Source organism: Lissotriton vulgaris, chromosome 4_1, assembly GCF_964263255.1.
Source record: "Lissotriton vulgaris chromosome 4_1, aLisVul1.2, whole genome shotgun sequence".
NCBI lineage: Eukaryota > Metazoa > Chordata > Amphibia > Caudata > Salamandridae > Lissotriton > Lissotriton vulgaris.
The window spans coordinates 1,216,349,023-1,216,421,111 of NC_141691.1; positions in this window are offsets into that span (position 1 = coordinate 1,216,349,023).

Genomic DNA, 72,089 nt, shown 5'->3' on the forward strand with positions numbered 1-72,089 from the left:
TCCCTCAGCAGAGGCGTTTGTGAAAGTTTTCGGTTGCAGAATTAGCTTCAAGGAGACAAAGATTAGGTGCACAATATTTTGGAACACTGTATCCTTCAACGTTGACTAAACCAAAACTCTACATAGGAATCTATTCCTACTAAGTTCCGGCGGATTTTAACCTTTTACCCACTCCAGACGTCTTTTGGAGTATTTACGGGAAAAAGGGTCTGTGTGAAAAAGCACGACTGAGTTACTCTAACGTCTTGCGTTAGTTTTATCGCCTTACCAAACGTTGGGTGCCATGTAGTGTAGTTCCTATATTCCCAATAGGCTCTGCGCATTGGAATAATATATTCAGCAGTGTAGACGTAGGACTGAGGTCGACTAGGTCTCTACTGACTATATTAGACTTAAGGTTTGCCAGCTAGCTCAGAGGTCACTAGAAACTTTCTCGAATAAACGAGGAGGAGTTTAACCTCCCTGGATAGACAAGAAGGGATTAGCTTCCGACAACCATATAACATGACAACTTTGCTCCCTCAGAATAAGAGTGTATCTCTAGAGTCGTGTGAAAACAATAGACAGCTATTTCACTTAGTCAATTGTGCGTTCTTAGTTTCACCAGAGTGCAGAGAAGAGAGAGACGGGCGATTTCAATAAAAGGTATAATTTATTGAGCAGTCTTCCGTCTCATGCAAGAGAAATGAATTGCCACAATTGCAATACTTAATGTAAAGTAAAGTGCATACAGTAAAAGGAGTATTATGAAATAATACTGTAAAAGCATTGATATGGTTTCTTAGCCATAAGATACTTTAAAATGGATAAAATATATACATATATATATACATTGACTAACGTACTCAACTGGTGCTTCTAAAATACGCCTACCCCGGTGTACCTGACCTAAGCCTAATACGTAGGAAGGAGTAAGTAAGTAGCAGTTTAAGTTAAGTTGGTTTTGCCAAGAATCTGATTCAAGAATTCTCTTTAAGGGTTTAGTCAGCACTGTACCTTGGGAATAGAATGTAGGAGGTCTGGTATCTCTTTCCTCAGGACTCGATATCCCAGCAACCCGCAAGGGTAGGCTGGAAACGCCGGAGCTGGATTTTCTCGGCAGGAGAAAAGACAGCGTCTTTCTCAGCGCTTCAAAGAGGAGGGGCAGCATCCGTGGGCTCTCGCATCAGCTGGGCTCTCGGGCAAGTAGATAGCTGCTCTGCTCCAAAACCACCACTGTCTGTTTGCTTAAGGCAACATTGGTATATTTATACCTGAAAGGTGCCAAGTTGGATGTAACGTTTGGACATAAGACGTCAATAAAGATGTCACTAAGAACTGGCCGTTCTTACAGTGCTCGCAGGAGTTCTATTACAAATCAAAACAAAAGCAAGTGGGGATTTCCCAGGTTGCTGGAGGTTTGGTGTGTCGAAAGAACTCGTTGTGCTTTCTAGCAATCCAAGGAAGTAGCTTCTGCCGTGCCTAGGACTGCAAGGGCTATTTACTTAAATATGGATCTGATTCCTATGCCATTATAGGTATATTATTGATTATAGCCGTACAAGGGCATAACATAGCAATATTGATTCAGGTTCCTAGATAAAAACACAATACTGGCACTGGTTTTGTAAGCTCCTAAAGGAAAGGAATTTGTACTATCAGCTGCTGCCGCTACTGAAGGTGGCTCATAGCTTCAAAGAGTTTTTTTGGCTGCTGCTGCTGAAATACAGTTGTTATCCCCTGCCGCCACAGTAGGCTTCAGGCACTTTTTTCCTCCCTTTACGGCCCACTGGGGTTGGGGGGGGGCTTTCGCTGCTCCCTCCTGCTGCTGCTGGGTCCCTCTTGCACTCCTGCATGGTGTCCTTTTGCGGGTCCTCTGAGGGACATCTTCCCGGCTACCGGACCAATACCAGGACCCCTAGCCTCTGGCAGCCCCTCTCCCCGCAGAGGGGAATGAGAGCCACTAACAGCTGCCAGCAGGAAAAAAATGCACCAGCCGCCTCTCACAGCCTCTTATGCCAGCAGGGGATAGCAGGGACAACTTGCATGGACTTCAAGGACTTTACACCTCCGCCCACGGGGCACACTGCTGGCGGACATAAAAGGAGGGTACCGCTAGTAGTAGTAGTGCTGCTGTTTGACTCACTGACCTCACTGACCCAGGAGGCTCAGCAGAACAACCCCCAATTGGGGACAGCGGGCTGTAGGGGCTGTAGGCTGCAGAACAGCTTCGGCCGCTTCCTATTGCCGTGCAGGGCGGTGAAGCGTTCACCCCCTCTCCACGCTCGCTCACTGACACTGAGACTGTCGGTTAGCAGCAATAGCGAAAACAAGGACTGGACCCTGGATTCACAAGAAAATGCAACTGGACCTTCAATCCCCATTGTGTACAGCTAAGCACAATAAATAACAATTCATACATCACCAACTTCAGGAGGGCCATTCAAACAACTCTAATAGTCATTCGCCATCTGAGCAGTAACAGATGGAAACAATGTCAAACTGGTATCCGATTCAGAACGAACTGTGGCTGCATTCATAGATTGTGCAGACACTGCTCGGGTCTGGGCATCGTGTTCCCCCAGGGCCGCCGCCGTCAGAAGGGCATCTCTTTGGCTATTCGAGATCTGTTCCAAGGATGGGCTCACACTAGTATCATCTGCATTGCACCGCTTCTCATCCAGGCTGACTGCATCTTCACGTTGCGACAAGGGTTGTATCTGCTGCCACGATGGGAGCGAGTTCTGGGACACTAGAAGAGTAATGGTAATTTCCAACCAGTCTGCCACCACCTCGGGATTGTCAAAAAATATAGGTTTTTGGCCAAAAATAACTTTCAACTGGGCAGGAAACAGCAACTCATATTTCTGGTTGTGTGCTCTCAGTTTCTTCTAAACATCTTGTAAAGTAGCCCTCACCTTCTGCACCCCAGTGTCAAATATAGATAGATTGTTTTGTTTTCGAAGTGGATAGGAGCATTCTCTCTTGCAGCATGCAGGATCGTGTCTCGGTCCTTATAATTCAGGATGCGCGCTATCAATGGTCTGGGTGGCACCCCTGGATGGGGAGGTCTGAGCGGCATCCTCTGTGCCCGTTCCACGCTATAGAGATCTGTAAGGCCCTCTCTTGCTACATGCTCTCGCTGCCATCTTGCCACAAACTGAGTGGGGTTAGACCCCTCGCTCCTCTCTGGTATTGCAAGTATGCAAACATTATTTCGGCGGGATTGCCCTTCCGCATCATCCACTCTATCATGCAAGCCTTGCAGCTGACGGTGTAGTTGTTCCATTTGGGAGGTGTGTATAGTTTGTTGTGGGATCAGGTCATCTAAGGCAAGTTTATTCGACTTCACTTTGTCCGCCAATTTTTTGTGATCTGCCTGTACGAGGTTAAGGCTAGTGGATAGCGTCCCTATTTGTGCTTCAATCGCCACTCGTGAGTCTCTGATTTCTTTCAGTATTAAGTCCAATGTGGCAGCATATTGTTCACTACATCAGTGTCAGGACATTGCAACAGATCACCTTCCCATGTTGGGTGTGTGTCATCAAAGGCAGTTGGATCAGGTTGCTTAGCCTTGGTACAACCCATGGTGTATAGGAGCGGTGATCGCACACGTTAGCCTGCTCCGATTTCACAAGTGGAGAAGCCCATCTAGGCGCCCCTCACTTTAGGGCTGGAATATATTTCCAATGGCTCAGTCTCTTCCTCACATGTGTCGGTGCAGGCAGAGATGACTCCGGTGTGTTCTAGGCCAGGACTCCAGGGAGACATCACATGTCCGACTTCTATGTGCACAGGGATTGTACCATGTCCCAGTATGTATACTTTACTATGTAAATAACAGTGGTGTGGTAACTTGCACCCACTGTACGGTATTGTATCCAGTTTGCCTCTGCCACAATGCGATACCTCAGACCACTATATCCCCAGCTAGCTGGCTCCTCATTGTGTCTTGGAATGAAAAGAAATATTGGCTTATGTCACGGCGAAGGCGCAGTATTACACTCTCCTGAAATTGTCACCAGAAGGGGTCCACGGTGTATTCCCTCAGTCAACGGGACCCACTATCACCAGTCGTGTCTCCTTAGATCCACCTCCGCTATAATGCGTGCAGATAGTATCTACTCCCTATGCCAGTGAGACAGTGCCTCCACCTCCTTACCACAGTCACAATCTGTGGAATTGTCAGGCGCTCCCTGTTGAGAATAGCGATCTGATTTCCAGGCAAGAGATAAGCCGGACATATTCATGTATTTTTTTACTCTAGTCTCCACGCTAGGATCTCCAGAGTATGACGCAGCAGAAATGAGCCCCGTTGTTCGCGCTCTTGGTCCGTCGATCTTGAACAATATCCCAACAGCAGTCCGCCCCATGTGTCTTTTGTGATTACTGCCAGCGAGTGAGGGGTTCCATGCACCACAATGACTGCTTCCTAAATTCCGTTAATGAACCGGCACGATCAAGCGCTGCCCTCGCCATCTTGTTGCTTCCTCGCTGGGCATACATGCACATCGCCGAGCCGGAAATCCACTGCAGTCAGGCCGTGGCTCACACACTCGGCGCGGGTATTTTTAATAGTATGTGAACAAAGTGACACTCACATCTCTCCACCACTACCACTTCCAACATCCTTCTCACCCCACCTCCCTATCATGCCCATGAAATATCATAATGCAGTTATATTGTCCAGGGCGTAGGTTTTATTACATCAAACAGGTTAATTCCACATAACCACTACATGAATATAGGCATACTACTTGGCAGACGGAAGATACATGCTTCACATTTGGGTGATATTCATTTGTCAAACACTAATAAGGAAAAATATATATTACATTTCAGCATACCATTAAGCTGTCCATCCTCTGGAACACTCAACTGCCGGCAGGCCACAATGTGCTAACAGTAACAATTGCATTACCTGATCCAGGGCACCGCCTAACGCCTCAGAGGTACCTGAGCAATGGCTAAACCTTCGGGTATACACATATGAAATGCACAATGAAATTAGAAATTGCAGTCTCAGGTGACACAGCATCAAGTTGTTCATAGACTAGAATCCTCTGCTGTGCACATTGTGCCGGCAGGCCACAATGTGGTACAATGAACATTTATCTTACTTGAAATCCAGGGCACCGCATAATGCACCAGCCCTCCGAGGTACCACCTGAACCCAGATTGCCTCCCAAGAATCAACTCAGTGCTTCAATGACGTGTTACGGCCTTAGAGTTGAGGACCGCCGGCAGGCTGATCCCTCTCTAGGCTTCAATCCTACCCTGTCCTGGGGGTCTATCCAATCGTTCAAGCTCCCTTGTTGAGCATGCCTCTTTGTTAACTGTCAGTGATCCGCCACAGGTTGAGAAGCTCCCCGGTGCACTTGCCCTCCCCCCCTGGCACTGACTGTGCTCTAGAATAGCCCCCAACACTGTCTGAATGAAAATCTCTACTCCTTTTGCAGACATATGCTTTCCATTGTGCTGGAACAACTCCTGTCTCTCCAGGTGTAATAACTTGTGCTGGATTGTACCCATTGAAGAGCCACGTAAGATTTTATGTATTGAAGAGTTCAATTTCCACACGGAGTTATTAATAGCCTTTGCTGACGACCCACCAAGCCACTCCATCCTCGGTATCACCTCTGACCACAATAACAAAGTAGTTGGTAAAAATTGCCTAATCCTAGCTAGGACTGAAAACAAATCCTCCCGCACTCCCTGTCTGCCTAACGGCAGGATGTCATCCCCGCCCACGTGTATAACTAAAATGACTGGGCGAGGCACATCTTCAGAGACAATTCCTTGTTGCAATCTGTTGAAAAGGTCCTGCAATTGTAGCCCCCGCACCCCAAGCCAGTGATGTGCCAACCCAGCAGCCCCATGTGCTGCTTCCAAACTGGACCCGCAAAACTGCTGCTCCGCACTGCAAATCAATGAATTCCCACATCAACATATATGCACCAGTTTGAGGGAAACAACTGTAAGAGAAAGAATCGGTATTAAGAGCCTGACTAATAGTTACCTTGGGCAACATTCCTCCCCTCACACGAGACTCGGACGGACATACCGCTGAAAACATTCAGACTGCCACCGACCCACTGTTTTGATTACATGAGCTGGCAATCCCATTGCTGCTGCTGTGGTGGCTGCCCCAATGCGGAAGGAATGGGAGCTAAACTGGCTAGAATCCTCCCCTAGAAATGTTAATGCCTTCCTACATACCTGGGTAAACTGATACCTAGTCAATGGCACCCCCTCCTTGTGTACTAGAAGCCTTGTTCAGGCCACTGCTGGTCATACTGCAAGGTATTCCTTCATCAACTGTACGGGACAATATGCTACCTGATGGGCTGCATACAACCTCATCCATGTGCCTCTCCCACGCGGGTCCGTTTTTGACCGCCTTATTCTTACATGGACCACCCCCTCAACTAACAAGACATCTGCCAATCCTAATCCACCTTTACCCTGTTTAGAGGCTACTACCAACTCTAAAACACGCAGGGCCCCAAAAAAGGCAAGCAGTTAAGCCAGACTGAATAGCTTTACCTCATATTGACCACGGCACACTAACTGTAGGGCCCCCACCAGCGAACTCAACCTTTCTATATTTATAGGCACGCCTAGTGTCCTGTACTCCCGGTACCAAGCGCTCCCACTCTTTGATGGCTTTCCGCACTCTAAAATCTTTGGTGGGATCCCCCACACTATGCAACCCAGCGAAGAAAACGATGACAGACAATTGCCTCCGCACCAATGAAAGAGACTTTCCCTGATTCTTCTGGGCTACCATCAGTTTTAGAGCTAAAATTAGCATGTTTAAAGTGATTTTCACACTTCCAGGGGCCCGGGAAGTGAATTAAATACCATTTAGAGGCATTTAATGTTCAAGCAAAAACATGTGATTTTTGACAAAAGAGATAACACCCCCCCATTACGTCATGCTTCAGAAAGGTGAAAAATGGTCCGTTTTCAAATGTTTTATTTTTGAACGTCAGTTCACATTTGTAAGTGGATCATCAGTTTTAGAGCTAAAATTAGCATGTTTAAAGTGATTTTCATGCTTCCAGGGCCCTAAACACAAGATTTGTGGAATGGGTAAAAGTGCATGAAAATGGCCAATTTACTCACTCTGAGGTCTCAAAAAGTGATTCTTCACCCCGGGAAGTGAATTAAATACCATTGGGAGGCCTTTAATGTTCAAGCAAAAACTGCTGATTTTTGACAAAAGAGATAACACCCCCCCATTACGTCATGCTTCTGAAAGGTGAAAAATGGTCCGTTTTCAAGTGTTTTATTTTTTAACGTCAGTGCACATTTGTAGGTGGATCATCAGTTTTAGAGCTAAAATTAGCATGTTTAAAGTGATTTTCATGCTTCCAGGGGCCCGGGAAGTGAATTAAATACCATTTGGAGGCATTTAATGTTCAAGCAAAAACGGCTGATTTTTGACAAAAGAGATAACACCCCTCCATTACGTCATGCTTCAGAAAGGTGAAAAATGGTCCGTTTTCAAATGTTTTATTTTTGAACGTCAGTTCACATATGTAAGTAGATCATCAGTTTTAGAGCTAAAATTAGCATGTTTAAAGTGATTTTCATGCTTCCAGGGGCCCAGGAAGTGAACTAAATACCATTTGGAGGCATTTAATGTTCAAGCAAAAACAGGTGATTTTTGACAAAAGAGATAACACCCCCCCATTACGTCATGCTTCCGAAAGGTGAAAGATGGTCCGTTTTCAAATGTTTTATTTTTTAACGTCAGTGCACATTTGTAGGTGGATCATCAGTTTTAGAGCTAAAATTAGCATGTTTAAAGTGATTTTCATGCTTCCAGGGGCCTTAAACACAAGATTTGTGGAATGGTTAAAAGTGCATGAAAATGGCCAGTTTACTCACTCTGAGGTCTCAAAAAGTGTTTCTTCACTCCGGGAAGTGAATTAAATACCATTTGGAGGCATTTAATGTTCAAGCAAAATCGGCTGATTTTTGACAAAAGAGATAACATTACGTCATGCTTTAGAAAGGTGAAAAATGGTCCGTTTTCAAATGTTTTATTTTTGGACGTCAGTTCACATTTGTAGGTGGATCATCAGTTTTAGTTCGAAAATTAGCATGTTTGAAGTGATTTTCATGCTTCCAGGGGCCCTAAACACAAGATTTGTGGAATGGTTAAAAGTGCATGAAAATGGCCAATTTACTCAATCTGAAGTCTCAAAAAGTGTTTCTTCACCCCAGTAAGTGAATTAAATACCATTTGAAGGCAGTTAATGTTCAAGCAAAACCAGCTGATTTTTGACAAAAGAGATAACACCCCCCCATTACGTCATGCTTCAGAAAGGTGAAAAATGGTCTGATTTCAAATGTTTTATTTTTGAACGTCAGTGCACATTTGTAGGTGGATCATCAGTTTTAGAGCTAAAATTAGCATGTTTAAAGTGATTTTCCTGCTTCCAGGGGCCCGGGAAGTGAATTAAATATGATTTGGAGGCATTTAAAGTTCAAGCAAAATCGGCTGATTTTTGACAAAAGAGATAACACCCCTCCATTACGGCATGCTTTAGAAAGGTGAAAAATGGTCCATTTTCAAATGCTTTATTTATGAACGTCAGTTCACATTTGTAGGTGGATCCTCAGTTTTAGAGCTAACATTAGCATGTTTGAAGTGATTTTCATGCTTCCAGACGCCCTAAACACAAGATTTGTGGAATGGGTAAAAGTGCATGAAAATGGCCAATTTACTCAATCTGAGGTCTGAAAAAGTGTTTCTTCACCCCAGTAAGTGAATTAAATACCATTTGGAGGCAGTTAATGTTCAAGCAAAACCAGCTGATTTTTGACAAAAGAGATAACACCCCCCGCCATTACGTAATGCTTCAGAAAGGTGAAAAATTGTCCGTTTTCAAATGTTTTATTTTTGAACGTCAGTTCACATTTGTAGGTGGATCGTCAGTTTTAGAGCTAAAATTAGCATGTTTAAAGTGATTTTCATGCTTCCAGGGGCCCTAAACACAAGATTTGTGGAATGGTTAAAAGTGCATGAAAATGGCCAATTTACTCACTCTGAGCTCTCAAAAAGTGTTTCTTCACCCCGGGAAGTGAATTAAATACCATTTGGAGGCATTTAATGTTCAAGCAAAAGCGGATGATTTTTGACAAAGGAGATAACACCCCCCATTACATCATGCTTCAGAAAGGTGAAAAATGGTCCGTTTTCAAATGTTTTATTTTTGAACGCCAGTTCACATTTGTAAGTAGATCATCAGTTTTAGAGCTAAAATTTGCATGTTTAAAGTGATTTTCATGCTTCCAGGGGCCCAGGAAGTGAACTAAATACCATTTGGAGGCATTTAATGTTCAAGCAAAAACAGGTGATTTTTGACAAAAGAGATAACACCCCCCCATTACGTCATGCTTCAGAAAGGTGAAAAAAGGTCCGTTTTCAAATGTTTTATTTTTGAACATCAGTTCACATTTGTAGGTGGATCATCAGTTTTAGAGCTAAAATTAGCATGTTTAAAGTGATTTTTATGCTTCCAGGGGCCATAAACACAAGATTTGTGGAATGGTTAAAAGTGCATGAAAGTGGCCAATTTACTCAATCTGAGGTCTCAAAAAGGTTTTCTTCACCCCGGGAAGTGAATGAAATACCATTGGGAGGCATTTAATGTTCAAGGAAAAATGGCTGATTTTTGACAAAAGAGATAACACCCCTCCATTACGTCATGCTTCAGAAAGGTGAAAAATGGTCCGTTTTCAAATGTTTTATTTTTGAACGTCAGTTCACATATGTAAGTAGATCATCAGTTTTGAGCTAAAATTAGCATGTTTAAAGTGATTTTCATGCTTCCAGGGGCCCAGGAAGTGAACTAAATACCATTTGGAGGCATTTAATGTTCAAGCAAAAACAGGTGATTTTTGACAAAAGAGATAACACCCCCCTATTACGTCATGCTTCCGAAAGGTGAAAAATGGTCCGTTTTCAAATGTTTTATTTTTTAACGTCAGTGCACATTTGTAGGTGGATCATCAGTTTTAGAGCTAAAATTAGCATGTTTAAAGTGATTTTCATGCTTCCAGGGGCCTTAAACACAAGATTTGTGGAATGGTTAAAAGTGCATGAAAATGGCCAGTTTACTCACTCTGAGGTCTCAAAAAGTGTTTCTTCACTCCGGGAAGTTAATTAAATACCATTTGGAGGCATTTAATGTTCAAGCAAAAACGGCTGATTTTCAACAAAAGAGATAACACCACCCATTACGTCATGCTTCAGAAAGGTGAAAAATGGTCCGTTTTCAAATGTTTTATTTTTTAACGTCAGTGCACATTTGTAGGTGGATCATCAGTTTTAGAGCTAAAATTAGCATGTTTAAAGTGATTTTCATGCTTCCAGGGGCCTTAAACACAAGATTTGTGGAATGGTTAAAAGTGCATGAAAATGGCCAGTTTACTCACTCTGAGGTCTCAAAAAGTGTTTCTTCACTCCGGGAAGTGAATTAAATACCATTTGGAGGCATTTAATGTTCAAGCAAAATTGGCTGATTTTTGACAAAAGAGATAACATTACGTCATGCTTTAGAAAGGTGAAAAATGGTCCGTTTTCAAATGTTTTATTTTTGGACGTCAGTTCACATTTGTAGGTGGATCATCAGTTTTAGAGCAAAAATTAGCATGTTTGAAGTGATTTTCATGCTTCCAGCGGCCCTAAACACAAGATTTGTGGAATGGTTAAAAGTGCATGAAAATGGCCAATTTACTCAATCTGAAGTCTCAAAAAGTGTTTCTTCACCCCAGTAAGTGAATTAAATACCATTTGGAGGCAGTTAATGTTCAAGCAAAACCAGCTGATTTTTGACAAAAGAGATAACACCCCCCCCATTACGTCATGCTTCAGAAAGGTGAAAAATGGTCTGATTTCAAATGTTTTATTTTTGAACGTCAGTGCACATTTGTAGGTGGGTCATCAGTTTTAGAGCTAAAATTAGCATGTTTAAAGTGATTTTCCTATTTCCAGGGGCCCGGGAAGTGAATTAAATACGATTTGGAGGCATTTAATGTTCAAGCAAAATCGGCTGATTTTTGACAAAAGAGATAACACCCCTCCATTACGGCATGCTTTAGAAAGGTGAAAAATGGTCCATTTTCAAATGCTTTATTTATGAACGTCAGTTCACATTTGTAGGTGGATCCTCAGTTTTAGAGCTAACATTAGCATGTTTGAAGTGATTTTCATGCTTCCAGACGCCCTAAACTCAAGATTTGTGGAATGGGTAAAAGTGCATGAAAATGGCCAATTTACTCAATCTGAGGTCTGAAAAAGTGTTTCTTCACCCCAGTAAGTGAATTAAATACCATTTGGAGGCAGTTAATGTTCAAGCAAAACCAGCTGATTTTTGACAAAAGAGATAACACCCCCCGCCATTACGTAATGCTTCAGAAAGGTGAAAAATGGTCCGTTTTCAAATGTTTTATTTTTGAACGTCAGTTCACATTTGTAGGTGGATCATCAGTTTTAGAGCTAAAATTAGCATGTTTAAAGTGATTTTCATGCTTCCAGGGGCCCGGGAAGTGAATTAAATACAATTTGGAGGCATTTTATTTTCAAGCAAAAACAGGTGATTTTTGACAAAAGAGATAACACCGCCCCATTACGTCATGCTTCAGAATGGTGAAAAATGGTCCGTTGTCAAATGTTTTATTTTTGAACGTCAGTTCACATTTGTAAGTAGATCATCAGTTTTCGAGCTAAAATTAGCATATTTAAAGTGATTTTCATGCTTCCAGGGCCCCGGGAAGTGAGTTAAATACCATTTGGAGGCATTTAATGTTCAAGGAAAATCGTCTGATTTTTGACAAAAGAGATAACACCCCCCCGTTACGTTATGCTTTAGAAAGGTGAAAAATGGTCAGTTTTCAAATGTTTTATTTTTGAACGTCATTTCACATTTGTAGGTGGATCATCAGTTTTAGAGCTAAAATTAGCATGTTTGAAGTGATTTTCATGCTTCCAGGGGCCCTAAACACAAGATTTGTGGAATGGTTAAAAGTGCATGAAAATGGCCAATTTAGTCACTCTGAGTTCTCAAAAAGGGGTTCTTCACTCCGGGAAGTGAATTAAATACCATTTGGAGGCATTTAATGTTCAAGCAAAAATGGCTGATTTTTGACAAAAGAGATAACACCTCCCATTATGTCATGCTTCAGAAAGGTGTAAAATGGTCCGTTTTCAAATGTTTTATTTTTGAACGTCAGTTCACATTTGTAGGTGGAACGTCAGTTTGAGAGCTAAAATTAGCATGTTTAAAGTGATTTTCATGCTTCCAGGGGCCATAAGCACAAGATTTGTGGAATGGTAAAAAGTGCATTAAAATCGGCCAATTTGCTCACTCTGAGGTCTCAAAAAGTGTTTCTTCACCCCGGGAAGTGAATTAAATACCATTTGGAGGCATTTAATGTTCAAGCAAAAACGGCTGATTTTTGACAAAAGAGATAACACCCCCCCCTTTACGCCATGCTTCAGAGAGGTGAAAAATGGTCTGTTTTCAAATGTTTTTTTTTTTAAGGTCAGTTCACATTTGTAGGTGGATCGTCAGTTTTAGAGCTAAAATTAGCATGTTTAAAGTGATTTTCATGCTTCCAGGGGCCCTAAACACAAGATTTGTGGAATGGTTAAAAGTGCATGAAAATGGCCAATTTACTCACTCTGAGTTCTCAAAAAGTGTTTCTTTACCCCGGGAAGTGAATTAAATACCATTTGGAGGCATTTAATGTTCAAGCAAAAGCGGCTGATTTTTGACAAAGGAGATAACACCCCCCATTACGTCATGCTTCAGAAAGGTGAAAAATGGTCCGTTTTCAAATGTTTTATTTTTGAACGCCAGTTCACATTTGTAAGTAGATCATCAGTTTTAGAGCTAAAATTTGCATGTTTAAAGTGATTTTCATGCTTCCAGGGGCCCGGGAAGTGAATTAAATACCATTTTGAGGCACTTAATGTTCAAGCAAAAACAGGTGATTTTTGACAAAAGAGATAAAACCCCCCCATTACGTCATGCTTCAGAAAGGTGAAAAATGGTCCGTTTTCAAATGTTTTATTTTTGAACATCAGTTCACATTTGTAGGTGGATCATCAGTTTTAGAGCTAAAATTTGCATGTTTAAAGTGATTTTCATGCTTCCAGGGGCCTTAAACACAAGATTTGTGGAATGGTTAAAAGTGCATGAAAATGGCCAGTTTACTCACTCTGAGGTCTCAAAAAGTGTTTCTTCACTCCGGGAAGTTAATTAAATACCATTTGGAGGCATTTAATGTTCAAGCAAAAAAGCGGGTGATTTTCGACAAAAGAGATAACACCACCCATTACGTCATGCTTCAGAAAGGTGAAAAATGGTCCGTTTTCAAATGTTTTATTTTTTAACGTCAGTGCACATTTGTAGGTGGATCATCAGTTTTAGAGCTAAAATTAGCATGTTTAAAGTGATTTTCATGCTTCCAGGGGCCTTAAACACAAGATTTGTGGAATGGTTAAAAGTGCATGAAAATGGCCAGTTTACTCACTCTGAGGTCTCAAAAAGTGTTTCTTCACTCCGGGAAGTGAATTAAATACCATTTGGAAGCATTTAATGTTCAAGCAAAATTGGCTGATTTTTGACAAAAGAGATAACATTACGTCATGCTTTAGAAAGGTGAAAAATGGTCCGTTTTCAAATGTTTTATTTTTGGACGTCAGTTCACATTTGTAGGTGGATCATCAGTTTTAGAGCAAAAATTAGCATGTTTGAAGTGATTTTCATGCTTCCAGGGGCCCTAAACACAAGATTTGTGGAATGGTTAAAAGTGCATGAAAATGGCCAATTTACTCAATCTGAAGTCTCAAAAAGTGTTTCTTCACCCCAGTAAGTGAATTAAATACCATTTGGAGGCAGTTAATGTTCAAGCAAAACCAGCTGATTTTTGACAAAAGAGATAACACCCCCCCCATTACGTCATGCTTCAGAAAGGTGAAAAATGGTCTGATTTCAAATGTTTTATTTTTGAACGTCAGTGCACATTTGTAGGTGGGTCATCAGTTTTAGAGCTAAAATTAGCATGTTTAAAGTGATTTTCCTGCTTCCAGGGGCCCGGGAAGTGAATTAAATACGATTTGGAGGCATTTAATGTTCAAGCAAAATCGGCTGATTTTTGACAAAAGAGATAACACCCCTCCATTACGGCATGCTTTAGAAAGGTGAAAAATGGTCCATTTTCAAATGCTTTATTTATGAACGTCAGTTCACATTTGTAGGTGGATCCTCAGTTTTAGAGCTAACATTAGCATGTTTGAAGTGATTTTCATGCTTCCAGACGCCCTAAACCCAAGATTTGTGGAATGGGTAAAAGTGCATGAAAATGGCCAATTTACTCAATCTGAGGTCTGAAAAAGTGTTTCTTCACCCCAGTAAGTGAATTAAATACCATTTGGAGGCAGTTAATGTTCAAGCAAAACCAGCTGATTTTTGACAAAAGAGATAACACCCCCCGCCATTACGTAATGCTTCAGAAAGGTGAAAAATGGTCCGTTTTCAAATGTTTTATTTTTGAACGTCAGTTCACATTTGTAGGTGGATCATCAGTTTTAGAGCTAAAATTAGCATGTTTAAAGTGATTTTCATGCTTCCAGGGGCCCGGGAAGTGAATTAAATACAATTTGGAGGCATTTTATTTTCAAGCAAAAACAGGTGATTTTTGACAAAAGAGATAACACCGCCCCATTACGTCATGCTTCAGAATGGTGAAAAATGGTCCGTTGTCAAATGTTTTATTTTTGAACGTCAGTTCACATTTGTAAGTAGATCATCAGTTTTCGAGCTAAAATTAGCATATTTAAAGTGATTTTCATGCTTCCAGGGCCCCGGGAAGTGAGTTAAATACCATTTGGAGGCATTTAATGTTCAAGGAAAATCGTCTGATTTTTGACAAAAGAGATAACACCCCCCCGTTACGTTATGCTTTAGAAAGGTGAAAAATGGTCAGTTTTCAAATGTTTTATTTTTGAACGTCATTTCACATTTGTAGGTGGATCATCAGTTTTAGAGCTAAAATTAGCATGTTTGAAGTGATTTTCATGCTTCCAGGGGCCCTAAACACAAGATTTGTGGAATGGTTAAAAGTGCATGAAAATGGCCAATTTAGTCACTCTGAGTTCTCAAAAAGCGGTTCTTCACTCCGGGAAGTGAATTAAATACCATTTGGAGGCATTTAATGTTCAAGCAAAAATGGCTGATTTTCGACAAAAGAGATAACACCTCCCATTATGTCATGCTTCAGAAAGGTGTAAAATGGTCCGTTTTCAAATGTTTTATTTTTGAACGTCAGTTCACATTTGTAGGTGGAACGTCAGTTTGAGAGCTAAAATTAGCATGTTTAAAGTGATTTTCATGCTTCCAGGGGCCATAAGCACAAGATTTGTGGAATGGTAAAAAGTGCATTAAAATCGGCCAATTTGCTCACTCTGAGGTCTCAAAAAGTGTTTCTTCACCCCGGGAAGTGAATTAAATACCATTTGGAGGCATTTAATGTTCAAGCAAAAACGGCTGATTTTTGACAAAAGAGATAACACCCCCCCCTTTACGCCATGCTTCAGAGAGGTGAAAAATGGTCTGTTTTCAAATGTTTTTTTTTTTAAGGTCAGTTCACATTTGTAGGTGGATCGTCAGTTTTAGAGCTAAAATTAGCATGTTTAAAGTGATTTTCATGCTTCCAGGGGCCCTAAACACAAGATTTGTGGAATGGTTAAAAGTGCATGAAAATGGCCAATTTACTCAATCTGAAGTCTCAAAAAGTGTTTCTTCACCCCAGTAAGTGAATTAAATACCATTTGGAGGCAGTTAATGTTCAAGCAAAACCAGCTGATTTTTGACAAAAGAGATAACACCCCCCCCATTACGTCATGCTTCAGAAAGGTGAAAAATGGTCTGATTTCAAATGTTTTATTTTTGAACGTCAGTGCACATTTGTAGGTGGGTCATCAGTTTTAGAGCTAAAATTAGCATGTTTAAAGTGATTTTCCTGCTTCCAGGGGCCCGGGAAGTGAATTAAATACGATTTGGAGGCATTTAATGTTCAAGCAAAATCGGCTGATTTTTGACAAAAGAGATAACACCCCTCCATTACGGCATGCTTTAGAAAGGTGAAAAATGGTCCATTTTCAAATGCTTTATTTATGAACGTCAGTTCACATTTGTAGGTGGATCCTCAGTTTTAGAGCTAACATTAGCATGTTTGAAGTGATTTTCATGCTTCCAGACGCCCTAAACCCAAGATTTGTGGAATGGGTAAAAGTGCATGAAAATGGCCAATTTACTCAATCTGAGGTCTGAAAAAGTGTTTCTTCACCCCAGTAAGTGAATTAAATACCATTTGGAGGCAGTTAATGTTCAAGCAAAACCAGCTGATTTTTGACAAAAGAGATAACACCCCCCGCCATTACGTAATGCTTCAGAAAGGTGAAAAATGGTCCGTTTTCAAATGTTTTATTTTTGAACGTCAGTTCACATTTGTAGGTGGATCATCAGTTTTAGAGCTAAAATTAGCATGTTTAAAGTGATTTTCATGCTTCCAGGGGCCCGGGAAGTGAATTAAATACAATTTGGAGGCATTTTATTTTCAAGCAAAAACAGGTGATTTTTGACAAAAGAGATAACACCGCCCCATTACGTCATGCTTCAGAATGGTGAAAAATGGTCCGTTGTCAAATGTTTTATTTTTGAACGTCAGTTCACATTTGTAAGTAGATCATCAGTTTTCGAGCTAAAATTAGCATATTTAAAGTGATTTTCATGCTTCCAGGGGCCCTAAACACAAGATTTGTGGAATGGTTAAAAGTGCATGAAAATGGCCAATTTAGTCACTCTGAGTTCTCAAAAAGCGGTTCTTCACTCCGGGAAGTGAATTAAATACCATTTGGAGGCATTTAATGTTCAAGCAAAAATGGCTGATTTTTGACAAAAGAGATAACACCTCCCATTATGTCATGCTTCAGAAAGGTGTAAAATGGTCCGTTTTCAAATGTTTTATTTTTGAACGTCAGTTCACATTTGTAGGTGGAACGTCAGTTTGAGAGCTAAAATTAGCATGTTTAAAGTGATTTTCATGCTTCCAGGGGCCATAAGCACAAGATTTGTGGAATGGTAAAAAGTGCATTAAAATCGGCCAATTTGCTCACTCTGAGGTCTCAAAAAGTGTTTCTTCACCCCGGGAAGTGAATTAAATACCATTTGGAGGCATTTAATGTTCAAGCAAAAACGGCTGATTTTTGACAAAAGAGATAACACCCCCCCCTTTACGCCATGCTTCAGAGAGGTGAAAAATGGTCTGTTTTCAAATGTTTTTTTTTTTAAGGTCAGTTCACATTTGTAGGTGGATCGTCAGTTTTAGAGCTAAAATTAGCATGTTTAAAGTGATTTTCATGCTTCCAGGGGCCCTAAACACAAGATTTGTGGAATGGTTAAAAGTGCATGAAAATGGCCAATTTACTCACTCTGAGTTCTCAAAAAGTGTTTCTTTACCCCGGGAAGTGAATTAAATACCATTTGGAGGCATTTAATGTTCAAGCAAAAGCGGCTGATTTTTGACAAAGGAGATAACACCCCCCATTACGTCATGCTTCAGAAAGGTGAAAAATGGTCCGTTTTCAAATGTTTTATTTTTGAACGCCAGTTCACATTTGTAAGTAGATCATCAGTTTTAGAGCTACAATTTGCATGTTTAAAGTGATTTTCATGCTTCCAGGGGCCCGGGAAGTGAATTAAATACCATTTTGAGGCACTTAATGTTCAAGCAAAAACAGATGATTTTTGACAAAAGAGATAACACCCCCCCATTACGTCATGCTTCCGAAAGGTGAAAAATGGTCCGTTTTCAAATGTTTTATTTTTTAACGTCAGTGTACATTTGTAGGTGGATCATCAGTTTTAGAGCTAAAATTAGCATGTTTAAAGTGATTTTCATGCTTCCAGGGGCCTTAAACACAAGATTTGTGGAATGGTTAAAAGTGCATGAAAATGGCCAATTTACTCACTCTGAGCTCTCAAAAAGTGTTTCTTCACCCCGGGAAGTGAATTAAATACCATTTGGAGGCAGTTAATGTTCAAGCAAAACCAGCTGATTTTTGACAAAAGAGATAACACCCCCCGCCATTACGTAATGCTTCAGAAATGTGAAAAATTGTCCGTTTTCAAATGTTTTATTTTTGAACGTCAGTTCACATTTGTAGGTGGATCGTCAGTTTTAGAGCTAAAATTAGCATGTTTAAAGTGATTTTCATGCTTCCAGGGGCCCTAAACACAAGATTTGTGGAATGGTTAAAAGTGCATGAAAATGGCCAATTTACTCACTCTGAGCTCTCAAAAAGTGTTTCTTCACCCCGGGAAGTGAATTAAATACCATTTGGAGGCATTTAATGTTCAAGCAAAAGCGGCTGATTTTTGACAAAGGAGATAACACCCCCCATTACATCATGCTTCAGAAAGGTGAAAAATGGTCCGTTTTCAAATGTTTTATTTTTGAACGCCAGTTCACATTTGTAAGTAGATCATCAGTTTTAGAGCTAATATTTGCATGTTTAAAGTGATTTTCATGCTTCCAGGGGCCCAGGAAGTGAACTAAATACCATTTGGAGGCATTTAATGTTCAAGCAAAAACAGGTGATTTTTGACAAAGGAGATAACACCCCCCCATTACGTCATGCTTCAGAAAGGTGAAAAATGGTCCGTTTTCAAATGTTTTATTTTTGAACATCAGTTCACATTTGTAGGTGGATCATCAGTTTTAGAGCTAAAATTAGCATGTTTAAAGTGATTTTTATGCTTCCAGGGGCCATAAACACAAGATTTGTGGAATGGTTAAAAGTGCATGAAAATGGACAATTTACTCACTCTGAGTTCTCAAAAAGGGTTTCTTCACCCCGGGAAGGTAATTAAATACCATTTGGAGGCATTTAATGTTCAAGCAAAAGCGGCTGATTTTTGACAAAGGAGATAACACCCCCCATTACGTCATGCTTCAGAAAGGTGAAAAATGGTCCGTTTTCAAATGTTTTATTTTTGAACGCCAGTTCACATTTGTAAGTAGATCATCAGTTTTAGAGCTAAAATTTGCATGTTTAAAGTGATTTTCATGCTTCCAGGGGCCCGGGAAGTGAATTAAATACCATTTTGAGGCACTTAATGTTCAAGCAAAAACAGGTGATTTTTGACAAAAGAGATAAAACCCCCCCATTACGTCATGCTTCAGAAAGGTGAAAAATGGTCCGTTTTCAAATGTTTTATTTTTGAACATCAGTTCACATTTGTAGGTGGATCATCAGTTTTAGAGCTAAAATTAGCATGTTTAAAGTGATTTTTATGCTTCCAGGGGCCATAAACACAAGATTTGTGGAATGGTTAAAAGTGCATGAAAGTGGCCAATTTACTCAATCTGAGGTCTCAAAAAGTGTTTCTTCACCCCGGGAAGTGAATGAAATACCATTGGGAGGCATTTAATGTTCAAGGAAAAATGGCTGATTTTTGACAAAAGAGATAACACCCCTCCATTACGTCATGCTTCAGAAAGGTGAAAAATGGTGAGTTTTCAAATGTTTTATTTTTGAACGTCAGTTCACATATGTAAGTAGATCATCAGTTTTAGAGCTAAAATTAGCATGTTTAAAGTGATTTTCATGCTTCCAGGGGCCCAGGAAGTGAACTAAATACCATTTGGAGGCATTTAATGTTCAAGCAAAAACAGGTGATTTTTGACAAAAGAGATAACACCCCCCCATTACGTCATGCTTCCGAAAGGTGAAAAATGGTCCGTTTTCAAATGTTTTATTTTTTAACGTCAGTGTACATTTGTAGGTGGATCATCAGTTTTAGAGCTAAAATTAGCATGTTTAAAGTGATTTTCATGCTTCCAGGGGCCTTAAACACAAGATTTGTGGAATGGTTAAAAGTGCATGAAAATGGCCAATTTACTCACTCTGAGCTCTCAAAAAGTGTTTCTTCACCCCGGGAAGTGAATTAAATACCATTTGGAGGCAGTTAATGTTCAAGCAAAACCAGCTGATTTTTGACAAAAGAGATAACACCCCCCGCCATTACGTAATGCTTCAGAAAGGTGAAAAATTGTCCGTTTTCAAATGTTTTATTTTTGAACGTCAGTTCACATTTGTAGGTGGATCGTCAGTTTTAGAGCTAAAATTAGCATGTTTAAAGTGATTTTCATGCTTCCAGGGGCCCTAAACACAAGATTTGTGGAATGGTTAAAAGTGCATGAAAATGGCCAATTTACTCACTCTGAGCTCTCAAAAAGTGTTTCTTCACCCCGGGAAGTGAATTAAATACCATTTGGAGGCATTTAATGTTCAAGCAAAAGCGGCTGATTTTTGACAAAGGAGATAACACCCCCCATTACATCATGCTTCAGAAAGGTGAAAAATGGTCCGTTTTCAAATGTTTTATTTTTGAACGCCAGTTCACATTTGTAAGTAGATCATCAGTTTTAGAGCTAATATTTGCATGTTTAAAGTGATTTTCATGCTTCCAGGGGCCCAGGAAGTGAACTAAATACCATTTGGAGGCATTTAATGTTCAAGCAAAAACAGGTGATTTTTGACAAAAGAGATAACACCCCCCCATTACGTCATGCTTCAGAAAGGTGAAAAATGGTCCGTTTTCAAATGTTTTATTTTTGAACATCAGTTCACATTTGTAGGTGGATCATCAGTTTTAGAGCTAAAATTAGCATGTTTAAAGTGATTTTTATGCTTCCAGGGGCCATAAACACAAGATTTGTGGAATGGTTAAAAGTGCATGAAAGTGGCCAATTTACTCAATCTGAGGTCTCAAAAAGTGTTTCTTCACCCCGGGAAGTGAATGAAATACCATTGGGAGGCATTTAATGTTCAAGGAAAAATGGCTGATTTTTGACAAAAGAGATAACACCCCTACATTACGTCATGCTTCAGAAAGGTGAAAAATGGTGAGTTTTCAAATGTTTTATTTTTGAACGTCAGTTCACATATGTAAGTAGATCATCAGTTTTAGAGCTAAAATTAGCATGTTTAAAGTGATTTTCATGCTTCCAGGGGCCCAGGAAGTGAACTAAATACCATTTGGAGGCATTTAATGTTCAAGCAAAAACAGGTGATTTTTGACAAAAGAGATAACACCCCCCCATTACGTCATGCTTCCGAAAGGTGAAAAATGGTCCGTTTTCAAATGTTTTATTTTTGAACGTCAGTTCACATTTGTAGGTGGAACGTCAGTTTGAGAGCTAAAATTAGCATGTTTAAAGTGATTTTCATGCTTCCAGGGGCCATAAGCACAAGATTTGTGGAATGGTAAAAAGTGCATTAAAATCGGCCAATTTGCTCACTCTGAGGTCTCAAAAAGTGTTTCTTCACCCCGGGAAGTGAATTAAATACCATTTGGAGGCATTTAATGTTCAAGCAAAAACGGCTGATTTTTGACAAAAGAGATAACACCCCCCCCTTTACGCCATGCTTCAGAGAGGTGAAAAATGGTCTGTTTTCAAATGTTTTTTTTTTTAAGGTCAGTTCACATTTGTAGGTGGATCGTCAGTTTTAGAGCTAAAATTAGCATGTTTAAAGTGATTTTCATGCTTCCAGGGGCCCTAAACACAAGATTTGTGGAATGGTTAAAAGTGCATGAAAATGGCCAATTTACTCACTCTGAGTTCTCAAAAAGTGTTTCTTTACCCCGGGAAGTGAATTAAATACCATTTGGAGGCATTTAATGTTCAAGCAAAAGCGGCTGATTTTTGACAAAGGAGATAACACCCCCCATTACGTCATGCTTCAGAAAGGTGAAAAATGGTCCGTTTTCAAATGTTTTATTTTTGAACGCCAGTTCACATTTGTAAGTAGATCATCAGTTTTAGAGCTAAAATTTGCATGTTTAAAGTGATTTTCATGCTTCCAGGGGCCCGGGAAGTGAATTAAATACCATTTTGAGGCACTTAATGTTCAAGCAAAAACAGGTGATTTTTGACAAAAGAGATAAAACCCCCCCATTACGTCATGCTTCAGAAAGGTGAAAAATGGTCCGTTTTCAAATGTTTTATTTTTGAACATCAGTTCACATTTGTAGGTAGATCATCAGTTTTAGAGCTAAAATTAGCATGTTTAAAGTGATTTTTATGCTTCCAGGGGCCATAAACACAAGATTTGTGGAATGGTTAAAAGTGCATGAAAGTGGCCAATTTACTCAATCTGAGGTCTCAAAAAGTGTTTCTTCACCCCGGGAAGTGAATGAAATACCATTGGGAGGCATTTAATGTTCAAGGAAAAATGGCTGATTTTTGACAAAAGAGATAACACCCCTCCATTACGTCATGCTTCAGAAAGGTGAAAAATGGTGAGTTTTCAAATGTTTTATTTTTGAACGTCAGTTCACATATGTAAGTAGATCATCAGTTTTAGAGCTAAAATTAGCATGTTTAAAGTGATTTTCATGCTTCCAGGGGCCCAGGAAGTGAACTAAATACCATTTGGAGGCATTTAATGTTCAAGCAAAAACAGGTGATTTTTGACAAAAGAGATAACACCCCCCCATTACGTCATGCTTCCGAAAGGTGAAAAATGGTCCGTTTTCAAATGTTTTATTTTTTAACGTCAGTGTACATTTGTAGGTGGATCATCAGTTTTAGAGCTAAAATTAGCATGTTTAAAGTGATTTTCATGCTTCCAGGGGCCTTAAACACAAGATTTGTGGAATGGTTAAAAGTGCATGAAAATGGCCAATTTACTCACTCTGAGCTCTCAAAAAGTGTTTCTTCACCCCGGGAAGTGAATTAAATACCATTTGGAGGCAGTTAATGTTCAAGCAAAACCAGCTGATTTTTGACAAAAGAGATAACACCCCCCGCCATTACGTAATGCTTCAGAAAGGTGAAAAATTGTCCGTTTTCAAATGTTTTATTTTTGAACGTCAGTTCACATTTGTAGGTGGATCGTCAGTTTTAGAGCTAAAATTAGCATGTTTAAAGTGATTTTCATGCTTCCAGGGGCCCTAAACACAAGATTTGTGGAATGGTTAAAAGTGCATGAAAATGGCCAATTTACTCACTCTGAGCTCTCAAAAAGTGTTTCTTCACCCCGAGAAGTGAATTAAATACCATTTGGAGGCATTTAATGTTCAAGCAAAAGCGGCTGATTTTTGACAAAGGAGATAACACCCCCCATTACATCATGCTTCAGAAAGGTGAAAAATGGTCCGTTTTCAAATGTTTTATTTTTGAACGCCAGTTCACATTTGTAAGTAGATCATCAGTTTTAGAGCTAATATTTGCATGTTTAAAGTGATTTTCATGCTTCCAGGGGCCCAGGAAGTGAACTAAATACCATTTGGAGGCATTTAATGTTCAAGCAAAAACAGGTGATTTTTGACAAAAGAGATAACACCCCCCCATTACGTCATGCTTCAGAAAGGTGAAAAATGGTCCGTTTTCAAATGTTTTATTTTTGAACATCAGTTCACATTTGTAGGTGGATCATCAGTTTTAGAGCTAAAATTAGCATGTTTAAAGTGATTTTTATGCTTCCAGGGGCCATAAACACAAGATTTGTGGAATGGTTAAAAGTGCATGAAAGTGGCCAATTTACTCAATCTGAGGTCTCAAAAAGTGTTTCTTCACCCCGGGAAGTGAATGAAATACCATTGGGAGGCATTTAATGTTCAAGGAAAAATGGCTGATTTTTGACAAAAGAGATAACACCCCTACATTACGTCATGCTTCAGAAAGGTGAAAAATGGTCCGTTTTCAAATGTTTTATTTTTGAACGTCAGTTCACATATGTAAGTAGATCATCAGTTTTGAGCTAAAATTAGCATGTTTAAAGTGATTTTCATGCTTCCAGGGGCCCAAGAAGTGAACTAAATACCATTTGGAGGCATTTAATGTTCAAGCAAAAACAGGTGATTTTTGACAAAAGAGATAACACCCCCCCATTACATCATGCTTCCGAAAGGTGAAAAATGGTCCGTTTTCAAACGTTTTATTTTTTAACGTCAGTGCACATTTGTAGGTGGATCATCAGTTTTAGAGCTAAAATGAGCATGTTTAAAGTGATTTTCATGCTTCCAGGGGCCTTAAACACAAGATTTGTGGAATGGTTAAAAGTGCATGAAAATGGCCAGTTTACTCACTCTGAGGTCTCAAAAAGTGTTTCTTCACTCCGGGAAGTGAATTAAATACCATTTGGAGGCATTTAATGTTCAAGCAAAATTGGCTGATTTTTGACAAAAGAGATAACATTACGTCATGCTTTAGAAAGGTGAAAAATGGTCCGTTTTCAAATGTTTTATTTTTTGGACGTCAGTTCACATTTGTAGGTGGATCATCAGTTTTAGAGCAAAAATTTGCATGTTTGAAGTGATTTTCATGCTTCCAGGGGCCCTAAACACAAGATTTGTGGAATGGTTAAAAGTGCATGAAAATGGCCAATTTACTCAATCTGAAGTCTCAAAAAGTGTTTCTTCACCCCAGTAAGTGAATTAAATACCATTTGGAGGCAGTTAATGTTCAAGCAAAACCAGCTGATTTTTGACAAAAGAGATAACACCCCCCCCATTACGTCATGCTTCAGAAAGGTGAAAAATGGTCTGATTTCAAATGTTTTATTTTTGAACGTCAGTGCACATTTGTAGGTGGATCATCAGTTTTAGAGCTAAAATTAGCATGTTTAAAGTGATTTTCCTGCTTCCAGGGGCCCGGGAAGTGAATTAAATACGATTTGGAGTCATTTAATGTTCAAGCAAAATCGGCTGATTTTTGACAAAAGAGATAACACCCCTCCATTACGGCATGCTTTAGAAAGGTGAAAAATGGTCCATTTTCAAATGCTTTATTTATGAACGTCAGTTCACATTTGTAGGTGGATCCTCAGTTTTAGAGCTAACATTAGCATGTTTGAAGTGATTTTCATGCTTCCAGACGCCCTAAACCCAAGATTTGTGGAATGGGTAAAAGTGCATGAAAATGGCCAATATACTCAATCTGAGGTCTGAAAAAGTGTTTCTTCACCCCAGTAAGTGAATTAAATACCATTTGGAGGCAGTTAATGTTCAAGCAAAACCAGCTGATTTTTGACAAAAGAGATAACACCACCCGCCATTACGTAATGCTTCAGAAAGGTGAAAAATGGTCCGTTTTCAAATGTTTTATTTTTGAACGTCAGTTCACATTTGTAGGTGGATCATCAGTTTTAGAGCTAAAATTAGCATGTTTAAAGTGATTTTCATGCTTCCAGGGGCCCGGGAAGTGAATTAAATACAATTTGGAGGCAGTTAATGTTCAAGCAAAACCAGCTGATTTTTGACAAAAGAGATAACACCCCCCGCCATTACGTAATGCTTCAGAAAGGTGAAAAATGGTCCGTTTTCAAATGTTTTATTTTTGAACGTCATTTCACATTTGTAGGTGGATCATCAGTTTTAGAGCTAAAATTAGCATGTTTGAAGTGATTTTCATACTTCCAGGGGCCCTAAACACAAGATTTGTGGAATGGTTAAAAGTGCATGAAAATGGCCAATTTAGTCACTCTGAGTTCTCAAAAAGGGGTTCTTCACTCCGGGAAGTGAATTAAATACAATTTGGAGGCATTTAATGTTCAAGCAAAAATGGCTGATTTTTGACAAAAGAGATAACACTTCCCATTATGTCATGCTTCAGAAAGGTGTAAAATGGTCCGTTTTCAAATGTTTTATTTTTGAACGTCAGTTCACATTTGTAGGTGGATCATCAGTTTTAGAGCTAAAATTAGCATGTTTAAAGTGATTTTCATGCTTCCAGGGGCCCTAAACACAAGATTTGTGGAATGGTTAAAAGTGCATGAAAATGGCCAATTTACTCACTCTGAGTTCTCAAAAAGTGTTTCTTCACCCCGGGAAGTGAATTAAATACCATTTGGAGGCATTTAATGTTCAAGCAAAAATGGCTGATTTTTGACAAAAGAGATAACACCTCCCATTATGTCATGCTTCAGAAAGGTGTAAAATGGTCCGTTTTCAAATGTTTTATTTTTGAACGTCAGTTCACATTTGTAGGTGGAACGTCAGTTTGAGAGCTAAAATTAGCATGTTTAAAGTGATTTTCATGCTTCCAGGGGCCATAAGCACAAGATTTGTGGAATGGTAAAAAGTGCATTAAAATCGGCCAATTTGCTCACTCTGAGGTCTCAAAAAGTGTTTCGTCACCCCGGGAAGTGAATTAAATACCATTTGGAGGCATTTAATGTTCAAGCAAAAACGGCTGATTTTTGACAAAAGAGATAACACCCCCCCCTTTACGCCATGCTTCAGAGAGGTGAAAAATGGTCTGTTTTCAAATGTTTTTTTTTTTAAGGTCAGTTCACATTTGTAGGTGGATCGTCAGTTTTAGAGCTAAAATTAGCATGTTTAAAGTGATTTTCATGCTTCCAGGGGCCCTAAACACAAGATTTGTGGAATGGGTAAAAGTGCATGAAAATGGCCAATTTACTCACTCTGAGTTCTCAAAAAGTGTTTCTTCACCCCGGGAAGTGAATTAAATACCATTTTGAGGCACTTAATGTTCAAGCAAAAACAGGTGATTTTTGACAAAAGAGATAAAACCCCCCCATTACGTCATGCTTCAGAAAGGTGAAAAATGGTCCGTTTTCAAATGTTTTATTTTTGAACATCAGTTCACATTTGTAGGTGGATCATCAGTTTTAGAGCTAAAATTAGCATGTTTAAAGTGATTTTTATGCTTCCAGGGGCCATAAACACAAGATTTGTGGAATGGTTAAAAGTGCATGAAAGTGGCCAATTTACTCAATCTGAGGTCTCAAAAAGTGTTTCTTCACCCCGGGAAGTGAATGAAATACCATTGGGAGGCATTTAATGTTCAAGGAAAAATGGCTGATTTTTGACAAAAGAGATAACACCCCTCCATTACGTCATGCTTCAGAAAGGTGAAAAATGGTCCGTTTTCAAATGTTTTATTTTTGAACGTCAGTTCACATATGTAAGTAGATCATCAGTTTTAGAGCTAAAATTAGCATGTTTAAAGTGATTTTCATGCTTCCAGGGGCCCAGGAAGTGAACTAAATACCATTTGGAGGCATTTAATGTTCAAGCAAAAACAGGTGATTTTTGACAAAAGAGATAACACCCCCCCCATTACGTCATGCTTCCGAAAGGTGAAAAATGGTCCGTTTTCAAATGTTTTATTTTTTAACGTCAGTGTACATTTGTAGGTGGATCATCAGTTTTAGAGCTAAAATTAGCATGTTTAAAGTGATTTTCATGCTTCCAGGGGCCTTAAACACAAGATTTGTGGAATGGTTAAAAGTGCATGAAAATGGCCAGTTTACTCACTCTGAGGTCTCAAAAAGTGTTTCTTCACTCCGGGAAGTGAATTAAATACCATTTGGAGGCAGTTAATGTTCAAGCAAAACCAGCTGATTTTTGACAAAAGAGATAACACCCCTCCATTACGTAATGCTTCAGAAAGGTGAAAAATTGTCCGTTTTCAAATGTTTTATTTTTGAACGTCAGTTCACATATGTAAGTAGATCATCAGTTTTAGAGCTAAAATTTGCATGTTTAAAGTGATTTTCATGCTTCCAGGGGCCCAGGAAGTGAACTAAATACCATTTGGAGGCATTTAATGTTCAAGCAAAAACAGGTGATTTTTGACAAAAGAGATAACACCCCCCCATTACGTCATGCTTCAGAAAGGTGAAAAATGGTCCGTTTTCAAATGTTTTATTTTTGAACATCAGTTCACATTTGTAGGTGGATCATCAGTTTTAGAGCTAAAATTAGCATGTTTAAAGTGATTTTTATGCTTCCAGGGGCCATAAACACAAGATTTGTGGAATGGTTAAAAGTGCATGAAAGTGGCCAATTTACTCAATCTGAGGTCTCAAAAAGTGTTTCTTCACCCCGGGAAGTGAATGAAATACCACTGGGAGGCATTTAATGTTCAAGGAAAAATGGCTGATTTTTGACAAAAGAGATAACACCCCTCCATTACGTCATGCTTCAGAAAGGTGAAAAATGGTCCGTTTTCAAATGTTTTATTTTTGAACGTCAGTTCACATATGTAAGTAGATCATCAGTTTTGAGCTAACATTAGCATGTTTAAAGTGATTTTCATGCTTCCAGGGGCCCAGGAAGTGAACTAAATACCATTTGGAGGCATTTAATGTTCAAGCAAAAACAGGTGATTTTTGACAAAAGAGATAACACCCCCCCATTACGTCATGCTTCCGAAAGGTGAAAAATGGTCCGTTTTCAAATGTTTTATTTTTTAACGTCAGTGCACATTTGTAGGTGGATCATCAGTTTTAGAGCTAAAATTAGCATGTTTAAAGTGATTTTCATGCTTCCAGGGGCCTTAAACACAAGATTTGTGGAATGGTTAAAAGTGCATGAAAATGGCCAGTTTACTCACTCTGAGGTCTCAAAAAGTGTTTCTTCACTCCGGGAAGTGAATTAAATACCATTTGGAGGCATTTAATGTTCAAGCAAAATTGGCTGATTTTTGACAAAAGAGATAACATTACGTCATGCTTTAGAAAGGTGAAAAATGGTCCGTTTTCAAATGTTTTATTTTTGGACGTCAGTTCACATTTGTAGGTGGATCATCAGTTTTAGAGCAAAAATTAGCATGTTTGAAGTGATTTTCATGCTTCCAGGGGCCCTAAACACAAGATTTGTGGAATGGTTAAAAGTGCATGAAAATGGCCAATTTACTCACCTGAAGTCTCAAAAAGTGTTTCTTCACCCCAGTAAGTGAATTAAATACCATTTGGAGGCAGTTAATGTTCAAGCAAAACCAGCTGATTTTTGACAAAAGAGATAACACCCCCCCCATTACGTCATGCTTCAGAAAGGTGAGAAATGGTCTGATTTCAAATGTTTTATTTTTGATCGTCAGTGCACATTTGTAGGTGGATCATCAGTTTTAGAGCTAAAATTAGCATGTTTAAAGTGATTTTCCTGCTTCCAGGGGCCCGGGAAGTGAATTAAATACGATTTGGAGGCATTTAATGTTCAAGCAAAATCGGCTGATTTTTGACAAAAGAGATAACACCCCTCCATTACGGCATGCTTTAGAAAGGTGAAAAATGGTCCATTTTCAAATGCTTTATTTATGAACGTCAGTTCACATTTGTAGGTGGATCCTCAGTTTTAGAGCTAACATTAGCATGTTTGAAGTGATTTTCATGCTTCCAGACGCCCTAAACCCAAGATTTGTGGAATGGGTAAAAGTGCATGAAAATGGCCAATTTACTCAATCTGAGGTCTGAAAAAGTGTTTCTTCACCCCAGTAAGTGAATTAAATACCATTTGGAGGCAGTTAATGTTCAAGCAAAACCAGCTGATTTTTGACAAAAGAGATAACACCCCCCCCGTTACGTTATGCTTTGGAAAGGTGAAAAATGGTCAGTTTTCAAATGTTTTATTTTTGAACGTCATTTCACATTTGTAGGTGGATCATCAGTTTTAGAGCTAAAATTAGCATGTTTGAAGTGATTTTCATGCTTCCAGGGGCCCAGGAAGTGAACTAAATACCATTTGGAGGCATTTAATGTTCAAGCAAAACATCAGGTGATTTTTGACAAAAGAGATAACACCCCCCCATTACGTCATGCTTCCGAAAGGTGAAAAATGGTCCGTTTTCAAATGTTTTATTTTTTAACGTCAGTGTACATTTGTAGGTGGATCATCAGTTTTAGAGCTAAAATTAGCATGTTTAAAGTGATTTTCATGCTTCCAGGGGCCCTAAACACAAGATTTGTGGAATGGTTAAAAGTGCATGAAAATGGCCAATTTACTCAATCTGAAGTCTCAAAAAGTGTTTCTTCACCCCAGTAAGTGAATTAAATACCATTTGGAGGCAGTTAATGTTCAAGCAAAACCAGCTGATTTTTGACAAAAGAGATAACACCCCCCCCCATTACGTCAAGCTTCAGAAAGGTGAAAAATGGTCTGATTTCAAATGTTTTATTTTTGAACGTCAGTGCACATTTGTAGGTGGATCATCAGTTTTAGAGCTAAAATTAGCATGTTTAAAGTGATTTTCCTGCTTCCAGGGGCCCGGGAAGTGAATTAAATACGATTTGGAGGTATTTAATGTTCAAGCAAAATCGGCTGATTTTTGACAAAAGAGATAACACCCCTCCATTACGGCGTTTTCAAATGTTTTATTTTTGAACGTCAGTTCACATTTGTAGGTGGATCATCAGTGTTAGAGCTAAAATTAGCATGTTTAAAGTGATTTTCATGCTTCCAGGGGCCCTAAACACAAGATTTATGGAATGGTTAAAAAAGCATGAAAATGGCCAATTTACTCACTCTGAGTTCTCAAAAAGGGTTTCTTCACCCCGGGAAGTTAATTAAATACCATTTGGAGGCATTTAATGTTCAAGCAAAAACGGCTGATTTTCGACAAAAGAGATAACACCCCCCCATTACGTCATGCTTCAGAAATGTGGAAAATGGTCCGTTTTCAAATGTTTTATTTTTGAACGTCAGTTCACATTTGAAGGTGGATCATCAGTGTTAGAGCTAAAATTAGCATGTTTAAAGTGATTTTCATGCTTCCAGGGGCCCTAAACACAAGATTTATGGAATGGTTAAAAGTGCATGAAAATGGCCAATTTACTCACTCTGAGTTCTCAAAAAGGGTTTCTTCACCCCGGGAAGTTAATTAAATACCATTTGGAGGCATTTAATGTTCAAGCAAAAACGGCTGATTTTCAACAAAAGAGATAACACCCCCCCATTACGTCATGCTTCAGAAATGTGGAAAATGGTCCGTTTTCAAATGTTTTATTTTTGAACGTCAGTTCACATTTGTAGGTGGATCATCAGTGTTAGAGCTAAAATTAGCATGTTTAAAGTGATTTTCATGCTTCCAGGGGCCCTAAACACAAGATTTATGGAATGGTTAAAAAAGCATGAAAATGGCCAATTTACTCACTCTGAGTTCTCAAAAAGGGTTTCTTCACCCCGGGAAGTTAATTAAATACCATTTGGAGGCATTTAATGTTCAAGCAAAAACGGCTGAATACCGACAAAAGAGATAATACCCCCCCATTACGTCATGCTTCAGAAATGTGGAAAATGGTCCGTTTTCAAATGTTTTATTTTTGAACGTCAGTTCACATTTGTAGGTGGATCATCAGTGTTAGAGCTAAAATTAGCATGTTTAAAGTGATTTTCATGCTTCCAGGGGCTCGGGAAGTTAATTAAATACCATTTGGAGGCATTTAATGTTCAAGCAAAAACGGCTGATTTTCGACAAAAGAGATAACACCCCCCCCATTACGTCATGCTTCAGAAATGTGGAAAATGGTCCGTTTTCAAATGTTTTATTTTTGAACGTCAGTTCACATTTGTAGGTGGATCATCAGTGTTAGAGCTAAAATTAGCATGTTTAAAGTGATTTTCATGCTTCCAGGGGCTCGGGAAGTTAATTAAATACCATTTGGAGGCATTTAATGTTCAAGCAAAAACGGCAGATTTTCGACAAAAGAGATAACACCCCCCCATTACGTCATGCTTCAGAAATGTGGAAAATGGTCCGTTTTCAAATGTTTTATTTTTGAACGTCAGTTCACATTTGTAGGTGGATCATCAGTGTTAGAGCTAAAATTAGCATGTTTTAAGTGATTTTCATGCTTCCAGGGGCTCGGGAAATTAATGAAATACCATTTGGAGGCATTTAATGTTCAAGCAAAAACGGCTGATTTTCGACAAAAGAGATAACACCCCCCCATTACGTCATGCTTCAGAAATGTGGAAAATGGTCCGTTTTCAAATGTTTTATTTTTGAACGTCAGTTCACATTTGTTTGTGGATCATCAGTGTTAGAACTAAAATTAGCATGTTTAAAGTGATTTTCATGCTTCCAGGGGCCCTAAACACAAGATTTATGGAATGGTTAAAAGTGCATGAAAATGGCCAATTTACTCACTCTGAGTTCTCAAAAGGGTTTCTTCACCCCGGGAAGTTAATTAAATACCATTTGGAGGCATTTAATGTTCAAGCAAAAATGTCTGAATACCGACAAAAGAGATAACACCCCCCCATTACGTCATGCTTCAGAAATGTGGAAAATGGTTCGTTTTCAAATGTTTTATTTTTGAACGTCAGTTCACATTTGTAGGTGGATCATCAGTGTTAGAGCTAAAATTAGCATGTTTAAAGTGATTTTCATGCTTCCAGGGGCTCAGGAAGTTAATTAAATACCATATGGAGGCATTTAATGTTCAAGCAAAAACAGCTGATTTTCGACAAAAGAGATAACACCCCCCATTACGTCATGCTTCAGAAATGTGGAAAATGGTCCGTTTTCAAATGTTTTATTTTTGAACGTCAGTTCACATTTGTAGGTGGATCATCAGTGTTAGAGCTAAAATTAGCATGTTTAAAGTGATTTTCATGCTTCCAGGGGCCCTAAACACAAGATTTATGGAATGGTTAAAAGTGCATGAAAATGGCCAATTTACTCACTCTGAGTTCTCAAAAAGGGTTTCTTCACCCCGGGAAGTTAATTAAATACCATTTGGAGGCATTTAATGTTCAAGCAAAAACTGATGATTTTCGACAAAAGAGATAACACCCCCCCATTACGTCATGCTTCAGAAATGTGGAAAATGGTCCGTTTTCAAATGTTTTATTTTTGAACGTCAGTTCACATTTGTAGGTGGATCATCAGTGTTTGAGCTAAAATTAGCATGTTTAAAGTGATTTTCATGCTTCCAGGGGCTCGGGAAGTTAATTAAATACCATTTGGAGGCATTTAATGTTCAAGCAAAAACGGCTGATTTTCGACAAAAGAGATAACACCCCCCCATTACGTCATGCTTCAGAAATGTGGAAAATGGTCCGTTTTCGAATGTTTTATTTTTGAACGTCAGTTCACATTTGTAGGTGGATCATCAGTGTTAGAGCTAAAATTAGCATGTTTAAAGTGATTTTCATGCTTCCAGGGGCCCTAAAAACAAGATTTATGGAATGGTTAAAAGTGCATAAAAATGGCCAATTTACTCACTCTGAGTTCTCAAAAAGGGTTTCTTCACCCCGGGAAATTAATTAAATACCATTTGGAGGCATTTAATGTTCAAGCAAAAACGGCTGATTTTCGACAAAAGAGATAACACCCCCCCATTACGTCATGCTTCAGAAATGTGGAAAATGGTCCGTTTTCAAATGTTTTATTTTTGAACGTCAGTTCACATTTGTAGGTGGATCATCAGTGTTAGAGCTAAAATTAGCATGTTTAAAGTGATTTTCATGCTTCTAGGGGCCCTAAACACAAGATTTATGGAATGGTTAAAAGTGCATGAAAATGGCCAATTTACTCACTCTGAGTTCTCAAAAGGGTTTCTTCACCCCGGGAAGTTAATTAAATACCATTTGGAGGCATTTAATGTTCAAGCAAAAACGGCTGAATACCGACAAAAGAGATAACACCCCCCATTACGTCATGCTTCAGAAATGTGGAAAATGGTTCGTTTTCAAATGTTTTATTTTTGAACGTCAGTTCACATTTGTAGGTGGATCATCAGTGTTAGATCTAAAATTAGCATGTTTAAAGTGATTTTCATGCTTCCAGGGGCTCGGGAAGTTAATTAAATACCATATGGAGGCATTTAATGTTCAAGCAAAAACGGCTGATTTTCGACTAAAGAGATAACACCCCCCATTACGTCATGCTTCAGAAATGTGGAAAATGGTCCGTTTTCAAATGTTTTATTTTTGAACGTCAGTTCACATTTGTAGGTGGATCATCAGTGTTAGAGCTAAAATTAGCATGTTTAAAGTGATTTTCATGCTTCTAGGGGCCCTAAACACAAGATTTATGGAATGGTTAAAAGTGCATGAAAATGGCCAATTTACTCACTCTGAGTTCTCAAAAGGGTTTCTTGACCCCAGGAAGTTAATTAAATACCATTTGGAGGCATTTAATGTTCAAGCAAAAACGGCTGAATACCGACAAAAGAGATAACACCCCCCCATTACGTCATGCTTCAGAAATGTGGAAAATGGTCCGTTTTCAAATGTTTTATTTTTGAACGTCAGTTCACATTTGTAGGTGGATCATCAGTGTTAGAGCTAAAATTAGCACGTTTAAAGTGATTTTCATGCTTCTAGGGGCCCTAAACACAAGATTTATGGAATGGTTAAAAGTGCATGAAAATGGCCAATTTACTCACTCTGAGTTCTCAAAAGGGTTTCTTCACCCCGGGAAGTTAATTGAATACCATTTGGAGGCATTTAATGTTCAAGCAAAAACGGCTGAATACCGACAAAAGAGATAACACCCCCCCATTACGTCATGCTTCAGAAATGTGGAAAATGGTTCGTTTTCAAATGTTTTATTTTTGAACGTCAGTTCACATTTGTAGGTGGATCATCAGTGTTAGAGCTAAAATTAGCATGCTTAAAGTGATTTTCATGCTTCCAGGGGCTTGGGAAGTTAATTAAATACCATTTGGAGGCATTTAATGTTCAAGCAAAAACGGCAAATTTTCGACAAAAGAGATAACACCCCCATTACGTCATGCTTCAGAAATGTGGAAAATGGTCAGTTTTCAAATGTTTTATTTTTGAACGTCAGTTCACATTTGTAGGTGGATCTTCAGTGTTAGAGCTAAAATTAGCATGTTTAAAGTGATTTTCATGCTTCCAGGGGCCCTAAACACAAGATTTATGGAATGGTTAAAATGCATGAAAATGGCCAATTTACTCACTCTGAGTTCTCAAAAAGAGTTTCTTCACCCCGGGAAGTTAATTAAATACCATTTGGAGGCATTTAATGTTCAAGCAAAAACGGCTGATTTTCGACAAAAGAGATAACACCCCCCCCATTACGGCATGCTTCAGAAATGTGGAAAATGGTCCGTTTTCAAATGTTTTATTTTTGAATGTCACTTCATATTTGTAGGTGGATCATCAGTGTTAGAGCTAAAATTAACATGTTTAAAGTGATTTTCATGCTCTCAGGGGCTCGGGAAGTTAATTAAATACCATTTGGAGGCATTTAATGTTCAAGCAAAAACGGCTGATTTTCGACTAAAGAGATAACACCCCCCCATTACGTCATGCTTCAGAAATGTGGAAAATGGTCCGTTTTCAAATGTTTTATTTTTGAACGTCAGTTCACATTTGTAGGTGGATCATCAGTGTTTGAGCTAAAATTAGCATGTTTAAAGTGATTTTCATGCTTCCAGGGGCTCGGGAAGTTAATTAAATACCATTTGGAGGCATTTAATGTTCAAGCAAAAACGGCTGATTTTCGACAAAAGAGATAACACCCCCCCATTACGTCATGCTTCAGAAATGTGGAAAATGGTCCGTTTTCGAATGTTTTATTTTTGAACGTCAGTTCACATTTGTAGGTGGATCATCAGTGTTAGAGCTAAAATTTGCATGTTTAAAGTGATGTTCATGCTTCCAGGGGCCCTAAACACAAGATTTATGGAATGGTTAAAAGTACATAAAAATGGCCAATTTACTCACTCTGAGTTCTCAAAAAGGGTTTCTTCACCCCGGGAAATTAATTAAATACCATTTGGAGGCATTTAATGTTCAAGCAAAAACGGCAGATTTTCGACAAAAGAGATAACACCCCCCCATTACGTCATGCTTCAGAAATTTGGAAAATGGTCAGTTTTCAAATGTTTTATTTTTGAACGTCAGTTCACATTTGTAGGTGGATCATCAGTGTTAGAGCTAAAATTAGCATGTTTAAAGTGATTTTCATGTTTCTAGGGGCCCTAAACACAAGATTTATGGAATGGTTAAAAGTGCATGAAAATGGCCAATTTACTCACTCTGAGTTCTCAAAAGGGTTTCTTCACCCCGGGAAGTTAATTAAATACCATTTGGAGGCATTTAATGTTCAAGCAAAAACGGCTGAATACCGACAAAAGAGATAAAACCCCCCCATTACCTCATGCTTCAGAAATGTGGAAAATGGTTCGTTTTCAAATGTTTTATTTTTGAACGTCAGTTCACATTTGTAGGTGGATCATCAGTGTTAGAGCTAAAATTAGCATGTTTAAAGTGATTTTCATGCTTCCAGGGGCTCGGGAAGTTAATTAAATACCATATGGAGGCATTTAATGTTCAAGCAAAAACGGCTGATTTTCGACTAAAGAGATAACACCCCCCCCATTACGTCATGCTTCAGAAATGTGGAAAATGGTCCGTTTTCAAATGTTTTATTTTTGAACGTCAGTTCACATATGTAAGTAGATCATCAGTTTTGAGCTAAAATTAGCATGTTTAAAGTGATTTTCATGCTTCCAGGGGCCCAGGAAGTGAACTAAATACCATTTGGAGGCATTTAATGTTCAAGCAAAAACAGGTGATTTTTGACAAAAGAGATAACACCCCTCCATTACATCATGCTTCCGAAAGGTGAAAAATGGTCCGTTTTCAAACGTTTTATTTTTTAACGTCAGTGCACATTTGTAGGTGGATCATCAGTTTTAGAGCTAAAATGAGCATGTTTAAAGTGATTTTCATGCTTCCAGGGGCCTTAAACACAAGATTTGTGGAATGGTTAAAAGTGCATGAAAATGGCCAGTTTACTCACTCTGAGGTCTCAAAAAGTGTTTCTTCACTCCGGGAAGTGAATTAAATACCATTTGGAGGCATTTAATGTTCAAGCAAAATTGGCTGATTTTTGACAAAAGAGATAACATTACGTCATGCTTTAGAAAGGTGAAAAATGGTCCGTTTTCAAATGTTTTATTTTTGGACGTCAGTTCACATTTGTAGGTGGATCATCAGTTTTAGAGCAAAAATGTGCATGTCTGAAGTGATTTTCATGCTTCCAGGGGCCCTAAACACAAGATTTGTGGAATGGTTAAAAGTGCATGAAAATGGCCAATTTACTCAATCTGAAGTCTCAAAAAGTGTTTCTTCACCCAAGTAAGTGAATTAAATACCATTTGGAGGCAGTTAATGTTCAAGCAAAACCAGCTGATTTTTGACAAAAGAGATAACACCCCCCCCATTACGTCATGCTTCAGAAAGGTGAAAAATGGTCTGATTTCAAATGTTTTATTTTTGAACGTCAGTGCACATTTGTAGGTGGATCATCAGTTTTAGAGCTAAAATTAGCATGTTTAAAGTGATTTTCCTGCTTCCAGGGGCCCGGGAAGTGAATTAAATACGATTTGGAGGCATTTAATGTTCAAGCAAAATCGGCTGATTTTTGACAAAAGAGATAACACCCCTCCATTACGGCATGCTTTAGAAAGGTGAAAAATGGTCCATTTTCAAATGCTTTATTTATGAACGTCAGTTCACATTTGTAGGTGGATCCTCAGTTTTAGAGCTAACATTAGCATGTTTGAAGTGATTTTCATGCTTCCAGACGCCCTAAACCCAAGATTTGTGGAATGGGTAAAAGTGCATGAAAATGGCCAATTTACTCAATCTGAGGTCTGAAAAAGTGTTTCTTCACCCCAGTAAGTGAATTAAATACCATTTGGAGGCAGTTAATGTTCAAGCAAAACCAGCTGATTTTTGACAAAAGAGATAACACCCCCCGCCATTACGTAATGCTTCAGAAAGGTGAAAAATGGTCCGTTTTCAAATGTTTTATTTTTGAACGTCAGTTCACATTTGTAGGTGGATCATCAGTTTTAGAGCTAAAATTAGCATGTTTAAAGTGATTTTCATGCTTCCGGGGCCCGGGAAGTGAATTAAATACAATTTGGAGGCAGTTAATGTTCAAGCAAAACCAGCTGATTTTTGACAAAAGAGATAACACCCCCCGCCATTACGTAATGCTTCAGAAAGGTGAAAAATGGTCCGTTTTCAAATGTTTTATTTTTGAACGTCAGTTCACATTTGTAGGTGGATCATCAGTTTTAGAGCTAAAATTAGCATGTTTAAAGTGATTTTCATGCTTCCAGGGCCCCGGGAAGTGAGTTAAATACCATTTGGAGGCATTTAATGTTCAAGGAAAATCGTCTGATTTTTGACAAAAGAGATAACACCCCCCTGTTACGTTATGCTTTAGAAAGGTGAAAAATGGTCAGTTTTCAAATGTTTTATTTTTGAACGTCATTTCACATTTGTAGGTGGATCATCAGTTTTAGAGCTAAAATTAGCATGTTTGAAGTGATTTTCATACTTCCAGGGGCCCTAAACACAAGATTTGTGGAATGGTTAAAAGTGCATGAAAATGGCCAATTTAGTCACTCTGAGTTCTCAAAAAGGGGTTCTTCACTCCGGGAAGTGAATTAAATACCATTTGGAGGCATTTAATGTTCAAGCAAAAATGGCTGATTTTTGACAAAAGAGATAACACCTCCCATTATGTCATGCTTCAGAAAGGTGTAAAATGGTCCGTTTTCAAATGTTTTATTTTTGAACGTCAGTTCACATTTGTAGGTGGATCATCAGTTTTAGAGCTAAAATTAGCATGTTTAAAGTGATTTTCATGCTTCCAGGGGCCCTAAACACAAGATTTGTGGAATGGTTAAAAGTGCATGAAAATGGCCAATTTACTCACTCTGAGTTCTCAAAAAGTGTTTCTTCACCCCGGGAAGTGAATTAAATACCATTTGGAGGCATTTAATGTTCAAGCAAAAATGGCAGATTTTTGACAAAAGAGATAACACCCCCCCATTACGTCATGCTTCAGAAAGGTGAAAAATGGTCTGATTTCAAATGTTTTATTTTTGAACGTCAGTGCACATTTGTAGGTGGATCATCAGTTTTAGAGCTAAAATTAGCATGTTTAAAGTAATTTTCCTGCTTCCAGGGGCCCGGGAAGTGAATTAAATACGATTTGGAGGCATTTAATGTTCAAGCAAAATCGGCTGATTTTTGACAAAAGAGATAACACCCCTCCATTACGGCATGCTTTAGAAAGGTGAAAAATGGTCCATTTTCAAATGCTTTATTTATGAACGTCAGTTCACATTTGTAGGTGGATCCTCAGTTTTAGAGCTAACATTAGCATGTTTGAAGTGATTTTCATGCTTCCAGACGCCCTAAACCCAAGATTTGTGGAATGGGTAAAAGTGCATGAAAATGGCCAATTTACTCAATCTGAGGTCTGAAAAAGTGTTTCTTCACCCCAGTAAGTGAATTAAATACCATTTGGAGGCAGTTAATGTTCAAGCAAAACCAGCTGATTTTTGACAAAAGAGATAACACCCCCCGCCATTACGTAATGCTTCAGAAAGGTGAAAAATGGTCCGTTTTCAAATGTTTTATTTTTGAACGTCAGTTCACATTTGTAGGTGGATCATCAGTTTTAGAGCTAAAATTAGCATGTTTAAAGTGATTTTCATGCTTCCGGGGCCCGGGAAGTGAATTAAATACAATTTGGAGGCAGTTAATGTTCAAGCAAAACCAGCTGATTTTTGACAAAAGAGATAACACCCCCCGCCATTACGTTATGCTTTAGAAAGGTGAAAAATGGTCAGTTTTCAAATGTTTTATTTTTGAACGTCATTTCACATTTGTAGGTGGATCATCAGTTTTAGAGCTAAAATTAGCATGTTTGAAGTGATTTTCATACTTCCAGGGGCCCTAAACACAAGATTTGTGGAATGGTTAAAAGTGCATGAAAATGGCCAATTTAGTCACTCTGAGGTCTCAAAAAGGGGTTCTTCACTCCGGGAAGTGAATTAAATACCATTTGGAGGCATTTAATGTTCAAGCAAAAATGGCTGATTTTTGACAAAAGAGATAACACCTCCCATTATGTCATGCTTCAGAAAGGTGTAAAATGGTCCGTTTTCAAATGTTTTATTTTTGAACGTCAGTTCACATTTGTAGGTGGATCATCAGTTTTAGAGCTAAAATTAGCATGTTTAAAGTAATTTTCCTGCTTCTAGGGGCCCGGGAAGTGAATTAAATACGATTTGGAGGCATTTAATGTTCAAGCAAAATCGGCTGATTTTTGACAAAAGAGATAACACCCCTCCATTACGGCATGCTTTAGAAAGGTGAAAAATGGTCCATTTTCAAATGCTTTATTTATGAACGTCAGTTCACATTTGTAGGTGGATCCTCAGTTTTAGAGCTAACATTAGCATGTTTGAAGTGATTTTCATGCTTCCAGACGCCCTAAACCCAAGATTTGTGGAATGGGTAAAAGTGCATGAAAATGGCCAATTTACTCAATCTGAGGTCTGAAAAAGTGTTTCTTCACCCCAGTAAGTGAATTAAATACCATTTGGAGGCAGTTAATGTTCAAGCAAAACCAGCTGATTTTTGACAAAAGAGATAACACCCCCCGCCATTACGTAATGCTTCAGAAAGGTGAAAAATGGTCCGTTTTCAAATGTTTTATTTTTGAACGTCAGTTCACATTTGTAGGTGGATCATCAGTTTTAGAGCTAAAATTAGCATGTTTAAAGTGATTTTCATGCTTCCGGGGCCCGGGAAGTGAATTAAATACAATTTGGAGGCAGTTAATGTTCAAGCAAAACCAGCTGATTTTTGACAAAAGAGATAACACCCCCCGCCATTACGTAATGCTTCAGAAAGGTGAAAAATGGTCCGTTTTCAAATGTTTTATTTTTGAACGTCAGTTCACATTTGTAGGTGGATCATCAGTTTTAGAGCTAAAATTAGCATGTTTAAAGTGATTTTCATGCTTCCAGGGCCCCGGGAAGTGAGTTAAATACCATTTGGAGGCATTTAATGTTCAAGGAAAATCGTCTGATTTTTGACAAAAGAGATAACACCCCCCCGTTACGTTATGCTTTAGAAAGGTGAAAAATGGTCAGTTTTCAAATGTTTTATTTTTGAACGTCATTTCACATTTGTAGGTGGATCATCAGTTTTAGAGCTAAAATTAGCATGTTTGAAGTGATTTTCATACTTCCAGGGGCCCTAAACACAAGATTTGTGGAATGGTTAAAAGTGCATGAAAATGGCCAATTTAGTCACTCTGAGTTCTCAAAAAGGGGTTCTTCACTCCGGGAAGTGAATTAAATACCATTTGGAGGCATTTAATGTTCAAGCAAAAATGGCTGATTTTTGACAAAAGAGATAACACCTCCCATTATGTCATGCTTCAGAAAGGTGTAAAATGGTCCGTTTTCAAATGTTTTATTTTTGAACGTCAGTTCACATTTGTAGGTGGATCATCAGTTTTAGAGCTAAAATTAGCATGTTTAAAGTGATTTTCATGCTTCCAGGGGCCCTAAACACAAGATTTGTGGAATGGTTAAAAGTGCATGAAAATGGCCAATTTACTCACTCTGAGTTCTCAAAAAGTGTTTCTTCACCCCGGGAAGTGAATTAAATACCATTTGAAGGCATTTAATGTTCAAGCAAAAATGGCTGATTTTTGACAAAAGAGATAACACCTCCCATTATGTCATGCTTCAGAAAGGTGTAAAATGGTCCGTTTTCAAATGTTTTATTTTTGAACGTCAGTTCACATTTGTAGGTGGAACGTCAGTTTGAGAGCTAAAATTAGCATGTTTAAAGTGATTTTCATGCTTCCAGGGGCCATAAGCACAAGATTTATGGAATGGTAAAAAGTGCATTAAAATCGGCCAATTTGCTCACTCTGAGGTCTCAAAAAGTGTTTCTTCACCCCGGGAAGTGAATTAAATACCATTTGGAGGCATTTAATGTTCAAGCAAAAACGGCTGATTTTTGACAAAAGAGATAACACCCCCCCTTTACGCCATGCTTCAGAGAGGTGAAAAATGGTCTGTTTTCAAATGTTTTTTTTTTAAGGTCAGTTCACATTTGTAGGTGGATCGTCAGTTTTAGAGCTAAAATTAGCATGTTTAAAGTGATTTTCATGCTTCCAGGGGCCCTAAACACAAGATTTGTGGAATGGTTAAAAGTGCATGAAAATGGCCAATTTACTCACTCTGAGTTCTCAAAAAGTGTTTCTTCACCCCGGGAAGTGAATTAAATACCATTTGGAGGCATTTAATGTTCAAGCAAAAGCGGCTGATTTTTGACAAAGGAGATAACACCCCCCATTACGTCATGCTTCAGAAAGGTGAAAAATGGTCCGTTTTCAAATGTTTTATTTTTGAACGCCAGTTCACATTTGTAAGTAGATCATCAGTTTTAGAGCTAAAATTTGCATGTTTAAAGTGATTTTCATGCTTCCAGGGGCCCGGGAAGTGAATTAAATACCATTTTGAGGCACTTAATGTTCAAGCAAAAACAGGTGATTTTTGACAAAAGAGATAAAACCCCCCCATTACGTCATGCTTCAGAAAGGTGAAAAATGGTCCGTTTTCAAATGTTTTATTTTTGAACATCAGTTCACATTTGTAGGTGGATCATCAGTTTTAGAGCTAAAATTAGCATGTTTAAAGTGATTTTTATGCTTCCAGGGGCCATAAACACAAGATTTGTGGAATGGTTAAAAGTGCATGAAAGTGGCCAATTTACTCAATCTGAGGTCTCAAAAAGTGTTTCTTCACCCCGGGAAGTGAATGAAATACCATTGGGAGGCATTTAATGTTCAAGGAAAAATGGCTGATTTTTGACAAAAGAGATAACACCCCTCCATTACGTCATGCTTCAGAAAGGTGAAAAATGGTCCGTTTTCAAATGTTTTATTTTTGAACGTCAGTTCACATATGTAAGTAGATCATCAGTTTTAGAGCTAAAATTAGCATGTTTAAAGTGATTTTCATGCTTCCAGGGGCCCAGGAAGTGAACTAAATACCATTTGGAGGCATTTAATGTTCAAGCAAAAACAGGTGATTTTTGACAAAAGAGATAACACCCCCCCATTACGTCATGCTTCCGAAAGGTGAAAAATGGTCCGTTTTCAAATGTTTTATTTTTTAACGTCAGTGTACATTTGTAGGTGGATCATCAGTTTTAGAGCTAAAATTAGCATGTTTAAAGTGATTTTCATGCTTCCAGGGGCCTTAAACACAAGATTTGTGGAATGGTTAAAAGTGCATGAAAATGGCCAGTTTACTCACTCTGAGGTCTCAAAAAGTGTTTCTTCACTCCGGGAAGTGAATTAAATACCATTTGGAGGCAGTTAATGTTCAAGCAAAACCAGCTGATTTTTGACAAAAGAGATAACACCCCCGCCATTACGTAATGCTTCAGAAAGGTGAAAAATTGTCCGTTTTCAAATGTTTTATTTTTGAACGCCAGTTCACATTTGTAAGTAGATCATCAGTTTTAGAGCTAAAATTTGCATGTTTAAAGTGATTTTCATGCTTCCAGGGGCCCAGGAAGTGAACTAAATACCATTTGGAGGCATTTAATGTTCAAGCAAAAACAGGTGATTTTTGACAAAAGAGATAACACCCCCCCATTACGTCATGCTTCAGAAAGGTGAAAAATGGTCCGTTTTCAAATGTTTTATTTTTGAACATCAGTTCACATTTGTAGGTGGATCATCAGTTTTAGAGCTAAAATTAGCATGTTTAAAGTGATTTTTACGCTTCCAGGGGCCATAAACACAAGATTTGTGGAATGGTTAAAAGTGCATGAAAGTGGCCAATTTACTCAATCTGAGGTCTCAAAAAGTGTTTCTTCACCCCGGGAAGTGAATGAAATACCACTGGGAGGCATTTAATGTTCAAGGAAAAATGGCTGATTTTTGACAAAAGAGATAACACCCCTCCATTACGTCATGCTTCAGAAAGGTGAAAAATGGTCCGTTTTCAAATGTTTTATTTTTGAACGTCAGTTCACATATGTAAGTAGATCATCAGTTTTGAGCTAACATTAGCATGTTTAAAGTGATTTTCATGCTTCCAGGGGCCCAGGAAGTGAACTAAATACCATTTGGAGGCATTTAATGTTCAAGCAAAAACAGGTGATTTTTGACAAAAGAGATAACACCCCCCCATTACGTCATGCTTCCGAAAGGTGAAAAATGGTCCGTTTTCAAATGTTTTATTTTTTAACGTCAGTGCACATTTGTAGGTGGATCATCAGTTTTAGAGCTAAAATTAGCATGTTTAAAGTGATTTTCATGCTTCCAGGGGCCTTAAACACAAGATTTGTGGAATGGTTAAAAGTGCATGAAAATGGCCAGTTTACTCACTCTGAGGTCTCAAAAAGTGTTTCTTCACTCCGGGAAGTGAATTAAATACCATTTGGAGGCATTTAATGTTCAAGCAAAATTGGCTGATTTTTGACAAAAGAGATAACATTACGTCATGCTTTAGAAAGGTGAAAAATGGTCCGTTTTCAAATGTTTTATTTTTGGACGTCAGTTCACATTTGTAGGTGGATCATCAGTTTTAGAGCAAAAATTAGCATGTTTGAAGTGATTTTCATGCTTCCAGGGGCCCTAAACACAAGATTTGTGGAATGGTTAAAAGTGCATGAAAATGGCCAATTTACTCACCTGAAGTCTCAAAAAGTGTTTCTTCACCCCAGTAAGTGAATTAAATACCATTTGGAGGCAGTTAATGTTCAAGCAAAACCAGCTGATTTTTGACAAAAGAGATAACACCCCCCCCATTACGTCATGCTTCAGAAAGGTGAGAAATGGTCTGATTTCAAATGTTTTATTTTTGATCGTCAGTGCACATTTGTAGGTGGATCATCAGTTTTAGAGCTAAAATTAGCATGTTTAAAGTGATTTTCCTGCTTCCAGGGGCCCGGGAAGTGAATTAAATACGATTTGGAGGCATTTAATGTTCAAGCAAAATCGGCTGATTTTTGACAAAAGAGATAACACCCCTCCATTACGGCATGCTTAAGAAAGGTGAAAAATGGTCCATTTTCAAATGCTTTATTTATGAACGTCAGTTCACATTTGTAGGTGGATCCTCAGTTTTAGAGCTAACATTAGCATGTTTGAAGTGATTTTCATGCTTCCAGACGCCCTAAACCCAAGATTTGTGGAATGGGTAAAAGTGCATGAAAATGGCCAATTTACTCAATCTGAGGTCTGAAAAAGTGTTTCTTCACCCCAGTAAGTGAATTAAATACCATTTGGAGGCAGTTAATGTTCAAGCAAAACCAGCTGATTTTTGACAAAAGAGATAACACCCCCGCCATTACGTAATGCTTCAGAAAGGTGAAAAATGGTCTGTTTTCAAATGTTTTATTTTTGAACGCCAGTTCACATTTGTAAGTAGATCATCAGTTTTAGAGCTAAAATTTGCATGTTTAAAGTGATTTTCATGCTTCCAGGGGCCCAGGAAGTGAACTAAATACCATTTGGAGGCATTTAATGTTCAAGCAAAAACAGGTGATTTTTGACAAAAGAGATAACACCCCCCCATTACGTCATGCTTCAGAAAGGTGAAAAATGGTCCGTTTTCAAATGTTTTATTTTTGAACATCAGTTCACATTTGTAGGTGGATCATCAGTTTTAGAGCTAAAATTAGCATGTTTAAAAGGATTTTTACGCTTCCAGGGGCCATAAACACAAGATTTGTGGAATGGTTAAAAGTGCATGAAAGTGGCCAATTTACTCAATCTGAGGTCTCAAAAAGTGTTTCTTCACCCCGGGAAGTGAATGAAATACCACTGGGAGGCATTTAATGTTCAAGGAAAAATGGCTGATTTTTGACAAAAGAGATAACACCCCTCCATTACGTCATGCTTCAGAAAGGTGAAAAATGGTCCGTTTTCAAATGTTTTATTTTTGAACGTCAGTTCACATATGTAAGTAGATCATCAGTTTTGAGCTAACATTAGCATGTTTAAAGTGATTTTCATGCTTCCAGGGGCCCAGGAAGTGAACTAAATACCATTTGGAGGCATTTAATGTTCAAGCAAAAACAGGTGATTTTTGACAAAAGAGATAACACCCCCACATTACATCATGCTTCCGAAAGGTGAAAAATGGTCCGTTTTCAAATGTTTTATTTTTTAACGTCAGTGCACATTTGTAGGTGGATCATCAGTTTTAGAGCTAAAATTAGCATGTTTAAAGTGATTTTCATGCTTCCAGGGGCCTTAAACACAAGATTTGTGGAATGGTTAAAAGTGCATGAAAATGGCCAGTTTACTCACTCTGAGGTCTCAAAAAGTGTTTCTTCACTCCGGGAAGTGAATTAAATACCATTTGGAGGCATTTAATGTTCAAGCAAAATTGGCTGATTTTTGACAAAAGAGATAACATTACGTCATGCTTTAGAAAGGTGAAAAATGGTCCGTTTTCAAATGTTTTATTTTTGAACGTCAGTGCACATTTGTAGGTGGATCATCAGTTTTAGAGCTAAAATTAGCATGTTTAAAGTGATTTTCCTGCTTCCAGGGGCCCGGGAAGTGAATTAAATAGGATTTGGAGGCATTTAATGTTCAAGCAAAATCGGCTGATTTTTGACAAAAGAGATAACACCCCTCCATTACGGCGTTTTCAAATGTTTTATTTTTGAACGTCAGTTCACATTTGTAGGTGGATCATCAGTGTTAGAGCTAAAATTAGCATGTTTAAAGTGATTTTCATGCTTCCAGGGGCCCTAAACACAAGATTTATGGAATCGTTAAAAAAGCATGAAAATGGCCAATTTACTCACTCTGAGTTCTCAAAAAGGGTTTCTTCACCCCGGGAAGTTAATTAAATACCATTTGGAGGCATTTAATGTTCAAGCAAAAACGGCTGATTTTCGACAAAAGAGATAACACCCCCCCATTACGTCATGCTTCAGAAATGTGGAAAATGGTCCGTTTTCAAATGTTTTATTTTTGAACGTCAGTTCACATTTGTAGGTGGATCATCAGTGTTAGAGCTAAAATTAGCATGTTTAAAGTGATTTTCATGCTTCCAGGGGCCCTAAACACAAGATTTATGGAATGGTTAAAAAAGCATGAAAATGGCCAATTTACTCACTCTGAGTTCTCAAAAAGGGTTTCTTCACCCCGGGAAGTTAATTAAATACCATTTGGAGGCATTTAATGTTCAAGCAAAAACGGCTGAATACCGACAAAAGAGATAATACCCCCCCATTACGTCATGCTTCAGAAATGTGGAAAATGGTCCGTTTTCAAATGTTTTATTTTTGAACGTCAGTTCACATTTGTAGGTGGATCATCAGTGTTAGAGCTAAAATTAGCATGTTTAAAGTGATTTTCATGCTTCCAGGGGCTCGGGAAGTTAATTAAATACCATTTGGAGGCATTTAATGTTCAAGCAAAAACGGCTGATTTTCGACTAAAGAGATAACACCCCCCCCATTACGTCATGCTTCAGAAATGTGGAAAATGGTCCGTTTTCAAATGTTTTATTTTTGAACGTCAGTTCACATTTGTAGGTGGATCATCAGTGTTAGAGCTAAAATTAGCATGTTTAAAGTGATTTTCATACTTCCAGGGGCCCTAAACACAAGATTTATGGAATGGTTAAAAAAGCATGAAAATGGCCAATTTACTCACTCTGAGTTCTCAAAAAGGGTTTCTTCACCCTGGGAAGTTAATTAAATACCATTTGGAGGCATTTAATGTTCAAGCAAAAACGGCTGAATACCGACAAAAGAGATAACACCCCCCATTACGTCATGCTTCAGAAATGTGGAAAATGGTCCGTTTTCAAATGTTTTATTTTTGAACGTCAGTTCACATTTGTAGGTGGATCATCAGTGTTAGAGCTAAAATTAGCATGTTTAAAGTGATTTTCATGCTTCCAGGGGCTCGGGAAGTTAATTAAATACCATTTGGAGGCATTTAATGTTCAAGCAAAAACAGCAGATTTTCGACAAAAGAGATAACACCCCCCCATTACGTCATGCTTCAGAAATGTGGAAAATGGTCCGTTTTCAAATGTTTTATTTTTGAACGTCAGTTCACATTTGTAGGTGGATCATCAGTGTTAGAGCTAAAATTAGCATGTTTAAAGTGATTTTCATGCTTCCAGGGGCTCGGGAAATTAATGAAATACCATTTGGAGGCATTTAATGTTCAAGCAAAAACGGCTGATTTTCGACAAAAGAGATAACACCCCCCCATTACGTCATGCTTCAGAAATGTGGAAAATGGTCCGTTTTCAAATGTTTTATTTTTGAACGTCAGTTCACATTTGTTTGTGGATCATCAGTGTTAGAACTAAAATTAGCATGTTTAAAGTGATTTTCATGCTTCCAGGGGCCCTAAACACAAGATTTATGGAATGGTTAAAAGTGCATGAAAATGGCCAATTTACTCACTCTGAGTTCTCAAAAGGGTTTCTTCACCCCGGGAAGTTAATTAAATACCATTTGGAGGCATTTAATGTTCAAGCAAAAATGTCTGAATACCGACAAAAGAGATAACACCCCCCCCCATTACGTCATGCTTCAGAAATGTGGAAAATGGTTCGTTTTCAAATGTTTTATTTTTGAACGTCAGTTCACATTTGTAGGTGGATCATCAGTGTTAGAGCTAAAATTAGCATGTTTAAAGTGATTTTCATGCTTCCAGGGGCTCAGGAAGTTAATTAAATACCATATGGAGGCATTTAATGTTCAAGCAAAAACAGCTGATTTTCGACAAAAGAGATAACACCCCCCCATTACGTCATGCTTCAGAAATGTGGAAAATGGTCCGTTTTCAAATGTTTTATTTTTGAACGTCAGTTCACATTTGTGGGTGGATCATCAGTGTTAGAGCTAAAATTAGCATGTTTAAAGTGATTTTCATGCTTCCAGGGGCCCTAAACACAAGATTTATGGAATGGTTAAAAGTGCATGAAAATGGCCAAATTACTCACTCTGAGTTCTCAAAAAGGGTTTCTTCACCCTGGGAAGTTAATTAAATACCATTTGGAGGCATTTAATGTTCAAGCAAAAACGGATGATTTTCGACAAAAGAGATAACACCCCCCCATTACGTCATGCTTCAGAAATGTGGAAAATGGTCCGTTTTCAAATGTTTTATTTTTGAACGTCAGTTCACATTTGTAGGTGGATCATCAGTGTTTGAGCTAAAATTAGCATGTTTAAAGTGATTTTCATGCTTCCAGGGGCTCGGGAAGTTAATTAAATACCATTTGGAGGCATTTAATGTTCAAGCAAAAACGGCTGATTTTCGACAAAAGAGATAACAACCCCCCATTACGTCATGCTTCAGAAATGTGGAAAATGGTCCGTTTTCAAATGTTTTATTTTTGAACGTCAGTTCACATTTGTTTGTGGATCATCAGTGTTAGAACTAAAATTAGCATGTTTAAAGTGATTTTCATGCTTCCAGGGGCCCTAAACACAAGATTTATGGAATGGTTAAAAGTGCATGAAAATGGCCAATTTACTCACTCTGAGTTCTCAAAAGGGTTTCTTCACCCCGGGAAGTTAATTAAATACCATTTGGAGGCATTTAATGTTCAAGCAAAAATGTCTGAATACCGACAAAAGAGATAACACCCCCCCCATTACGTCATGCTTCAGAAATGTGGAAAATGGTTCGTTTTCAAATGTTTTATTTTTGAACGTCAGTTCACATTTGTAGGTGGATCATCAGTGTTAGAGCTAAAATTAGCATGTTTAAAGTGATTTTCATGCTTCCAGGGGCCCTAAACACAAGATTTATGGAATGGTTAAAAGTGCATGAAAATGGCCAATTTACTCACTCTGAGTTCTCAAAAAGGGTTTCTTCACCCCGGGAAGTTAATTAAATACCATTTGGAGGCATTTAATGTTCAAGCAAAAACTGATGATTTTCGACAAAAGAGATAACACCCCCCCATTACGTCATGCTTCAGAAATGTGGAAAATGGTCCGTTTTCAAATGTTTTATTTTTGATCGTCAGTTCACATTTGTAGGTGGATCATCAGTGTTTGAGCTAAAATTAGCATGTTTAAAGTGATTTTCATGCTTCCAGGGGCTCGGGAAGTTAATTAAATACCATTTGGAGGCATTTAATGTTCAAGCAAAAACGGCTGATTTTCGACAAAAGAGATAACACCCCCCCATTACGTCATGCTTCAGAAATGTGGAAAATGGTCCGTTTTCGAATGTTTTATTTTTGAACGTCAGTTCACATTTGTAGGTGGATCATCAGTGTTAGAGCTAAAATTAGCATGTTTAAAGTGATTTTCATGCTTCCAGGGGCCCTAAAAACAAGATTTATGGAATGGTTAAAAGTGCATAAAAATGGCCAATTTACTCACTCTGAGTTCTCAAAAAGGGTTTCTTCACCCCGGGAAATTAATTAAATACCATTTGGAGGCATTTAATGTTCAAGCAAAAACGGCTGAATACCGACAAAAGAGATAACACCCCCCCATTACGTCATGCTTCAGAAAGGTGAAAAATGGTCCGTTTTCAAATGTTTTATTTTTGAACGTCAGTTCACATTTGTAGGTGGATCATCAGTTTTAGAGCTAACATTAGCATGTTTGAAGTGATTTTCATGCTTCCAGACGCCCTAAACCCAAGATTTGTGGAATGGGTAAAAGTGCATGAAAATGGCCAATTTACTCAATCTGAGGTCTGAAAAAGTGTTTCTTCACCCCAGTAAGTGAATTAAATACCATTTGGAGGCAGTTAATGTTCAAGCAAAACCAGCTGATTTTTGACAAAAGAGATAACACCCCCCGCCATTACGTAATGCTTCAGAAAGGTGAAAAATGGTCCGTTTTCAAATGTTTTATTTTTGAACGTCAGTTCACATTTGTAGGTGGATCATCAGTTTTAGAGCTAAAATTAGCATGTTTAAAGTGATTTTCATGCTTCCGGGGCCCGGGAAGTGAATTAAATACAATTTGGAGGCAGTTAATGTTCAAGCAAAACCAGCTGATTTTTGACAAAAGAGATAACACCCCCCGCCATTACGTAATGCTTCAGAAAGGTGAAAAATGGTCCGTTTTCAAATGTTTTATTTTTGAACGTCAGTTCACATTTGTAGGTGGATCATCAGTTTTAGAGCTAAAATTAGCATGTTTAAAGTGATTTTCATGCTTCCAGGGCCCCGGGAAGTGAGTTAAATACCATTTGGAGGCATTTAATGTTCAAGGAAAATCGTCTGATTTTTGACAAAAGAGATAACACCCCCCCGTTACGTTATGCTTTAGAAAGGTGAAAAATGGTCAGTTTTCAAATGTTTTATTTTTGAACGTCATTTCACATTTGTAGGTGGATCATCAGTTTTAGAGCTAAAATTAGCATGTTTGAAGTGATTTTCATACTTCCAGGGGCCCTAAACACAAGATTTGTGGAATGGTTAAAAGTGCATGAAAATGGCCAATTTAGTCACTCTGAGTTCTCAAAAAGGGGTTCTTCACTCCGGGAAGTGAATTAAATACCATTTGGAGGCATTTAATGTTCAAGCAAAAATGGCTGATTTTTGACAAAAGAGATAACACCTCCCATTATGTCATGCTTCAGAAAGGTGTAAAATGGTCCGTTTTCAAATGTTTTATTTTTGAACGTCAGTTCACATTTGTAGGTGGATCATCAGTTTTAGAGCTAAAATTAGCATGTTTAAAGTAATTTTCCTGCTTCCAGGGGCCCGGGAAGTGAATTAAATACGATTTGGAGGCATTTAATGTTCAAGCAAAATCGGCTGATTTTTGACAAAAGAGATAACACCCCTCCATTACGGCATGCTTTAGAAAGGTGAAAAATGGTCCATTTTCAAATGCTTTATTTATGAACGTCAGTTCACATTTGTAGGTGGATCCTCAGTTTTAGAGCTAACATTAGCATGTTTGAAGTGATTTTCATGCTTCCAGACGCCCTAAACCCAAGATTTGTGGAATGGGTAAAAGTGCATGAAAATGGCCAATTTACTCAATCTGAGGTCTGAAAAAGTGTTTCTTCACCCCAGTAAGTGAATTAAATACCATTTGGAGGCAGTTAATGTTCAAGCAAAACCAGCTGATTTTTGACAAAAGAGATAACACCCCCCGCCATTACGTAATGCTTCAGAAAGGTGAAAAATGGTCCGTTTTCAAATGTTTTATTTTTGAACGTCAGTTCACATTTGTAGGTGGATCATCAGTTTTAGAGCTAAAATTAGCATGTTTAAAGTGATTTTCATGCTTCCGGGGCCCGGGAAGTGAATTAAATACAATTTGGAGGCAGTTAATGTTCAAGCAAAACCAGCTGATTTTTGACAAAAGAGATAACACCCCCCGCCATTACGTAATGCTTCAGAAAGGTGAAAAATGGTCCGTTTTCAAATGTTTTATTTTTGAACGTCAGTTCACATTTGTAGGTGGATCATCAGTTTTAGAGCTAAAATTAGCATGTTTAAAGTGATTTTCATGCTTCCAGGGCCCCGGGAAGTGAGTTAAATACCATTTGGAGGCATTTAATGTTCAAGGAAAATCGTCTGATTTTTGACAAAAGAGATAACACCCCCCCGTTACGTTATGCTTTAGAAAGGTGAAAAATGGTCAGTTTTCAAATGTTTTATTTTTGAACGTCATTTCACATTTGTAGGTGGATCATCAGTTTTAGAGCTAAAATTAGCATGTTTGAAGTGATTTTCATACTTCCAGGGGCCCTAAACACAAGATTTGTGGAATGGTTAAAAGTGCATGAAAATGGCCAATTTAGTCACTCTGAGTTCTCAAAAAGGGGTTCTTCACTCCGGGAAGTGAATTAAATACCATTTGGAGGCATTTAATGTTCAAGCAAAAATGGCTGATTTTTGACAAAAGAGATAACACCTCCCATTATGTCATGCTTCAGAAAGGTGTAAAATGGTCCGTTTTCAAATGTTTTATTTTTGAACGTCAGTTCACATTTGTAGGTGGATCATCAGTTTTAGAGCTAAAATTAGCATGTTTAAAGTGATTTTCATGCTTCCAGGGGCCCTAAACACAAGATTTGTGGAATGGTTAAAAGTGCATGAAAATGGCCAATTTACTCACTCTGAGTTCTCAAAAAGTGTTTCTTCACCCCGGGCAGTGAATTAAATACCATTTGAAGGCATTTAATGTTCAAGCAAAAATGGCTGATTTTTGACAAAAGAGATAACACCTCCCATTATGTCATGCTTCAGAAAGGTGTAAAATGGTCCGTTTTCAAATGTTTTATTTTTGAACGTCAGTTCACATTTGTAGGTGGAACGTCAGTTTGAGAGCTAAAATTAGCATGTTTAAAGTGATTTTCATGCTTCCAGGGGCCATAAGCACAAGATTTGTGGAATGGTAAAAAGTGCATTAAAATCGGCCAATTTGCTCACTCTGAGGTCTCAAAAAGTGTTTCTTCACCCCGGGAAGTGAATTAAATACCATTTGGAGGCATTTAATGTTCAAGCAAAAACGGCTGATTTTTGACAAAAGAGATAACACCCCCCCTTTACGCCATGCTTCAGAGAGGTGAAAAATGGTCTGTTTTCAAATGTTTTTTTTTTAAGGTCAGTTCACATTTGTAGGTGGATCGTCAGTTTTAGAGCTAAAATTAGCATGTTTAAAGTGATTTTCATGCTTCCAGGGGCCCTAAACACAAGATTTGTGGAATGGTTAAAAGTGCATGAAAATGGCCAATTTACTCACTCTGAGGTCTCAAAAAGTGTTTCTTCACCCCGGGAAGTGAATTAAATACCATTTGGAGGCATTTAATGTTCAAGCAAAAGCGGCTGATTTTTGACAAAGGAGATAACACCCCCCATTACGTCATGCTTCAGAAAGGTGAAAAATGGTCCGTTTTCAAATGTTTTATTTTTGAACGCCAGTTCACATTTGTAAGTAGATCATCAGTTTTAGAGCTAAAATGTGCATGTTTAAAGTGATTTTCATGCTTCCAGGGGCCCGGGAAGTGAATTAAATACCATTTTGAGGCACTTAATGTTCAAGCAAAAACAGGTGATTTTTGACAAAAGAGATAAAACCCCCCCCCATTACGTCATGCTTCAGAAAGGTGAAAAATGGTCCGTTTTCAAATGTTTTATTTTTGAACATCAGTTCACATTTGTAGGTGGATCATCAGTTTTAGAGCTAAAATTAGCATGTTTAAAGTGATTTTTATGCTTCCAGGGGCCATAAACACAAGATTTGTGGAATGGTTAAAAGTGCATGAAAGTGGCCAATTTACTCAATCTGAGGTCTCAAAAAGTGTTTCTTCACCCCGGGAAGTGAATGAAATACCATTGGGAGGCATTTAATGTTCAAGGAAAAATGGCTGATTTTTGACAAAAGAGATAACACCCCTCCATTACGTCATGCTTCAGAAAGGTGAAAAATGGTCCGTTTTCAAATGTTTTATTTTTGAACGTCAGTTCACATATGTAAGTAGATCATCAGTTTTAGAGCTAAAATTAGCATGTTTAAAGTGATTTTCATGCTTCCAGGGGCCCAGGAAGTGAACTAAATACCATTTGGAGGCATTTAATGTTCAAGCAAAAACAGGTGATTTTTGACAAAAGAGATAACACCCCCCCATTACGTCATGCTTCCGAAAGGTGAAAAATGGTCCGTTTTCAAATGTTTTATTTTTTAACGTCAGTGTACATTTGTAGGTGGATCATCAGTTTTAGAGCTAAAATTAGCATGTTTAAAGTGATTTTCATGCTTCCAGGGGCCTTAAACACAAGATTTGTGGAATGGTTAAAAGTGCATGAAAATGGCCAGTTTACTCACTCTGAGGTCTCAAAAAGTGTTTCTTCACTCCGGGAAGTGAATTAAATACCATTTGGAGGCAGTTAATGTTCAAGCAAAACCAGCTGATTTTTGACAAAAGAGATAACACCCCCGCCATTACGTAATGCTTCAGAAAGGTGAAAAATTGTCCGTTTTCAAATGTTTTATTTTTGAACGCCAGTTCACATTTGTAAGTAGATCATCAGTTTTAGAGCTAAAATTTGCATGTTTAAAGTGATTTTCATGCTTCCAGGGGCCCAGGAAGTGAACTAAATACCATTTGGAGGCATTTAATGTTCAAGCAAAAACAGGTGATTTTTGACAAAAGAGATAACACCCCCCCATTACGTCATGCTTCAGAAAGGTGAAAAATGGTCCGTTTTCAAATGTTTTATTTTTGAACATCAGTTCACATTTGTAGGTGGATCATCAGTTTTAGAGCTAAAATTAGCATGTTTAAAGTGATTTTTACGCTTCCAGGGGCCATAAACACAAGATTTGTGGAATGGTTAAAAGTGCATGAAAGTGGCCAATTTACTCAATCTGAGGTCTCAAAAAGTGTTTCTTCACCCCGGGAAGTGAATGAAATACCACTGGGAGGCATTTAATGTTCAAGGAAAAATGGCTGATTTTTGACAAAAGAGATAACACCCCTCCATTACGTCATGCTTCAGAAAGGTGAAAAATGGTCCGTTTTCAAATGTTTTATTTTTGAACGTCAGTTCACATATGTAAGTAGATCATCAGTTTTGAGCTAACATTAGCATGTTTAAAGTGATTTTCATGCTTCCAGGGGCCCAGGAAGTGAACTAAATACCATTTGGAGGCATTTAATGTTCAAGCAAAAACAGGTGATTTTTGACAAAAGAGATAACACCCCCCCATTACGTCATGCTTCCGAAAGGTGAAAAATGGTCCGTTTTCAAATGTTTTATTTTTTAACGTCAGTGCACATTTGTAGGTGGATCATCAGTTTTAGAGCTAAAATTAGCATGTTTAAAGTGATTTTCATGCTTCCAGGGGCCTTAAACACAAGATTTGTGGAATGGTTAAAAGTGCATGAAAATGGCCAGTTTACTCACTCTGAGGTCTCAAAAAGTGTTTCTTCACTCCGGGAAGTGAATTAAATACCATTTGGAGGCATTTAATGTTCAAGCAAAATTGGCTGATTTTTGACAAAAGAGATAACATTACGTCATGCTTTAGAAAGGTGAAAAATGGTCCGTTTTCAAATGTTTTATTTTTGGACGTCAGTTCACATTTGTAGGTGGATCATCAGTTTTAGAGCAAAAATTAGCATGTTTGAAGTGATTTTCATGCTTCCAGGGGCCCTAAACACAAGATTTGTGGAATGGTTAAAAGTGCATGAAAATGGCCAATTTACTCACCTGAAGTCTCAAAAAGTGTTTCTTCACCCCAGTAAGTGAATTAAATACCATTTGGAGGCAGTTAATGTTCAAGCAAAACCAGCTGATTTTTGACAAAAGAGATAACACCCCCCCCATTACGTCATGCTTCAGAAAGGTGAGAAATGGTCTGATTTCAAATGTTTTATTTTTGATCGTCAGTGCACATTTGTAGGTGGATCATCAGTTTTAGAGCTAAAATTAGCATGTTTAAAGTGATTTTCCTGCTTCCAGGGGCCCGGGAAGTGAATTAAATACGATTTGGAGGCATTTAATGTTCAAGCAAAATCGGCTGATTTTTGACAAAAGAGATAACACCCCTCCATTACGGCATGCTTTAGAAAGGTGAAAAATGGTCCATTTTCAAATGCTTTATTTATGAACGTCAGTTCACATTTGTAGGTGGATCCTCAGTTTTAGAGCTAACATTAGCATGTTTGAAGTGATTTTCATGCTTCCAGACGCCCTAAACCCAAGATTTGTGGAATGGGTAAAAGTGCATGAAAATGGCCAATTTACTCAATCTGAGGTCTGAAAAAGTGTTTCTTCACCCCAGTAAGTGAATTAAATACCATTTGGAGGCAGTTAATGTTCAAGCAAAACCAGCTGATTTTTGACAAAAGAGATAACACCCCCGCCATTACGTAATGCTTCAGAAAGGTGAAAAATGGTCTGTTTTCAAATGTTTTATTTTTGAACGTCAGTTCACATTTGTAGGTGGATCATCAGTTTTAGAGCTAAAATTAGCATGTTTAAAGTGATTTTCATGCTTCCAGGGGCCCAGGAAGTGAATTAAATACAATTTGGAGGCATTTTATTTTCAAGCAAAAACAGGTGATTTTTGACAAAAGAGATAACACCGCCCCATTACGTCATGCTTCAGAATGGTGAAAAATGGTCCGTTGTCAAATGTTTTATTTTTGAACGTCAGTTCACATTTGTAAGTAGATCATCAGTTTTCGAGCTAAAATTAGCATATTTAAAGTGATTTTCATGCTTCCAGGGCCCCGGTAAGTGAGTTAAATACCATTTGGAGGCATTTAATGTTCAAGGAAAATCGTCTGATTTTTGACAAAAGAGATAACACCCCCCGTTACGTTATGCTTTAGAAAGGTGAAAAATGGTCAGTTTTCAAATGTTTTATTTTTGAACGTCATTTCACATTTGTAGGTGGATCATCAGTTTTAGAGCTAAAATTAGCATGTTTGAAGTGATTTTCATGCTTCCAGGGGCCCAGGAAGTGAACTAAATACCATTTGGAGGCATTTAATGTTCAAGCAAAACATCAGGTGATTTTTGACAAAAGAGATAACACCCCCCCATTACGTCATGCTTCCGAAAGGTGAAAAATGGTCCGTTTTCAAATGTTTTATTTTTTAACGTCAGTGTACATTTGTAGGTGGATCATCAGTTTTAGAGCTAAAATTAGCATGTTTAAAGTGATTTTCATGCTTCCAGGGGCCCTAAACACAAGATTTGTGGAATGGTTAAAAGTGCATGAAAATGGCCAATTTACTCAATCTGAAGTCTCAAAAAGTGTTTCTTCACCCCAGTAAGTGAATTAAATACCATTTGGAGGCAGTTAATGTTCAAGCAAAACCAGCTGATTTTTGACAAAAGAGATAACACCCCCCCCCATTACGTCAAGCTTCAGAAAGGTGAAAAATGGTCTGATTTCAAATGTTTTATTTTTGAACGTCAGTGCACATTTGTAGGTGGATCATCAGTTTTAGAGCTAAAATTAGCATGTTTAAAGTGATTTTCCTGCTTCCAGGGGCCCGGGAAGTGAATTAAATACGATTTGGAGGCATTTAATGTTCAAGCAAAATCGGCTGATTTTTGACAAAAGAGATAACACCCCTCCATTACGGCGTTTTCAAATGTTTTATTTTTGAACGTCAGTTCACATTTGTAGGTGGATCATCAGTGTTAGAGCTAAAATTAGCATGTTTAAAGTGATTTTCATGCTTCCAGGGGCCCTAAACACAAGATTTATGGAATGGTTAAAAAAGCATGAAAATGGCCAATTTACTCACTCTGAGTTCTCAAAAAGGGTTTCTTCACCCCGGGAAGTTAATTAAATACCATTTGGAGGCATTTAATGTTCAAGCAAAAACGGCTGATTTTCGACAAAAGAGATAACACCCCCCCATTACGTCATGCTTCAGAAATGTGGAAAATGGTCCGTTTTCAAATGTTTTATTTTTGAACGTCAGTTCACATTTGAAGGTGGATCATCAGTGTTAGAGCTAAAATTAGCATGTTTAAAGTGATTTTCATGCTTCCAGGGGCCCTAAACACAAGATTTATGGAATGGTTAAAAGTGCATGAAAATGGCCAATTTACTCACTCTGAGTTCTCAAAAAGGGTTTCTTCACCCCGGGAAGTTAATTAAATACCATTTGGAGGCATTTAATGTTCAAGCAAAAACGGCTGATTTTCAACAAAAGAGATAACACCCCCCCATTACGTCATGCTTCAGAAATGTGGAAAATGGTCCGTTTTCAAATGTTTTATTTTTGAACGTCAGTTCACATTTGTAGGTGGATCATCAGTGTTAGAGCTAAAATTAGCATGTTTAAAGTGATTTTCATGCTTCCAGGGGCCCTAAACACAAGATTTATGGAATGGTTAAAAAAGCATGAAAATGGCCAATTTACTCACTCTGAGTTCTCAAAAAGGGTTTCTTCACCCCGGGAAGTTAATTAAATACCATTTGGAGGCATTTAATGTTCAAGCAAAAACGTCTGAATACCGACAAAAGAGATAATACCCCCCCCATTACGTCATGCTTCAGAAATGTGGAAAATGGTCCGTTTTCAAATGTTTTATTTTTGAACGTCAGTTCACATTTGTAGGTGGATCATCAGTGTTAGAGCTAAAATTAGCATGTTTAAAGTGATTTTCATGCTTCCAGGGGCTCGGGATGTTAATTAAATACCATTTGGAGGCATTTAATGTTCAAGCAAAAACGGCTGATTTTCGACTAAAGAGATAACACCCCCCCCATTACGTCATGCTTCAGAAATGTGGAAAATGGTCCGTTTTCAAATGTTTTATTTTTGAACGTCAGTTCACATTTGTAGGTGGATCATCAGTGTTAGAGCTAAAATTAGCATGTTTAAAGTGATTTTCATACTTCCAGGGGCCCTAAACACAAGATTTATGGAATGGTTAAAAAAGCATGAAAATGGCCAATTTACTCACTCTGAGTTCTCAAAAAGGGTTTCTTCACCCTGGGAAGTTAATTAAATACCATTTGGAGGCATTTAATGTTCAAGCAAAAACGGCTGAATACCGACAAAAGAGATAACACCCCCCATTACGTCATGCTTCAGAAATGTGGAAAATGGTCCGTTTTCAAATGTTTTATTTTTGAACGTCAGTTCACATTTGTAGGTGGATCATCAGTGTTAGAGCTAAAATTAGCATGTTTAAAGTGATTTTCATGCTTCCAGGGGCTCGGGAAGTTAATTAAATACCATTTGGAGGCATTTAATGTTCAAGCAAAAACGGCAGATTTTCGACAAAAGAGATAACACCCCCCCATTACGTCATGCTTCAGAAATGTGGAAAATGGTCCGTTTTCAAATGTTTTATTTTTGAACGTCAGTTCACATTTGTAGGTGGATCATCAGTGTTAGAGCTAAAATTAGCATGTTTAAAGTGATTTTCATGCTTCCAGGGGCTCGGGAAATTAATGAAATACCATTTGGAGGCATTTAATGTTCAAGCAAAAACGGCTGATTTTCGACAAAAGAGATAACACCCCCCCATTACGTCATGCTTCAGAAATGTGGAAAATGGTCCGTTTTCAAATGTTTTATTTTTGAACGTCAGTTCACATTTGTTTGTGGATCATCAGTGTTAGAACTAAAATTAGCATGTTTAAAGTGATTTTCATGCTTCCAGGGGCCCTAAACACAAGATTTATGGAATGGTTAAAAGTGCATGAAAATGGCCAATTTACTCACTCTGAGTTCTCAAAAGGGTTTCTTCACCCCGGGAAGTTAATTAAATACCATTTGGAGGCATTTAATGTTCAAGCAAAAATGTCTGAATACCGACAAAAGAGATAACACCCCCCCCATTACGTCATGCTTCAGAAATGTGGAAAATGGTTCGTTTTCAAATGTTTTATTTTTGAACGTCAGTTCACATTTGTAGGTGGATCATCAGTGTTAGAGCTAAAATTAGCATGTTTAAAGTGATTTTCATGCTTCCAGGGGCTCAGGAAGTTAATTAAATACCATATGGAGGCATTTAATGTTCAAGCAAAAACAGCTGATTTTCGACAAAAGAGATAACACCCCCCCATTACGTCATGCTTCAGAAATGTGGAAAATGGTCCGTTTTCAAATGTTTTATTTTTGAACGTCAGTTCACATTTGTGGGTGGATCATCAGTGTTAGAGCTAAAATTAGCATGTTTAAAGTGATTTTCATGCTTCCAGGGGCCCTAAACACAAGATTTATGGAATGGTTAAAAGTGCATGAAAATGGCCAAATTACTCACTCTGAGTTCTCAAAAAGGGTTTCTTCACCCTGGGAAGTTAATTAAATACCATTTGGAGGCATTTAATGTTCAAGCAAAAACGGATGATTTTCGACAAAAGAGATAACACCCCCCCATTACGTCATGCTTCAGAAATGTGGAAAATGGTCCGTTTTCAAATGTTTTATTTTTGAACGTCAGTTCACATTTGTAGGTGGATCATCAGTGTTTGAGCTAAAATTAGCATGTTTAAAGTGATTTTCATGCTTCCAGGGGCTCGGGAAGTTAATTAAATACCATTTGGAGGCATTTAATGTTCAAGCAAAAACGGCTGATTTTCGACAAAAGAGATAACACCCCCCCATTACGTCATGCTTCAGAAATGTAGAAAATGGTCCGTTTTCAAATGTTTTATTTTTGAACGTCAGTTCACATTTGTTTGTGGATCATCAGTGTTAGAACTAAAATTAGCATGTTTAAAGTGATTTTCATGCTTCCAGGGGCCCTAAACACAAGATTTATGGAATGGTTAAAAGTGCATGAAAATGGCCAATTTACTCACTCTGAGTTCTCAAAAGGGTTTCTTCACCCCGGGAAGTTAATTAAATACCATTTGGAGGCATTTAATGTTCAAGCAAAAATGTCTGAATACCGACAAAAGAGATAACACCCCCCCCATTACGTCATGCTTCAGAAATGTGGAAAATGGTTCGTTTTCAAATGTTTTATTTTTGAACGTCAGTTTCTGTACCTTGTCCTGGGGAGGACCAGACCGCAAACCCCTGGCTTAATCATTGGACGTTTAGTGTCTAACTGTCCGACCATTTAAGCAACGGTGCCCAAATCTTTTCCGCCTCCTCTCCACCACATTTAAGATCTGTTTTACTAATGGCCATGATGTTCTTTAAGCATTCTGCAAACCTAGGGGGGGTTGGGGATTTCCATTCTTTGCATACCTCTCTTCTGGCGATGACAATCACAAAAAATATAAACTGGGTGATGTTATCTGTCAAATCATATTCTTCCAACAAGCCCATCAAAATCAACCTAGGACTAACTGTGATTGTTCTAACAAGTACCTCCTCCAAAAAGATGCAGACAGCTAACCAGTAATTTTTAATCTCACTACATTCTACAAAAATATGTACATCATCTGCCTCTGCCTGTTTGCATCTAGGGCATACATGTGGTGTTCCAGAGATTTTTGAAAGCTTAGAAGGGGTCCAGTATACCCTATATGCCGTAAAAAGGTGATTCCACATTTCTGAAGCATGACGTAATGGGGGGGTGTTATCTCTTTTGTCGAAAATCAGCCGTTTTTGCTTGAACATTAAATGCCTCCAAATGGTATTTAATTAACTTCCCGGGGTGAAGAAACCCTTTTTGAGAACTCAGAGTGAGTAAATTGGCCATTTTCATGCTTTTTTAACCATTCCATAAATCTTGTGTTTAGGGCCCCTGGAAGCATGAAAATCACTTTAAACATGCTAATTTTAGCTCTAACACTGATGATCCACCTACAAATGTGAACTGACGTTCAAAAATAAAACATTCGAAAACGGACCATTTTCCACATTTCTGAAGCATGACGTAATGGGGGGGTGTTATCTCTTTTGTCGAAAATCAGCCGTTTTTGCTTGAACATTAAATGCCTCCAAATGGTATTTAATTAACTTCCCGAGCCCCTGGAAGCATGAAAATCACTTTAAACATGCTAATTGTAGCTCAAACACTGATGATCCACCTACAAATGTGAACTGACGTTCAAAAATAAAACATTTGAAAACGGACCATTTTCCACATTTTTGAGGCATGACGTAATGGGGGGGTGTTATCTCTTTTGTCGAAAATCATCAGTTTTTGCTTGAACATTAAATGCCTCCAAATGCTTCCAGGGGCCCTAAACACAAGATTTATGGAATGGTTAAAAGTGCATGAAAATGGCCAATTTACTCACTCTGAGTTCTCAAAAAGGGTTTCTTCACCCCGGGAAGTTAATTAAATACCATTTGGAGGCATTTAATGTTCAAGCAAAAACGGCTGATTTTCAACAAAAGAGATAACACCCCCCCATTACGTCATGCTTCAGAAATGTGGAAAATGGTCCGTTTTCAAATGTTTTATTTTTGAACGTCAGTTCACATTTGTAGGTGGATCATCAGTGTTAGAGCTAAAATTAGCATGTTTAAAGTGATTTTCATGCTTCCAGGGGCCCTAAACACAAGATTTATGGAATGGTTAAAAAAGCATGAAAATGGCCAATTTACTCACTCTGAGTTCTCAAAAAGGGTTTCTTCACCCCGGGAAGTTAATTAAATACCATTTGGAGGCATTTAATGTTCAAGCAAAAACGTCTGAATACCGACAAAAGAGATAATACCCCCCCATTACGTCATGCTTCAGAAATGTGGAAAATGGTCCGTTTTCAAATGTTTTATTTTTGAACGTCAGTTCACATTTGTAGGTGGATCATCAGTGTTAGAGCTAAAATTAGCATGTTTAAAGTGATTTTCATGCTTCCAGGGGCTCGGGAAGTTAATTAAATACCATTTGGAGGCATTTAATGTTCAAGCAAAAACGGCTGATTTTCGACTAAAGAGATAACACCCCCCCCATTACGTCATGCTTCAGAAATGTGGAAAATGGTCCGTTTTCAAATGTTTTATTTTTGAACGTCAGTTCACATTTGTAGGTGGATCATCAGTGTTAGAGCTAAAATTAGCATGTTTAAAGTGATTTTCATACTTCCAGGGGCCCTAAACACAAGATTTATGGAATGGTTAAAAAAGCATGAAAATGGCCAATTTACTCACTCTGAGTTCTCAAAAAGGGTTTCTTCACCCTGGGAAGTTAATTAAATACCATTTGGAGGCATTTAATGTTCAAGCAAAAACGGCTGAATACCGACAAAAGAGATAACACCCCCCATTACGTCATGCTTCAGAAATGTGGAAAATGGTCCGTTTTCAAATGTTTTATTTTTGAACGTCAGTTCACATTTGTAGGTGGATCATCAGTGTTAGAGCTAAAATTAGCATGTTTAAAGTGATTTTCATGCTTCCAGGGGCTCGGGAAGTTAATTAAATACCATTTGGAGGCATTTAATGTTCAAGCAAAAACGGCAGATTTTCGACAAAAGAGATAACACCCCCCCATTACGTCATGCTTCAGAAATGTGGAAAATGGTCCGTTTTCAAATGTTTTATTTTTGAACGTCAGTTCACATTTGTAGGTGGATCATCAGTGTTAGAGCTAAAATTAGCATGTTTAAAGTGATTTTCATGCTTCCAGGGGCTCGGGAAATTAATGAAATACCATTTGGAGGCATTTAATGTTCAAGCAAAAACGGCTGATTTTCGACAAAAGAGATAACACCCCCCCATTACTTCATGCTTCAGAAATGTGGAAAATGGTCCGTTTTCAAATGTTTTATTTTTGAACGTCAGTTCACATTTGTTTGTGGATCATCAGTGTTAGAACTAAAATTAGCATGTTTAAAGTGATTTTCATGCTTCCAGGGGCCCTAAACACAAGATTTATGGAATGGTTAAAAGTGCATGAAAATGGCCAATTTACTCACTCTGAGTTCTCAAAAGGGTTTCTTCACCCCGGGAAGTTAATTAAATACCATTTGGAGGCATTTAATGTTCAAGCAAAAATGTCTGAATACCGACAAAAGAGATAACACCCCCCCCCATTACGTCATGCTTCAGAAATGTGGAAAATGGTTCGTTTTCAAATGTTTTATTTTTGAACGTCAGTTCACATTTGTAGGTGGATCATCAGTGTTAGAGCTAAAATTAGCATGTTTAAAGTGATTTTCATGCTTCCAGGGGCTCAGGAAGTTAATTAAATACCATATGGAGGCATTTAATGTTCAAGCAAAAACAGCTGATTTTCGACAAAAGAGATAACACCCCCCCATTACGTCATGCTTCAGAAATGTGGAAAATGGTCCGTTTTCAAATGTTTTATTTTTGAACGTCAGTTCACATTTGTGGGTGGATCATCAGTGTTAGAGCTAAAATTAGCATGTTTAAAGTGATTTTCATGCTTCCAGGGGCCCTAAACACAAGATTTATGGAATGGTTAAAAGTGCATGAAAATGGCCAAATTACTCACTCTGAGTTCTCAAAAAGGGTTTCTTCACCCTGGGAAGTTAATTAAATACCATTTGGAGGCATTTAATGTTCAAGCAAAAACGGATGATTTTCGACAAAAGAGATAACACCCCCCCATTACGTCATGCTTCAGAAATGTGGAAAATGGTCCGTTTTCAAATGTTTTATTTTTGAACGTCAGTTCACATTTGTAGGTGGATCATCAGTGTTTGAGCTAAAATTAGCATGTTTAAAGTGATTTTCATGCTTCCAGGGGCTCGGGAAGTTAATTAAATACCATTTGGAGGCATTTAATGTTCAAGCAAAAACGGCTGATTTTCGACAAAAGAGATAACACCCCCCCATTACGTCATGCTTCAGAAATGTAGAAAATGGTCCGTTTTCAAATGTTTTATTTTTGAACGTCAGTTCACATTTGTTTGTGGATCATCAGTGTTAGAACTAAAATTAGCATGTTTAAAGTGATTTTCATGCTTCCAGGGGCCCTAAACACAAGATTTATGGAATGGTTAAAAGTGCATGAAAATGGCCAATTTACTCACTCTGAGTTCTCAAAAGGGTTTCTTCACCCCGGGAAGTTAATTAAATACCATTTGGAGGCATTTAATGTTCAAGCAAAAATGTCTGAATACCGACAAAAGAGATAACACCCCCCCCATTACGTCATGCTTCAGAAATGTGGAAAATGGTTCGTTTTCAAATGTTTTATTTTTGAACGTCAGTTCACATTTGTAGGTGGATCATCAGTGTTAGAGCTAAAATTAGCATGTTTAAAGTGATTTTCATGCTTCCAGGGGCCCTAAACACAAGATTTATGGAATGGTTAAAAGTGCATGAAAATGGCCAATTTACTCACTCTGAGTTCTCAAAAAGGGTTTCTTCACCCCGGGAAGTTAATTAAATACCATTTGGAGGCATTTAATGTTCAAGCAAAAACTGATGATTTTCGACAAAAGAGATAACACCCCCCCATTACGTCATGCTTCAGAAATGTGGAAAATGGTCCGTTTTCAAATGTTTTATTTTTGAACGTCAGTTCACATTTGTAGGTGGATCATCAGTGTTTGAGCTAAAATTAGCATGTTTAAAGTGATTTTCATGCTTCCAGGGGCTCGGGAAGTTAATTAAATACCATTTGGAGGCATTTAATGTTCAAGCAAAAACGGCTGATTTTCGACAAAAGAGATAACACCCCCCCATTACGTCATGCTTCAGAAATGTGGAAAATGGTCCGTTTTCGAATGTTTTATTTTTGAACGTCAGTTCACATTTGTAGGTGGATCATCAGTGTTAGAGCTAAAATTAGCATGTTTAAAGTGATTTTCATGCTTCCAGGGGCCCTAAACACAAGATTTATGGAATGGTTAAAAAAGCATGAAAATGGCCAATTTACTCACTCTGAGTTCTCAAAAAGGGTTTCTTCACCCCGGGAAGTTAATTAAATACCATTTGGAGGCATTTAATGTTCAAGCAAAAACGGCTGATTTTCGACAAAAGAGATAACACCCCCCCATTACGTCATGCTTCAGAAATGTGGAAAATGGTCCGTTTTCAAATGTTTTATTTTTGAACGTCAGTTCACATTTGAAGGTGGATCATCAGTGTTAGAGCTAAAATTAGCATGTTTAAAGTGATTTTCATGCTTCCAGGGGCCCTAAACACAAGATTTATAGAATGGTTAAAAGTGCATGAAAATGGCCAATTTACTCACTCTGAGTTCTCAAAAAGGGTTTCTTCACCCCGGGAAGTTAATTAAATACCATTTGGAGGCATTTAATGTTCAAGCAAAAACGGCTGATTTTCAACAAAAGAGATAACACCCCCCCATTACGTCATGCTTCAGAAATGTGGAAAATGGTCCGTTTTCAAATGTTTTATTTTTGAACGTCAGTTCACATTTGTAGGTGGATCATCAGTGTTAGAGCTAAAATTAGCATGTTTAAAGTGATTTTCATGCTTCCAGGGGCCCTAAACACAAGATTTATGGAATGGTTAAAAAAGCATGAAAATGGCCAATTTACTCACTCTGAGTTCTCAAAAAGGGTTTCTTCACCCCGGGAAGTTAATTAAATACCATTTGGAGGCATTTAATGTTCAAGCAAAAACGGCTGATTTTCGACAAAAGAGATAACACCCCCCCATTACGTCATGCTTCAGAAATGTAGAAAATGGTCCGTTTTCAAATGTTTTATTTTTGAACGTCAGTTCACATTTGTTTGTGGATCATCAGTGTTAGAACTAAAATTAGCATGTTTAAAGTGATTTTCATGCTTCCAGGGGCCCTAAACACAAGATTTATGGAATGGTTAAAAGTGCATGAAAATGGCCAATTTACTCACTCTGAGTTCTCAAAAGGGTTTCTTCACCCCGGGAAGTTAATTAAATACCATTTGGAGGCATTTAATGTTCAAGCAAAAATGTCTGAATACCGACAAAAGAGATAACACCCCCCCCATTACGTCATGCTTCAGAAATGTGGAAAATGGTTCGTTTTCAAATGTTTTATTTTTGAACGTCAGTTCACATTTGTAGGTGGATCATCAGTGTTAGAGCTAAAATTAGCATGTTTAAAGTGATTTTCATGCTTCCAGGGGCCCTAAACACAAGATTTATGGAATGGTTAAAAGTGCATGAAAATGGCCAATTTACTCACTCTGAGTTCTCAAAAAGGGTTTCTTCACCCCGGGAAGTTAATTAAATACCATTTGGAGGCATTTAATGTTCAAGCAAAAACTGATGATTTTCGACAAAAGAGATAACACCCCCCCATTACGTCATGCTTCAGAAATGTGGAAAATGGTCCGTTTTCAAATGTTTTATTTTTGAACGTCAGTTCACATTTGTAGGTGGATCATCAGTGTTTGAGCTAAAATTAGCATGTTTAAAGTGATTTTCATGCTTCCAGGGGCTCGGGAAGTTAATTAAATACCATTTGGAGGCATTTAATGTTCAAGCAAAAACGGCTGATTTTCGACAAAAGAGATAACACCCCCCCATTACGTCATGCTTCAGAAATGTGGAAAATGGTCCGTTTTCGAATGTTTTATTTTTGAACGTCAGTTCACATTTGTAGGTGGATCATCAGTGTTAGAGCTAAAATTAGCATGTTTAAAGTGATTTTCATGCTTCCAGGGGCCCTAAACACAAGATTTATGGAATGGTTAAAAAAGCATGAAAATGGCCAATTTACTCACTCTGAGTTCTCAAAAAGGGTTTCTTCACCCCGGGAAGTTAATTAAATACCATTTGGAGGCATTTAATGTTCAAGCAAAAACGGCTGATTTTCGACAAAAGAGATAACACCCCCCCATTACGTCATGCTTCAGAAATGTGGAAAATGGTCCGTTTTCAAATGTTTTATTTTTGAACGTCAGTTCACATTTGAAGGTGGATCATCAGTGTTAGAGCTAAAATTAGCATGTTTAAAGTGATTTTCATGCTTCCAGGGGCCCTAAACACAAGATTTATGGAATGGTTAAAAGTGCATGAAAATGGCCAATTTACTCACTCTGAGTTCTCAAAAAGGGTTTCTTCACCCCGGGAAGTTAATTAAATACCATTTGGAGGCATTTAATGTTCAAGCAAAAACGGCTGATTTTCAACAAAAGAGATAACACCCCCCCATTACGTCATGCTTCAGAAATGTGGAAAATGGTCCGTTTTCAAATGTTTTATTTTTGAACGTCAGTTCACATTTGTAGGTGGATCATCAGTGTTAGAGCTAAAATTAGCATGTTTAAAGTGATTTTCATGCTTCCAGGGGCCCTAAACACAAGATTTATGGAATGGTTAAAAAAGCATGAAAATGGCCAATTTACTCACTCTGAGTTCTCAAAAAGGGTTTCTTCACCCCGGGAAGTTAATTAAATACCATTTGGAGGCATTTAATGTTCAAGCAAAAACGTCTGAATACCGACAAAAGAGATAATACCCCCCCATTACGTCATGCTTCAGAAATGTGGAAAATGGTCCGTTTTCAAATGTTTTATTTTTGAACGTCAGTTCACATTTGTAGGTGGATCATCAGTGTTAGAGCTAAAATTAGCATGTTTAAAGTGATTTTCATGCTTCCAGGGGCTCGGGAAGTTAATTAAATACCATTTGGAGGCATTTAATGTTCAAGCAAAAACGGCTGATTTTCGACTAAAGAGATAACACCCCCCCCATTACGTCATGCTTCAGAAATGTGGAAAATGGTCCGTTTTCAAATGTTTTATTTTTGAACGTCAGTTCACATTTGTAGGTGGATCATCAGTGTTAGAGCTAAAATTAGCATGTTTAAAGTGATTTTCATACTTCCAGGGGCCCTAAACACAAGATTTATGGAATGGTTAAAAAAGCATGAAAATGGCCAATTTACTCACTCTGAGTTCTCAAAAAGGGTTTCTTCACCCTGGGAAGTTAATTAAATACCATTTGGAGGCATTTAATGTTCAAGCAAAAACGGCTGAATACCGACAAAAGAGATAACACCCCCCATTACGTCATGCTTCAGAAATGTGGAAAATGGTCCGTTTTCAAATGTTTTATTTTTGAACGTCAGTTCACATTTGTAGGTGGATCATCAGTGTTAGAGCTAAAATTAGCATGTTTAAAGTGATTTTCATGCTTCCAGGGGCTCGGGAAGTTAATTAAATACCATTTGGAGGCATTTAATGTTCAAGCAAAAACGGCAGATTTTCGACAAAAGAGATAACACCCCCCCATTACGTCATGCTTCAGAAATGTGGAAAATGGTCCGTTTTCAAATGTTTTATTTTTGAACGTCAGTTCACATTTGTAGGTGGATCATCAGTGTTAGAGCTAAAATTAGCATGTTTAAAGTGATTTTCATGCTTCCAGGGGCTCGGGAAATTAATGAAATACCATTTGGAGGCATTTAATGTTCAAGCAAAAACGGCTGATTTTCGACAAAAGAGATAACACCCCCCCATTACGTCATGCTTCAGAAATGTGGAAAATGGTCCGTTTTCAAATGTTTTATTTTTGAACGTCAGTTCACATTTGTTTGTGGATCATCAGTGTTAGAACTAAAATTAGCATGTTTAAAGTGATTTTCATGCTTCCAGGGGCCCTAAACACAAGATTTATGGAATGGTTAAAAGTGCATGAAAATGGCCAATTTACTCACTCTGAGTTCTCAAAAGGGTTTCTTCACCCCGGGAAGTTAATTAAATACCATTTGGAGGCATTTAATGTTCAAGCAAAAATGTCTGAATACCGACAAAAGAGATAACACCCCCCCCCATTACGTCATGCTTCAGAAATGTGGAAAATGGTTCGTTTTCAAATGTTTTATTTTTGAACGTCAGTTCACATTTGTAGGTGGATCATCAGTGTTTGAGCTAAAATTAGCATGTTTAAAGTGATTTTCATGCTTCCAGGGGCTCGGGAAGTTAATTAAATACCATTTGGAGGCATTTAATGTTCAAGCAAAAAAGGCTGATTTTCGACAAAAGAGATAACACCCCCCCATTACGTCATGCTTCAGAAATGTGGAAAATGGTCCGTTTTCGAATGTTTTATTTTTGAACGTCAGTTCACATTTGTAGGTGGATCATCAGTGTTAGAGCTAAAATTAGCATGTTTAAAGTGATTTTCATGCTTCCAGGGGCCCTAAAAACAAGATTTATGGAATGGTTAAAAGTGCATAAAAATGGCCAATTTACTCACTCTGAGTTCTCAAAAAGGGTTTCTTCACCCCGGGAAATTAATTAAATACCATTTGGAGGCATTTAATGTTCAAGCAAAAACGGCTGATTTTCGACAAAAGAGATAACACCCCCCCATTACGTCATGCTTCAGAAATGTGGAAAATGGTCCGTTTTCAAATGTTTTATTTTTGAACGTCAGTTCACATTTGTAGGTGGATCATCAGTGTTAGAGCTAAAATTAGCATGTTTAAAGTGATTTTCATGCTTCTAGGGGCCCTAAACACAAGATTTATGGAATGGTTAAAAGTGCATGAAAATGGCCAATTTACTCACTCTGAGTTCTCAAAAGGGTTTCTTCACCCCGGGAAGTTAATTAAATACCATTTGGAGGCATTTAATGTTCAAGCAAAAACGGCTGAATACCGACAAAAGAGATAACACCCCCCATTACGTCATGCTTCAGAAATGTGGAAAATGGTTCGTTTTCAAATGTTTTATTTTTGAACGTCAGTTCACATTTGTAGGTGGATCATCAGTGTTAGATCTAAAATTAGCATGTTCAAAGTGATTTTCATGCTTCCAGGGGCTCGGGAAGTTAATTAAATACCATATGGAGGCATTTAATGTTCAAGCAAAAACGGCTGATTTTCGACTAAAGAGATAACACCCCCCATTACGTCATGCTTCAGAAATGTGGAAAATGGTCCGTTTTCAAATATTTTATTTTTGAACGTCAGTTCACATTTGTAGGTGGATCATCAGTGTTAGAGCTAAAATTAGCATGTTTAAAGTGATTATCATGCTTCTAGGGGCCCTAAACACAAGATTTATGGAATGGTTAAAAGTGCATGAAAATGGCCAATTTACTCACTCTGAGTTCTCAAAAGGGTTTCTTGACCCCGGGAAGTTAATTAAATACCATTTGGAGGCATTTAATGTTCAAGCAAAAACGGCTGAATACCGACAAAAGAGATAACACCCCCCCATTACGTCATGCTTCAGAAATGTGGAAAATGGTTCGTTTTCAAATGTTTTATTTTTGAACGTCATTTCACATTTGTAGGTGGATCATCAGTGTTAGAGCTAAAATTAGCATGTTTAAAGTGATTTTCATGCTTCCAGGGGCTTAGGAAGTTAATTAAATACCATTTGGAGGCATTTAATGTTCAAGCAAAAACGGCTAATTTTCGACAAAAGAGATAACACCCCCATTACGTCATGCTTCAGAAATGTGGAAAATGGTCCGTTTTCAAATGTTTTATTTTTGAACGTCAGTTCACATTTGTAGGTGGATCATCAGTGTTAGAGCTAAAATTAGCACGTTTAAAGTGATTTTCATGCTTCTAGGGGCCCTAAACACAAGATTTATGGAATGGTTAAAAGTGCATGAAAATGGCCAATTTACTCACTCTGAGTTCTCAAAAGGGTTTCTTCACCCCGGGAAGTTAGTTGAATACCATTTGGAGGCATTTAATGTTCAAGCAAAAACGGCTGAATACCGACAAAAGAGATAACACCCCCCCATTACGTCATGCTTCAGAAATGTGGAAAATGGTTCGTTTTCAAATGTTTTATTTTTGAACGTCAGTTCACATTTGTAGGTGGATCATCAGTGTTAGAGCTAAAATTAGCATGTTTAAAGTGATTTTCATGCTTCCAGGGGCTCGGGAAGTTAATTAAATACCATATGGAGGCATTTAATGTTCAAGCAAAAACGGCTGATTTTCGACAAAAGAGATAACAACCCCCCAATACGTCATCCTTCAGAAATGTGGAAAATGGTCCGTTTTCAAATGTTTTATTTTTGAACGTCAGTTCATATTTGTAGGTGGATCATCAGTGTTAGAGCTAAAATTAGCATGTTTAAAGTGATTTTCATGCTTCCAGGGGCCCTAAACACAAGATTTATGGAATGGTTAAAAGTGCATGAAAATGGCAAATTTACTCACTCTGAGTTCTCAAAAAGGGTTT